The 70,886-nt window shown below is 44.3% G+C and overlaps 3 protein-coding genes across 6 annotated transcripts in view; 2 read left to right on the forward strand and 1 right to left on the reverse strand.

The window, feature by feature from the left end:
* Nucleotides 1-541: 541 nt before the first annotated feature.
* Nucleotides 542-26,511, forward strand: LOC102446119 (C-C chemokine receptor type 8). The gene is made up of 3 exons (XM_089776578.1): nucleotides 542-15,640; nucleotides 21,004-21,472; nucleotides 24,658-26,511. The coding sequence occupies exon 3, from the start codon at nucleotides 24,669-24,671 to the stop codon at nucleotides 25,725-25,727; it is 1,059 nt and encodes a 352-aa protein (XP_089632704.1). The 5' UTR covers nucleotides 542-15,640; nucleotides 21,004-21,472; nucleotides 24,658-24,668; the 3' UTR covers nucleotides 25,728-26,511.
* Nucleotides 26,512-30,720: 4,209 nt separating this feature from the next.
* Nucleotides 30,721-55,605, reverse strand: LOC102446511 (caspase-14-like). The gene is made up of 7 exons (XM_075921850.2): nucleotides 55,245-55,605; nucleotides 53,922-54,016; nucleotides 51,736-51,891; nucleotides 46,767-46,995; nucleotides 44,924-45,052; nucleotides 41,656-41,765; nucleotides 30,721-32,724 (listed from the first exon to the last, which is right to left on the reverse strand). The coding sequence occupies exons 1-7, from the start codon at nucleotides 55,468-55,470 to the stop codon at nucleotides 32,617-32,619; spliced, it is 1,053 nt and encodes a 350-aa protein (XP_075777965.2). The 5' UTR covers nucleotides 55,471-55,605; the 3' UTR covers nucleotides 30,721-32,616.
* Nucleotides 55,606-59,173: 3,568 nt separating this feature from the next.
* The window catches only part of SLC25A38 (solute carrier family 25 member 38), an 11,839-nt gene continuing 126 nt past the window's right edge, over nucleotides 59,174-70,886 (forward strand). Inside the window, exons 1-8 of one of the 4 annotated variants that reach the window (XM_006121761.5) lie at nucleotides 59,185-59,488; nucleotides 60,035-60,167; nucleotides 62,329-62,450; nucleotides 63,188-63,272; nucleotides 64,220-64,399; nucleotides 65,408-65,576; nucleotides 66,708-66,874; nucleotides 68,964-70,886. The exon at nucleotides 68,964-70,886 is cut by the window's right edge and continues 79 nt beyond it. In XM_006121761.5, the coding sequence (XP_006121823.3) occupies nucleotides 60,099-60,167; nucleotides 62,329-62,450; nucleotides 63,188-63,272; nucleotides 64,220-64,399; nucleotides 65,408-65,576; nucleotides 66,708-66,874; nucleotides 68,964-69,086 (915 nt within the window). In that variant the 5' untranslated portion in view covers nucleotides 59,185-59,488; nucleotides 60,035-60,098 and the 3' untranslated portion in view covers nucleotides 69,087-70,886. Of the gene's footprint in view, nucleotides 60,168-62,328; nucleotides 62,451-63,187; nucleotides 63,273-64,219; nucleotides 64,400-65,407; nucleotides 65,577-66,707; nucleotides 66,875-68,963 lie in introns of all 4 variants that reach the window. The other 3 variants (XM_075921851.2, XM_089776579.1, XM_025183953.3) reach the window with 3 other exon arrangements.

A 70,886-nucleotide genomic window follows, 5' to 3' on the forward strand; every position in this document is an offset into this window, starting at 1 on the left:
CAAATTTCAGTGCCTCAACATCTCTGTAAAACGAGGCCAAGAATCCTTACCTTTCTAAGAGTATTGCGAGGGTTAATGGGTATTGGTGAACTGTTTTGAGAGAGGCCAAGGTTATACCTCTTTTTCTGAGGCATAAGGATCTTGTGCAAAAGGGGGTTTTTGCACAAAAAGGAAATGTCCACATTGCTTGTTTTTGTGCAAAAACCCCTTGTGCAAAAATGGATTGGAAGAGATTATGCAAATGAAGCACAAGAAAATGCTAATCCGCGCTTCATTTGCATTGCCTCGTCTGGCAAAACTCATAGGCTACGTCTACACTGGCTCGATCTTGCGCCAGAGATATGCAAATGAGGCTAAGTGTGGAATATCGCCGAGCCTCAATTGCATATCTAATGAGCCACCATTTTTGCAGAAGAGGCTCTTGTGCTAGAAGGAGCTGTCTACACTGCCTCTTCTTGTGCAAGAAAAACCCTCTTATGCAATGCTACTACACTGATTATTTTCAGCAGTGTAGACAGCTCTTTCTGGCGCAAAAGCCTCTTCCGCAAAATGGCAGCTCATTAGGTATGCAAATGAGGCTCAGCAATATTCCACACTTAGCCTCATTTGCATACTTCTGGCGCAAGAACCCGCCAGTGTAGACATAGACAAGCCATAGTGTAGATGTAGCCCCAAAGAGCTGAGGCATGTGCCTTTTCCTCTTCCAGAACTCCAGAAGTGGGGAATGAGTCCAGGGTTGCGGTTCCAGTGGGGACCTGTCTTGAATCACATTAGTGAATTGATTTAATACTTATCACCATAGAAAACCAATATACAGCAGATACTACCAGTGCACTAAGATGTCTATTTCCTACCACCTGCCAGACTTCTGCTGAAAACCACAACAGTCATCAGACAGTTAAGGTGTCAGCAATGTGGGGAAAGCTGCTTTAGGATGTGAGCAATAAAAATGGTGCATCTTAGCTTTATTATGTCCTAAGCTTCAGAGCTCAGACTGTCTGGAAGTTACTTTGGAGCAGGGTTATGATCTCTCAGGGTCTGAGCCAAAGCCCGTGGCAGTTAATGGGGAGTCTCCCATCCCTTTTTGATTCTGGATCAAGCCTTAAATGTGCTTTGCTAAGCCACATACTTCCTGCCTGCTGCCTGTTGTCCCCTCTGGAATTCTCCAGTACCATGGAGATCGCTAGCTGCTGAACCAGGTCTCTTCCTATTGCTACATTGCTGCCCAGCGCAGGGCTGTAGCTTGCTGGAATAATTACTGAAGCCACTAGCTCATAAGGAGGGACTGAGCACATGTCTTCCAAAGACCCCAAACTATATGCAGAAATCACTTCACCAGGATCCAACACTGGGCTCTTGTGGAATCTGGCATACTGTATTGAAGAGCATACAGCAATGCTAGACATGCTACAGCTGCATGTTGGCAGAAATCCAGCTGCAGAAATCTTATTTAAGATACGCGAGCTAATGCTAAGTAAAAGCCCATTCTAGCAAAATGAGTAACAACCAAACCTCCAAATGGATCTGTGTTCCTGTTATCTTGGAGGAATGTTTTTGTACCATCCTTGATATTGGAATGCGGTTGTGTGAGCACTCTGTGCCTAGCACCTTAGGGAATGTGTGTTCTTGTAAAATCAGTCCTGCTCTTGTCAGATTCTGTGAGTGGGTCGTGCTCCTTACTCACAGCTTGTCTTTTATATCAGTAAATCTATAACTACTTCTGTAGCCCAGGCCTCAGGCTTCATACCAGGCCTCTGATACAAGTGCCTATGCCTCAGGTTGTCTTCTTGCCACAGTCTCTTTTAACAGTCATTGAAATGGCCTCTGCTACAAATGCCATTCTCTTTGTACCTCTGTTCAGGATGACAACTACCTTTGATTTTTTGAGAGAGGTCACACCACAGCCTACTTGTCAATGAATTTTGGTTTGTTTTTTAATTTGAGAACAGTGTGACTATCTTCCCAGCTCATGTTCCCACTGATGACCTCCTAGGTCTGAGTAGTTAAATACCACTCTTGTACAGGTCTATTTTCAGAAGCAACCATGTTGGTTTAATTACTTCTTGGTGATCTACTTCTTTTCATATTTCAGAAATTGTGTCCTTCTGCACCGTGCTGTCTTTGGATGTGATTATCTGTGGTATAATGGGCAAAGCACCATGAGAAATGAGGCACTATATTAAACCAAAATGTCAGCCATATTACTTATTTTATTTTCTGCTTTAATTCAGCAAATGCTATAGTTCATGCTCCAAAGAACAAGTGGAAGATGGGGAAAATAACACCAACTAATGCTATTTCAGGATATGTATATTCTTCTGTTCTGTCAAAACAAATGAATCTAGAAAATAGATTTTCTTTGGTCAGACTTTGTTAGCCTTGTCAGCTAAAATTAAACCTGAATTATTTGCACTATCTTCTGCAAAAGTCTTCATGATGAGGTTTTTCTGATAGCTGCAGTGAAAGATGTAAAGATAGCTAAGTGGCAAAAAAAACCATTGCTGCCTGACTTCCTGCTAGTGTTTATTATTTCATGTTGATCTCCATGTTTTTCAAAGCGGTTAACATCTTTGGGATGGTAATGCCTTTTCTTCAAGAGCTCTGATCAGAATAAACCAGTTCTTCTGACCCCCCCTATCTTAATGCCCTTAATTAGGAAGAATTCCAGAAAGTGTTTTACAAACCAGTTTTCAATGGGAACTTCTCTCGGATGCCCAGATTCTGCATTTGGACTGATAAACACTTAGCAAGAGCAAGGAAAGTAATGTTAGAATAGTCCCTTTTTTACGGCTGAGGAACTTAGGCGCAGAGAAGTGATGTGACTTGATCGAGGTTTAACACTCAACAGAAACTGTAAGCAATAGCTTAAAATAGAAAATGAAGCATTATGTACTGTATCCAATTATAACATCCTGGAGAACTTCTGGAAAGCAACATAGAGGGGAGGGATAGCTCAGTGGTTTCAGCATTGGCTTGCTGAACCCACGGTTGTGCATTCAATCCTTGAGGGGGCCATTTAGGGATCTGGGGCAAATCTATCAGGGATGGTACTTCGTCTTGCCCTGCAGGCAGGGGACTGGACTTGATGACCTCTCAAGGTCCTTTCCAGCTCTATGAGCTAGGTATAGCTCCAACATATGATTGCCCAGAGGAGAACCTGGATAGCACTCTAGGGTGATACCTCTGCCCTGAAGAAAAGGGCCAGTGTTATTTTCCATGAATGGTTAGAACCGGGGCTTTGTATCATTTATATGACAGGAAAAATGTCTCACTTTCTGGGGCTTAATAACACCAGACTGTAGCCTTGTTTGGTACAGCTATTTCCCCACAAGTGTTTCACTGATGCTTGGGAGTGATAGGGCGACAAAACCATCAACACGTTGTGAAACAAACATAGCATCTGAGGCTTTTCTCAGGGCAAGTGTCTGCTTGAAATGCTTTAAGTCACTGTAGTGCTTTAATGAAGACGCTTTATGCCAAAGGGAAAGAGCTCTTCCAGAATCATAGTTAATTCATCTCCTTGAGAGGCGGTAGCCATGTGGGTGGATGAAACTCTCCTATTGATGTAGCACTGTCTGCTTGGGGAAGAGGGTTAGGTATGGATCATTTCCATCCCCGAATGGCATAGTAATACCAGAGTAATGCTACAGCGTAGATCAGAACTTCAATAGGAGTTTTGCCTGATTAAGAACAACGGCATAAGACCTTAGTCATGAAATACAAGTAGTGCAGAGAGAATACTGCACACACTCCATGGTATTCCTCAGTATCATTCTCTTCTTTGTGCTATATGGTACGTTAAGCCCAATGGAACAGTGTGTACTCACACATCCATTTTATTCCATTGATGTCATTGACTAGCTGAGAGGAGAGGGGAACCAAGATGCCACATTCTGTCACCAGTTACTGAGGAAAGTTCTGGGCCAGGTGTGGCCTGTAATCTACATCAGAATCAGCAGAGGCCGTGGAATCTGTCACATTAATGCTGACGTCTGAGCCAAAAGGTGGGGATTTCTGCATCGCATTTCAGTACATCTTGTGGCACTGCGGCGGAAGCAAAGACAAAGGTACATTTATTCTAGAATGTGCTGATGTGCAAAGCCAACTGCATCCGGAGCCCATTGTCACTGGCGTAATACAGTGTCAGCTTGCATTGTGACCTGAACAACTGCAATGGAGTCAGTGGAGCTGCATATCTGTAGCTTGAGGTTAGGACTTGGGCCCAAGTGAATGCAGAATCTGTTACTGTCATTTGCTTTTTGAAAAGCATCATGATTAAAGCTTGTGCTTTAGCTTGCTAGGCCGAGGTCTTCCAAAAGTAGACTTCTAGATTGGCAGTTTCCAAAGGGCCTAACACCATATTTAGGTACCAATTTTTCAAAACTGATGAGCACCCAGAAGCTCTTACTTAATTCAGGAGTTTTAAAAATTTGGTCTCTTATATTGGCCCTAACCATGAATTTGGGAACCTGCATATAAGCAACTGCTTTTGAAGTGTTTGGCATTAAATATCAAGTAAAGAAGACGAGAACAGCCAAAACACAATTGAAATATCTTGGGAAGGGACTGTTACTTTGTTCTGTTTCTTCAGTACTGAGTTAATAACCTGAGCTTCTATGGCGATTGCAATACAAATGAATAATAATCAAACTTGTGATCGTTCTTAATTATATTTTATAAAACACACAAATAAGTTTTCAAACTATGAGAATTCAAAATTCTCTTCCAAGCATCTGATAATATTATGTTATGGCAGTGGTCCAGGACCTTCTTCCGGCTGTTCGTAGGTATACCGAAAATAAGACTTTTAAGCAGTAGTCTGATAAATGTCACAGAATTTGCTAAATTTGCTGGAGGATTTCCCCGTTTGTGATGCAGAAAGTAATACTGCTGTGACATTGATTTCAGTATACTGATAGTCATGCAGATTCTATAAAACTAACTGATGACTGTTTAAAATGTTTATTTTCAGTTAACTGGGTCTACAACTTTAAAATGTGGGCAGTCTTTATATGCCTTGCTCTGCATAACTCCAGGAACTTGAAAACTACTGACATGGAATGTGCATCAGGGTCTGACAAGATTTCTCTGGGAAACTGACCCTGCTAAAAACAATGCCTGGGGCAGTAGCCACAGTCTCAGCTTCTCCATTAGATAATGCTCTGGCTTCAGGGTTCCTGGTGGCAAAATCCACCTCAACAAGTATTTATTTATTTCTATTCCTGGAGGGTTTGAAGAGGTGCCTTACGATACCTAGAGATGCTCTAGCAAGCACTTCCTTAATGACGGGCCACAGCTGTGATGGTGACTTGCAGGGTCCCTTTAGCCAAGTAGGCTATCTATACTGGGGAAGTTTGGCGAGCAAAGTGCTGTCACCGTGCAAAAGCTGCCAGAAGTGAAACCCCATCAAACTAGTTTTTCTGCTTCTCATTGTTGAAATGTGATGGCCACATTGCTAGCACCCTGTTGATAGACAGAGCAAAGCAATGTGGGTAAGCATCCCCAGAGCAGTGTTATGGGAAGGCAGAGCTGATCCCTGCACTTCCTGGGATTCCTTCTGAGTTCTCCCACTGCATTATCAGGTGCTGGGAGCAGCATAATGAGTAGCTCTGTGAGCTCTTCATGAAACTCTCCAGTCCTCCCCCTGCAGCAGCAGTCTGCCAGCTCCTGTGCGTGTAGGGGGACAGAACAGAACCATTCCAATGATTTGCTCTTTTTTGTTCCTCAAATGGAGCAGCTCACTCAGCTGTCCGATACTTCTTAGAGCTTTGAAAGGGGAGGGGCACATCCTTGCAGGGCAGCAGAGATCACAAAACTCTGAGAAAAGCATCAGGACAGGAATTGTGGGATACTAGTGGAAGCCATCCCCTCGACAAAACAAACAATAGAGTCCACACTAGCTCTTTGTGGACAATAAATGGAGGGGAAAAGAAAAACATTTCTAGCAGGGCTGGAAATTTTCTGTCATCAAAACATGATGTTTTTCCCAAAACTACGCTCTCACTGTTTTGTCACCAAAAAGCAGTTTTGCCACCATTGTAGATACGACCTTACACTTTTAACTGTTAAGTCATAACTCTTACAGTATTTTTTTTACTGTCTCAAATGTATAAGGCTAATACAAATTCAATTTAAACCTGTCACAGGTTGTTTCTACTCCTCAATGTCCAGTAAATGGACACTTATGGGCTAAGTGCAACAACTCTGTTCTGTGTTTTATCAAGTTCCAGCACCTGCTTGCAAATCTCATCAAAATGCCTTTTATCTGTGGGAACTGCTCAGTACAACAAACCTCCTTCCAAAAACAACGAAAACAAAACAACCCCCCCGACCCTTTCCTTCCCCAGCCAAGTAATATTCTGAGCAGCAACCCTCTTCTGGTTGAAGGTACGATAAGTCTGTAGAGCCTCAAACTCCTTTTCAATCTCAATAAGTTCAGAGCAGGGTGTGGTAAAACAGTAGAACTTTCAAAGTTCTCCTCTGAGGTCAGGCTACCACCTTTAACTGACAAAGGATGGAGGGTTTTCCCTCCCCCTCAAAGCCCTCCCTGATGTCCACAGACAAATCAGGTGAGTTTCTGAGTTGTGACATTAGCCTACTTACCAGGACCATCAACAGGGGGCAAAAGGGACATTTGCCCTGGGGCCTGGCAATTCAAAGGGGCCTGGGGCTCTGAGCTACCACCACCACTGTGGCAGCAGTGGTGGTGACCAGATCCATAGGCCCTTAAAATGGCCACTGGAGTGCTGTGTTGCACACTCCATGTGGCTCTGAGTTCTGGAGAAGGGTCACACTTTGCTCTGGATGGCACAGAGGACTGGCTGTCCCTTCCACTCATGACCCTGCCCCTTTAGGAAGCCAAGGAGCTGGCCCTCTCTCACCTTGCTTCCTCTGCTGCTTAAACATGGCTAAAAATAGTATTGTCTATTAAAACAGTGGTTTTCAAACTATGGGTTGTGACCCAGTGCTGGGTTGTGGAATGTCAGGCACTGGGTCTCATTGCTGCAAGGTGATCAGGTGACTACGGGGGTACTAAGGCAGCTACCTGCCTCTCCTGGCACCGCCCCAGAAGCAGCCGGCAGCAGGCCCCGCTCCTAGGTGGGGGGAAGAGGGTACACAGAACTCCATGCACTGGCCCTGCCCTGAACTCTAGTTTCATACTCCCACTGCCTAGAACCTGCTGCTGGCTGCTCAGTCCCACCTCAGAGCTCACATTCTAGTCAAATTATATTGGGTCGTGGGCATCAACAATTTTCTTTCACTTGGTCATGAGAAAAAAAAGTTTGAAAGCCACTGTATTAAAATATCCACAGGAAGCAGATTTCTGTGGCTTGCATCTCCCTTAAAATCCTCCCACTCGAGATGCACCGTAGCCTCTTACAGTTACACAGAATTCAGCCAAAGCTAAAATATTTGAACTCTTACTAAGGAGTTTATCTTTCTGCCTTACCAAACTTTCCTTGACCTAAGTGATTTGGGACACGCTGGTCCTCCTTCCAATCTATGCCATTGACTTTAGTAGCCTTAATAAGTATTTCACCACCTTCCCAAGACTCAGTCTTAATATAGTTCACTGGGGTTTCTACTCTCTTTACTGTTACTTTTGTGACTATGGTAGCGGCACTCACATTGGGGGGGGGGGGTTGTAGGGTGGACCATGGAGTAACTTTTAGTTTGGGCCAATTTGGTTTTATGTGGCTTGAGCCCGACAGTAACAGACTACCTGCATTCCCTTAGGGTGGGGGGTTTACTACCTTGGGTCCCCCTGATGTAAAAAAACCCAACAACCTGAGATTAAGTTTATGCACAGACCCCTCTTTTCTTAACATGGGGGGCAAGAAATTTCCCTTCCTCTGGGATTTGCCTTTTTCATGAGTCCTTGATTAAACACATTCAACAGCAATTTCTGCAGCCTCCAAAAGGCTGGAAGGCTTTTTGTCACAGATGACTGCTTTTACCCCACCTGTAACTATCTATAACAATTGCTCCTGGACCATTATATAAAACAGTTTTTCATAATTACTTCTGTTATCCTGTTAAGCATCTTGTGCACATACTCAACATCAGTGATGTGATCAGACATGTTAGGACTGCTATACTTTCAATCAATAGGTTTCAGGGATAAACGTAAATCTTTCAAGCACATTTTCTTTACATTTCTGATGTAAACAGGATCTGAGTGAATGCTTCTGAGTAAACCCAGAAGGCTCAAAACCCAAAACAAAAGTCCTCAAACATGTATATTTTAAAAATCTAATTATTTTAAAACCAATCTCATGATTCGTGATTACTGAAAGCTTGTGGATGGCAATACTGGTGTTTCTATTGAACAGCTTTTCATAAAGCCTAAAGCCAAAGTTAGACAGCTAAGCTCCAGTTAATAAGCTATGGGAGCACAGGTTGTGAACAGACTGGGACAGAAGAAGACTTCTTGCTACATGGAAAGATACCAGAACTATGAATGGGCTGTAATGTTGAGCTGGACTTTATTTTGGGACTCTGAGGACTGTTCAGAACTAGCTCTCTTATTAAACAGGTCCATTGGTAGGGTGGTGTTAATACAATAAATAATTGTTTCTGTTTCTAAACTAGTCCCAGAAGGGGAACCTGTTAATCAACATGACCGAAACCTGGGGTATGTCTATAAATACACTTGCTTTGCTTAGATGTGTTAGATACTCAGAAGATGGAGTGTTATTTTGCTCATTGTAGTCAATTTTAACCCAACACCAGCTGTGTTTGTATTAAATGGCAGGGATGGCTAAAATATGGTTACCAATGTTTGTAATTGTGTGGGAATACAGAAAAGTAGAACTGTGCTAAATTGTTTGAAATAGAAGGGCTCACAGTTAGCAGAAAATATTAGAGCTCTTGTCAGATTATTCTGGACAGGAAGCTATATGGCTTCCCCTGCCTGGAGTGGTTTGACCTTTCCTGCCCGCACTCCCACTGTTCAAAGAACAGAACTAACTAGGCATCATTAGGTTGGAGCTGTGTTTTTTTTATACCCTGTTTCCTAAGAGCTGAAATCACTGGGAGCTGAAATCATTTGAAACTGATGGGAAGAAATCACAGCCAAGAACTGGGTGGCAATGGATGGTGACCGAGAGCAAACAGGACGGTGGCAGAGGAGAGAGGCGACGAGTGGCCAGAAGAGCGGTGGTGGCATGATAAGGGGTCAGTACAAAAAGCAACAATCAAGGCGGCAATGGAGAGGCGCAATGAGCGGCCAGCAGGGCAGCAGCAGAGAGGTGAGACAAATGGCCAGTAGGGTGGCACCAGAGAGCAGTGAGCAGGCAGATGGTGAGTGACCAGCAGAATGAGTAAGATGCCTCCTTAACTCTCCCCCACAATCAGAGTGGGAGGTGCTTGCAGCTGCATCTCTGAACGCTGAGTCTGCCCTGACCAAGAGCAGCAAGTGTGAGTGTGGTGCAGAGAAAGGCTGGGCATGTGAAGGGGATGTTTACATTGCTGGACTTAAGAACCTGAGAGGAAAAGGACATTGCCCAACCTACTGGGGTGGGACTTTTACTGATGGTTTATGATTATGAACTCTGACTGGTGTTTTCCACATTACTTCCCTCTCTTTTTATTAAAAGTTTATTTTCTACACTCAGACTCTGTACTTGCGAGTGGGGAAGCATTGCCTCCCAGAGATACCCAGAAGTGTAGTGGGAATTTCCCAAGTTATTGGGTGGGGGCGTAAGCCAGTTGTGTGTTGGATGGATGGAGAGGAACTATTAGATATTGAACTTGGCCCTGGCTGCTTCTGGCTCTACCTGGCTGTGGCCAGACAGACTAACCCCATATCATCCATCTTATTTGCCTCTCTGAAGCACAGGGCAGAGAAGGAGCAATAATATCAGCATAGTCTATGCTGGCTCATCTGATCCTGAGAAGCTGAAACACAGATATGTGGATAGAGAGCAGCTAAGTCAATAAGCTGGCCTCGAGGCTGCGGCTGGCACCTATGTTGATTCGAACACACACAGTCCCTGGAAGGGGAATTTCCCACTGAGAAAACAATGTCCAGTACTTCCAATTTAATCATCTCAATTCTCTCTTACAAGTGTAAATTAAGTTCACAACTGCCTTGTAAGAACTGGTCTCACAGCAGACAGACCAGCTTCAATTGGCATGACAGATAAGAAAGAGAAAATACGTGACCCCATGATTATATAAGATGGGCCCAGCACACACTCACTTTGAGTGTCATTCTACCCTCTACCTGCTGGTCGGGTTAGGTGTTTGACCTCCCGAGGTTCTATGGGGACGCTCACCTCGTATTTTCGTCTTTCCTAGGAATTGAGGGACCGGCCCTGGCCTGACATGCTGGAGTCGAGAGGCACAGAAGGGGGTAAAAATGGTACCTGGATGTGGTCCTCTGTCTTAAGTGTACACATAGAAAGAGTAAGCTGTTACTTGGTACCATTATTTCTATTTTTCTATCTTTATCTTCTTTGTAACCATTTTTAAGACCTATATTTTGCTAATAGTTAAGAAATAGAACAATAGCCATTGCAACCATATGATTTATAAGCTTCCTCAAATAAACCTGTAACTGTTTAAGCTTTAACCTGCCTCCTTCAGTTGCTGTAACAGAACCAAGCACAATTTAAAAGAACTTCAGCCGGTCTAAAGGGACAGTTATAGGAAGAGCTTGGGCGTTTGGATCTGTGTCACTCCCAGGTGACAGGATCCACTGGGGCATCTTTCAGTCTTTCTCCAAGGCTGCCCGCTGCGAAGGAATTATGAAATTCTAGCAGCTGAAATCTAAGATGTAATAAGCTCTTCCTATATAACGGGGCGTCTGTTGGCCTGCTGGCCACCCTCTGCGATGGGACCCCGGTCCTAGCTGTAAAGGCACGGACGTTAAACCTTTTCTCGGAAACATACACACACACACTGCCCTGACCGTCGGCTGACAGAATTGGTGTAGTCGGCAGGATTGTGCTATTGGTTCACATACAGCAACATGAAGCCTGTCATGATAGACACGGATTTTAGTGGTATAGAGAAAGGGTTTGCCCAGGAAGGTTGGGGCAACCCAAAATGGGATAGAGAAATGTTAGGAAAGGATTGGGGAAATCCTGAGGATTTGTGGGTGCAGTTCTGTAAGTATAGAACTGCCTGCAAGCTAAAGAATGGGACAAAGCCTGAGTCTGTGGAAAGGGGCCACTTTCCATTTAGAAAGGAAAACAGGATCAGGCCCAGGCAAGCAGGCAGAAAATGAAAAACAGGATCAGGCCCAGACAAGCAGGCAGGTAACAGATAAGATTGAAAGCCTTGTGGTAGAACTGAGAAAAAGGCTAAGTACTGGAAATCTAAATCCTTAAGCATACTTACAAGAGTAATATCTGAAACAAGGCCAGTTTTTATTTTAGAGATAAGAAAGTGTTTTAAGAAAAGAGAATCAGAGAATTTAAACTCTGCAGAGAATGGAGAGCAAATGCAGTTGTGCAAATGCTAAAATGGTGTAGATAGAAAACTGTGGTTTCTTTACAGTCATTCTGAAGGAAAAATGGGCCCTTTTTCCAAAGGAATGTCTGTAAATAATCCAGGCAAATTTGATTCAAATCTGTACATTTGATTAGAGAGACTGCTAAAAGAACTCTAAAGAGAGGGGGTTCTATTGGAACTGAACTACCCCATTGAATAAAAAGGGAATGTAATCGTTGTACAGCTATGTAGAAATAGTGTAAGAAAGGTTCAGACAGAAAGGTGTGTATCTGTGTGTAGATATATATATATATATGTGTGTGTGTAAATATATGAAGTTTTCAAGGTCCAGTAATCTTGCTTGTAGGTTTATTGTAGGTTTAAAACAAATTGATTTGGTTTATTTTCAGTAAGACCATTTTAGTCCAAGTTGTTTAATGAAGGTACAGGAAAACTGTAAGCATAAAGAAAGAGTTACACTCTATGCAAAGTTTAATGTGGCTAAGTAGTGTGGTAAACAAAGATTGCACATTTTCCTGTAAACTATAGAATGAGCAAAAAAAAAAAACTGCAAACAAACTAAAATGCTGTGAAAGCTCCAAGAGCCACAACAGGTTGTGATTTCCTTTGTGATGTAAATGCCCTAGCTGGCAGCACAAAGAAGCTTTGCAGGTAATAGAGATCAGAAAGTTCAAATTGTAGCCCTCCAGAAAGAAAGAAAAAGGAGGTATTGGTATTGCTATTTTAGTCCCAATAGGAGGTTGGGTATACTAGGAAAAGTTTAAATGTAAGCAGTCTTTTAAGAAGGCAGAGAGAAGACTGAGAAATTGGCATTTGTAAAAGATGTTACCCCTTTTTGAACAAAATCTTGCAAAGGTTCGGGCATAGCCCTTGGTCTGATCAAGTGTTAATTGCTATCCATACAATTTCAGACCTACAAGACAAATTGGCTAACTACTTGTGTATATGTAAACCCTCAACTTCAAAGGAGAGGGAAACAGCTGCAGTTTTTGTCTTCTGTGGAAAACCTGTAAAGAGGTGTTCTTCAAAATTGGCTGATACCTCTGCTGCAGACATAGAGAGGTAGAAATGCATGTCCCTCAGTACCCAGACAAGCTAGATTCCCTTAAGGATGGGTGCTGAGAGTTAAAGCAACTCAGTTTTATTTTTTGTTTTTCCTCCCTCAGGAATATGTTTAAGAAAAGGACCAGGAGGTATGAGGCTTAGTGAACAAGCTCACCCTCCTTACCAAATTAATAGTAGACAAACCTGTGTCATTGGGAAAAGTCATTTAGCAGGAATAAGGAAAGTAGAGCAGACATTGGAAAGTTACTAGGAATGAGAAACATTTTCTTTAAAAGGACAAAGCAAGTGATTTGAGGGAATGTGAAGATAAAAGGTGGACTCCATGGGAGTGTGGAAGGAATTAAGTGATGGTTGTAATAGGTGAAGGGAAATCTTGTTTTAAAAATGACACCTTGTTTCTTTGCAGCCTCTTCCTTAAGCACTGTGCAAACGATCTATGCAAAGAAACAATCAAATGTAATTGTTTTGTCTATGGACACCTTTGTTAAATCTGCAAAGGAAAATTAGGGATTCTACTGAAACTTAATTGGTTAACTGCATAAAGAATGAGCTCTATATTGTAACTCTATTTTGTGGATTTCAAATTGACTAGTTTTATTTTGTTTTGGATAATGTCCTCTTGCTTAAAATTGCAAACAGACAAGGCAGAAATTGGTTAGTGCTTCTGTTGGGCATTCAACTCTTAAGGACATTTAACTTTCTAGAAACCAAATTATTAGTTTAGAAATTCAAGCTTTGAAACTTAACTGTCTCTTTCAAGGCTGAGTTGATAACACTTTTGGCTTGCTTTTAAATTCAACATTATATGTGAATACAGGCTGCCTGGTTATTTCAAAGGAAAGTGGACAGGGAAGGCTGTTGCTGTTTCAGCAGACACATCCACTGCACCCCTGACCACAATCATAGAAGGAACAGCTCAGCTTGCAGAGCTGGCAGCAATCAATTAGCTTGTGAGGCAGGGGCCAGTACCATCTACACTAACTCCTGTGCTATATGGGCTGGAGCCACCCAGTGGATAACTAATTGGAAGAATAATAACTGGGAAATAGGAAAGCCTGTTTGGAGATTGGAATATTGGAAATGGATATACCAGCATGCAACCCCACATGCCTTAAGCATAAGTCATGTGTCCAAAAGAATAATACTCTAGCTGCACAAGCTAAATAACCTAGCAGATTCAGCAGTACAAATTTTTGCTGCCCAGGTGGATTGGGAACACCTGTACATTTGGCTACATGAAACCTTGGGACACACAGAAAGCGATGAGCTGGTGCGGCAGGCACATGCCAGGGGGTGGCCTATCACCCACAAACAAGCCAAAGATCTGGTACAAGCTTGCACCCTATGTGCTGAACTCAGGAAACATATAACAGAAGGACAATGGTTTGCCAAACTAAAAGATGGAAAAGCACTATGGGCAACCTGGCAAGTAGATTATATTGGTACACTACCCACCAGTAAGCAAGGGTGGAAGTATGTTTTAACTGGAGTGGAAATTGTTTCAGGAATTGGTTTTACTTACTCAACCCCAGTGGCAACAGGGTTGTTTACAGTAATGGGACTAAACGGCTTAATAGCCCTGTCCCAACACCCCAGTTTGGGAACACAAACCCATTTACCGCACTCCTACAAAGGAAAAGGAGTCTGGACCACTGCAGACGCTGGGCTAACACCAATAACCATTACTGAGGCTTGGATTGTATCCAAGACCGGCGAACCTTATGTTTTATCACAGGAAACTGAGGAAATGACCCTGTGCTCCAGTGGGATGGATCCCTCCCAATGCTGGTGTGGATCCGGGAAACCACCATGAACTTTTGTATATATATATACCGCTTGCTGTTGTAGCGCTTGCAACCACTGTTGTTAGTTACAGACTATTGAAATGAGACATGGCACTCCAACTCGCCATGGTCTTCTTCCTCATCCTAACTGCTACTGCTGTACCAGAACACCTTACTTGACTCCTCCACTGGACTGGGAATCGAGTTTGTCCCTCTCAGCCCAAATGACTGGTGAAACAAGAGTGACATCTTCAGATGGGGACTGGTATGGTTCGATGACAGCGACTACCGCAGTCCTCAAAATAACTTTGGGGGGAGGCAAGGGAAGTGGCAATGAACGGAATGGGATAAGACATGCTGTAACTAAGAATGTAAATAACTCATGGCTAAATTGGTTAGCCCAACTGCTAGAACTTTCCTTAACTCCTTTCCTACACTCTATTATGACCACTGTTTTAATTGTTTTGATTGTTGTACTCCTTTTCTGCATAACCCTATGTATTGTGCAATGCCTAGATAATGTAGCTATCTCTTGTGTGCACATTTGATACACAGCACCAGGAAAGATCCCTAGTCAATTCCTAGATCCTAAACCCTCTAATCAGGCCATTGGGTACTTTTAAATTCCTCCAAGGTGGGCAAGAGGTACTGGCAAACCACCATCTTGCATTACTGGGACGTGGTGTGTCGTATCAGGGGGTGGAATGTGGCCAGACAGACTAACCCCATATCATCCATCTTATTTGCCTCTCTGAAGCACAGGGCAGAGAAGGAGCAATAATATCAGCATAGTCTATGCTGGCTCATCTGATCCTGAGAAGCTGAAACACAGATATGTGGATAGAGAGCAGCTAAGTCAATAAGCTGGCCTCGAGGCTGCGGCTGGCACCTATGTTGATTCGAACACACACAGTCCCTGGAAGGGGAATTTCCCACTGAGAAAACAATGTCCTGTACTTCCAATTTAATCATCTCAATTCTCTCTTACAAGTGTAAATTAAGTTCACAACTTCCTTGTAAGAACTGGTCTCACAGCAGACAGACCAGCATCAATTGGCATTACAGATAAGAAAGAGAAAATACGTGACCCCATGATTATATAAGATGGGCCCAGCACACGCTCATTTTGAGTGTCATTCTACCCTCTACCTGCTGGTCGGGTTAGGTGTTTGACCTCCCGAGGTTCTATGGGGACGCCCACCTCGTATTTTCGTCTTTCCTAGGAATTGAGGGACCGGCCCTGGCCTGACATGCTGGAGTCGAGAGGCACAGAAGGGGGTAAAAATGGTACCTGGATGTGGTCCTCTGTCTTAAGTGTACACATAGAAAGAGTAAGCTGTTACTTGGTACCATTATTTCTATTTTTCTATCTTTATCTTCTTTGTAACCATTTTTAAGACCTATATTTTGCTAATAGTTAAGAAATAGAACAATAGCCATTGCAACCATATGATTTATAAGCTTCCTCAAATAAACCTGTAACTGTTTAAGCTTTAACCTGCCTCCTTCAGTTGCTGTAACAGAACTAAGCACAATTTAAAAGAACTTCAGCCGGTCTAAAGGGACAGTTATAGGAAGAGCTTGGGCGTTTGGATCTGTGTCACTCCCAGGTGACAGGATCCACTGGGGCATCTTTCAGTCTTTCTCCAAGGCTGCCCGCTGCGAAGGAATTATGAAATTCTAGCAGCTGAAATCTAAGATGTAATAAGCTCTTCCTATATAACGGGGCGTCTGTTGGCCTGCTGGCCACCCTCTGCGATGGGACCCCGGTCCTAGCAGTAAAGGCACGGATGTTAAACCTTTTCTCGGAAACATACACACACACACTGCCCTGACCGTCGGCTGACACTGGCATAAAGGTTACACTTAGACATCATAGCATCACCCGCCTTCATTAAAAACTTGTCCTGCCCTCCTCTTTATTCTGACCAAGAGACTACATACATACTTACCTTCTGGGGTCTTGTGGTTCTGACTCTGTGTCTCAAAGGTGGACAGGAACTCTTCTATACAGCCAGCCTCTTGGTAAATAGGGCAGACTTTGTTCCACTCCCCTTTGTTGTGAGTGTGGTCAGAGGGAAGTTTACTCCCTGGGAGGAGTTCTTTTTGCTGCTCCAATATTTGGAACTGAATTGCTTGAGCTTTCGTCTGCCTCTGATGGGCTTTTTCTGCTGCTGCCTTGATTTCTTTGGTCTCCCTGATCCACCCCTTCTGCCATCGGACTCTCAAGCTCCCACTCATCTCGGCTCTCAGGTGCTACAGTTGGGCGAATTCCATTGCAATTATCTCTGTGTTACCTAGGGCAGGAATGTCCTTGGATGCCTAGGGAGAATCTATGAGCAAAGCTCTTAGTGGGCTTAACAGGCATTTTTATTCCCTTCCCCCATCATTGAAGCTGCAGTGGCAAGAGGGCTTCAGCACATACCCTGTTGAGGAGTATTGGGAGAGTTTGAATTTCACTGCCCTGTGGCCAGATAAATAACTATCCATCCCTCCCCTTTAAAAGTCCTGGGAATTTTTGAAATTCCATTCCTGTTGGCTGAGCATGGAGAGGTCTCATCGCATCATCCTGGGTGACTATTACAAGTTATCACAGCAACCAGCCTCTTGCTTGGACTACTGTTGATCTGGTCAGTTTATGGGGAGAAGAGACTGTGCAGTCCTAGCCATAAGAATATTGATGCATACAGGCAGATTTTTTGAGACTTGTGCAAAAAGGGCAATAATTGTGACATGCTGTAGTGTAGGGCAAAGATAAAGGAGCTGAGGCAGGTGAGCTATACATGGAGGAAGGCAAACCAGTGCTGCACCTAAGACTTGGTGTTTCTAAAAAGAGCTGGATGCAGTCCTTGGTGGTGACCCCACTTCTACCATCAAGAGACCTGTGGATACTTTGGTGGGCCTGGAGGTGGCGGAAATAGGATCTAACCCAGAGGATGAAGTCATTGATGAAGAAGTAAAGTTAGACAATGAAATGGTGAACCTGGCGGTATTGCCGGTGATCCAGGCAGACGGGAACAGCACTTGAGATGTCTAGCCAGTGTCAGCAGTTGCTCTCTCTGGCAAGCAAGAAGCCACCTGGCAAATGGCTATGTTTTGGGTAGTGCGGAGGTGGGTTCAGGGGATAGAATGTAGAAGGATGGCTGTGTTTCTACGCACCGGGCATTGCCCTGTGTAGCTAATCAGTATGCAGAAACAGGGTGTTGATGCATGCAAAGATCTTACAGGAATCCTCTAGAGAAATCCCTAGGAAAGGTTCCTGGAGGTACTCAGTAATCCTCTGCCAAAGGTTCCTTTGAAGAGGTGCTTTGTTCCATTGTAGGAAAATTCCTCACCCTATTTGGCAATCACTTGTGCAGGGACCAAAGCAGCACACGGGAGAACAGCATAGGGACCAGGACAGAGACCAGAAGCATGCGGTTGATGTACCTTCACTTCCCTGCTTACCCTCAGCAGTGAAATCTCTGCTACAATGACCCTCGCCTGAGGAAAAGTGGGGAAGAATTTTAGATTTTTTTTCACTAGTCGGCTACACCACAAACTTGCAGAACATACACATGTGCACACCACCAACACTCACCATAGATTGGGTGTTGGCTGAGATATGAGTTTGCCAAGGGCCAGTGAGAAAGTAATTGTTATGCTACAAAAGATACACTTTATTGAAATGTTGCAATGGTGTGCATAAACTTCGATACATTGTTCCTTCCACTTCAGCAGGTGTGGCTTCAGGAACACACCCCCGGCACTGGCCAATTATCTCTATCAGAGAAGAAAGCATCCAATATGGAGCAAAGAAGACAAGCTTTGGGAGGTACTACACTTCTCCAATGCAGGTGTAGGGTAAATTGAGGCAATCCATGGTATCTTGCTGAGAACTGACAAACTCAAATCTCAAATCATTAGGCCAGCCCTGGGAAGCCTACAGTACAGCAGTTACTGTGACCCTGGTTCCCCTGGCAACCACATTCCAAAAGGTCCTCACTTTGATAAGGCCGGTACCAAACAACCGTGCGGGATTGTTTTTCATTGTCTGCTTTGTTCCTAGAAAATAAGCTTGGATCCCAAAGATCATGCCAAGGCAATACCATCCCCACAGGAGATGCATTAGATTTCCAGCCGACAAAATGACCATCAACATGCCTTTGTTTATGTTGGCTTATTTAGCTTGCTAGGAATAACTATTTGTATTGGTGATAACATGTTAAATTGGTAATGGGTGGAGATGCTGTGTTACTTTTGTAGACCATTGGCTTATGTGCATATTTCACTTTTGCTGCTAGACCTATCAAATTACTTCTCCTCCATCCATCTGCTACCTAGCTAATCTAATGTATGTTTTGGTTAAGTTAGTGTTCACCAGATTAACTCCTGATGGGTACTTCACCAGCTGTGTGAACCAATAAATCCTCTGCTTGTTTTCACCTGCACCCAGTATGTCTAGAAATTATTCCCTACACAGGCAAAAGGGAACTCAAGGGCTCAGTCTACACTGGCGGCTTCTTGCGCAAGTATGGCCGGTCTTGCGCAAGAATCTACAGAGTGTCCACACTGCCCGCCTGCTCTTGCGCAAGAATATTTACAGTTCAGCGTGGTAAGAGAGGGCTTCTTGCACAAGAGATACGCTCTTTTCTTACAAGTGTAAGCTCTCTTGTGCAAGAAAGCTATTTTAGCTATAGAGTTTATTACGCAAGAATACCTGCTGTGCATCCACACTTGTGCAAAAGCACATCTCACACATGGCAGTGTGGATGTGTTCTTGTGCAGGTCTCCTTGCACAAGAACCCTTGCGCAAGAAGTTTTTGCGCATGGAGCAACCAGTGTAGACATAGCCAAGGAGTGGAGGGAAGTCAAAAGGTAGGACAGAAAAGAAAATTAGGAGTTTAAGGACATTACTGAGCAGATCATTAAAGTCATGGGGGAGCAAATGCAGATGCTGAAGTCCTTAATAATGCTGCAGACCACGTAGATGTATGCTTGCTCTCCCTTGTTGTACATTCAGAACTTTTCCGCCCTCACACACAAACTCCATCTACATCATCCTGCCCCTTCTGGAACATCTCAGTTTCCTCTTAACTCCACCTCCTCAGGAAACTTTCAAAATGATAGTTGGACCTTAAACTCAACTCCCTAGTGCCTCCTTTCCCACCAAAAGTCTTTGTGTGGGGGTGTTGTGTATATTTTTTCTTGTGCCAAAAAAGCAACATTTTTGAATGGTAACTCAACTTTATTTGTTTCCTATAAATTGAGATTAACAGGCACTACCAATATATACACAGGTAGCTTAATCATTTGCTTTCAAATGTCACCATTGCATCCTAGGAAAAGTATATGTAATATAACATTGTAGCACCAATGATAGAGAAATATATTGCCAATTCTCATTTTCAAAGTGTTGCCTCAAGGACTTCCTGTTTGCACCCTTCTGACTTCTCTGATAGCACTTGTATCTTGCTGCTCAAAACCAGCAGCAGAGTAGTGTGCCTCAACACTCCACCCTTCATGAGAACTTTCACCCTTAGCTTCACAAAGATTATGCAACATACAATACATGGCTATGGCCAGGGGAATATTACCCTCACTGAGGTCTAACCTGCCATAAAGGCAGGGCTGACCCGAGCCATTTGTGCATCCCAGGCTCCGGGAGCACGGCACCGCCCCCGGGAGTGCAATGCATACGCGGCCCTGCCCCTGCGTGCCTAGCACATGCGCAGCCCCACCTCGGGCATGTGGCACATGCACAGCCCTGCCCCCGGGCACCCTGCGCAGCTGCTGCCCCCACCCAGTCCAGCAGCCCTGCGTGGCGCCCTCTACAATGAGGCACCCCGGGTGGTAGCCCGGTTATCCTGTACCGTGGGCCGGCTCTGCACAAAGGCATCACCAGCGCATTTTTAATTTGCCAAAGGCACATTCCACTGTCATCCGGCACCTACTCAGCCTTTTGTGGAAATGCTCCTTGTAGCTGTCGAGGTTTTCCATGTAAGGTTTCAAGAGCAACAGCTGTAGGGGGTATACCAGGTCTCCCAGGATCACTATGTACATTTCAACATTCCCCACTGTAATCTCGTGATTTAGAAAGCCCTTTCTTGAAGCTTTCCGTACAGTTGAATCTTGCTGAAGATGCATATGTCAAAAAATGAGGAGTACAGGATCTGCCGTAAAAGCTCCCTGCTGTCGGCAGAGCCGCGGCTAGCCTTTATTTTCAATTTTGAAAGGGCGTGTGATCGTCAGAGCGCCTGACCGTGAGTATGCAAATGAAGCCTAGGATATTTAAATCCCGGGCTCATTTGCACTTTTGAAGTGCTTGATTTGCATCCCTCTGTCGGCAGAGGGATGCAGACTAGAGGTAGCCAAGCTAAATAGGTGGCTGACTTTTTTTTTAGTTCAGTTTGTGAGTTTGGGCATTGTTGACTTGAGACATTTTATGTAAAAAGCAACTTGTTCTGATGCCTGTTGTGTTATAAGATTGATGTTTACAATAATAACAACAACAATAATACTGTGTACATTTATTAAGCCGTCTAGTTTTCTTATATAGGACATGCACCAACCCAGGCTCACTTCCTGAGAGGGACTCTATGAGAGAGTGTGCTGATATGGATGATATGTATACACATAAAATATGAGTGTAGCTCATGAGTCAGGTACAAGTTGATTCTTATGGCTGTGGATCCAAATTTTTGTATTTGCTCAGGGCTCTACTGGACACTACAAAGACAGATGATTTCGGGGAAAGTGGGGACTGGACTCCAACTTCCATTAATGGAGCACAAGGACAGAAGAGCTTCTGAGAAATCTGTGGGTGGCAGAAAAGAGAAAAGGGACCCAGAAAGGTTGTGATCTGAACTTTGTGGGAGTCATCCACACCCGGGGGAAAATAAAACAAAAGCACGTCAATGTCATCTGTGACGTTGCCTAGAGATCAAAATGCTAGATCTTAATCAGAACAAGGTGTGATTTTTTGAGGTGAGTATTTATATTCTTTAGATACAGTACAACATTTATATTCTTGCTACTGATGAGCAATAGATAACTTATCTGGATGTCTGTTATCCCAGTTCTGCAGCTGTGAAGATAAAGAAAAAAGACGACATAATTTTTTATCGTGAAGACAATTATCAAATTTATGAAGTGGCACTGAAATAAAAACCTCAGGAGTTACGGTAAGTATTGATGATAGAGGGGCATAAAAAGTTCCTCCAGCTGTCTGATAATGTATGTATTTTCCACAGCTTCAACAGTGTTTGTGTGGAGAAATCCCTGTGAGATTATATTTTGTATTAAGATCTTGTCCTTTTAGATCTATCTTTGTTAAGTGTTCTTATAGAATCTCTGTAACATTTCTCGTAGAACTTTGTATTAAGATATATAGATCTTGTAAGAAAAAATGTCTTTTGAGCTCTCGCCTTTCCTTGATTGCCCTGTTGAAATGAATGAGGTGTGAATGAATGAAAGGGAAGCACCTCCAGCAGCAGTTGCAAGGGTGGACAGGGTCTGGGAGCCAGATCTAAGACAATACCTGCAAAGTGAGCTCATTAAGAAGACTGAACATACAGACGCCTTGGGAGTCAAGCAGCAAGTGCCTGCCCTTGGAAGAACTCTTTTTGAAGCAACATTAAGAAAGGCAAGGTGATGACTAACTGGCTGCATGGGAGGGATAAATAGGGGACATCTTGCAGAGGAACCCCGGGATTTCGTCTTCTCAACATGGGAGCATCGATCCAGATTGGCAGAAGCCCAGCTTCACCCCCTCCTTAATTCAGAACAGCAGCTCACATTAAAACTTATGAGGAAGTACTTGAACTTGAGCTGCTAACCCAAATTGTTGTGTCTTCTCTGCTGTTTTAACCCAGATGAGCTAACCCAAGTGAAGAACACCACACACCTTTTATTTGTAGTGCAGCCATACTCTAAAACTGAATGTATTCATGGCTTGGTTAACCTTAATAAGAATTGTTTTAAGCTGGAGTCAGTGTTGCTGGTGTGCAAGAAAGGACATCCAATCTTTTGCAATATTCTTAAGCAGTTTCTCACTGGTTTTGGTGAGTGCTGATTAGCATTTTAGCGTTTCTCCCTTGGGGTATGTCTACACTTGCACCCTCTTTCGATAGAGGGATGCAAATGAAGACATTTGAAATTGCAAACAAAGCCTGGATTTAAATGCCCCACGCTTGCATAATCGTGTTATTGTGCTATTTTGAAATAGCGCTATTTCGAAATACAAAACATGGTGTAGATGCGGTTAATTGGGAGATCACCCTTCTTCCGAAATAACTGTTAAGATTCATTGTATGAGGATTAAGGTTATTTTGGAAGAAGGGTGTTCTCCCAAAATAACTGTATCTACACCATGTTTTGTATTTTGAAATAGCGCCATAACGCAATTATGCAAATGAAGCGCGGGTGCAAAAGAGAGTGCAAATGTAGACATACCTTTGGGTGCCTGAGAGCTGCATGTGTAAAACCCTCTGCATTGAGTCATGACTATGTTCTGTGCAGCCAATCTGGTAGTCAAGTGTTGGTTAAATGTGTGTTATGGGACTTTTTGATCAAAAATTTCAAAAGCATCTACTAATTTTAGGTACCTCCACTTTGAGATGCCCTGTGATGGGGATGGTGCCCTCTGTTCTGGTCCTCTCCAGCAAATGGCTATAGCACCTCCAGTTTGTAAACACCACAGTGTACTTTATTTGTTAACTCAGCCAGCACCCTTTCACAGTCCCATGTAGCAACTGTCCTTACCGTGACATATCAGCATCAGGATCTTTTGCAGAGGAGCAGGATCTCTCCAATGAAGAGATCTCCTTTTATCTTGGTCTTGCTAGCACCCCCCATTCTCTCTCTCCCATGCCCTTGCACTTTCTTGCTGGGTGTCTTTCTACTCTTCCAGTTACTGGGTTAACCAGATCCTTAACTTTCCCCAGCACAGGCTGATTTGTGATTGGCCCAGCTTCCCTCCATTGGGCCCTTCTCCCGGGAAACTAGTTGGGTTTACAGTGACCGGAGTGATAGTTCAGCTACTGATTCTCAGCCTTCTGTCAGACCGCCCACTTGTTGGGAAAATAGGGCACCGCATGGGGCTAGCCTGAGACTTCCACCCTCCTGTGTGGTGCTGGTCTGCGCCATTCACCTGAAGGCCCCCACCCTGCAAGAGGCTGGGGTTGGTGTAACTGCTTGCTGAAGCCCAGCCTGCCCACTGCCCGAGTCCTGCCTCCACACCTGCACGGGGCTGGCATCACTGCCTGCTCCACTGCATGTTCCTCCACGGCCCACTCGTTTGACAAAAATGGGCATCTGAGTCATTTGCTCTTCTTCATTAATCAAGTTGGCAGAAGCAATGGGACAAATGTCCACTTTTTCAAAAAAAGTAGGGATGGCTGAAACAGGGCTTGAACAAGGGAACTAGGATCACCCCATCTACTTGTCTGGCAGAACAATTCCTCTTTTCCCAGGCTCTTATGCCTTTACTGGAGATGATGCTCTCCTGGTGGTGTTCTTCCCCCACTCCCCCTGGTAGTCCTCCAGGATCCCTGCTGGGGTTTGCTCATTCTCCACATGCAAAAACCACAGTTGTGGGTGAGAATCATCCCCAAAATTCTGTCTTGACCCATAGGTCTTCACACCGGAGGCAACGCTGTAGGATACTCTCTGCACTTTTCCCCTTGTTTTGAGGCAGGGCTGTTGGCACCCTCACCCTCCTGGTTATCCAACACCTCCAGTTCTCTCAGGCCTCCAAACTGCTCCTGCTGCCCCCAAACACCTCATTCGGGTGGCAAGGTTCCAGTAATCACCCAGCTCCCACCGGCGAACTCAGGTTGTCCTTATTCTACAAGGTTAATTCTATCCTTTCTTACTTCTCCCTGTCTTTCTCTAGGGTTCCTCCCTTCACTTTCTAGCTGGCTTGCGTTTCTTTGTCTGGTGGCTTTCCACCTCCCTCTCCCCATGTCTAGCTTTTCATTTCCCTTCCTTGATGGTTTAATTTTTCTCTAGCAGTGTCTCTAGATCCCTGCCTGCTTCCCTAATGGGAAAGGGCTCCAGACAGTGCCTAAGGAAATGGGTTGGGATACAGTCACTTCTACCCCCAGCCTCTTTCCATCTAAACTTCCCCTGAACTTCCAGAGGTATCTTGGTCTGTGGGTGGCTTTGGTTGAGTTGCTGTATGAGGCTGAAATGTTCTTTTCCCTGAAAAGACTAGCTTGTTCTCAGGGCCAAATTCTACCTCTTTACAGTCTATGCAGTTCTGTGGACTTCAATGGGGATGTGTGGGATGTCAGGGCAGAATTGTGCTTAGATTATTAGCTAAGTAACAGGATTGTTAGATTGTATTAAATTCTGTGCTCTTGAACAGGTCCTCCCACAATGGATGATTCAACTGGGACAGAACTTCCTCTTAATGATTCGGACGATTATTATCCTGAGGAGGGGGGTTCCATCTGCAGCCCAGAGAGAATCAAGGGATTTGAATCAGTGTTTTTTCCAGTCCTTTACTCTGTGGTGTTTGTGTTCGGCTTTGTAGGAAACAGTTTGGTCATTTGTGTTCTGATAATTTGTAAGAAACTATCCAGCATGACTGATGTGTATTTGCTGAACCTTGCCATCTCTGATCTGCTCTTTGTTTTCTCACTCCCCTTCCTGGCTCACTATACTTCAGACCAATGGACTTTTGGAAATGAAATGTGTAAAATAATATGTGGAGTTTACTACATTGGCTTTTACAGCAGCATATTCTTCATAACCCTCGTGAGTATAGACAGGTACTTAGCCATTGTCCATGCTGTGTATGCTCTGAAAGTTCGAACGTCTAGACTCAGCATTGTTCTAAGCCTCATGGTTTGGTCCATGACTATTTTAGCTTCAGTACCTAATCTTATATTTATCCAAGAATTTGATGAAGATGGCATTATGAAGTGTGCTCCATACTACCCGAATAATAGGACCACCTGGAAACTTCTAACCAATTTTGAAGTCAATATCTTAGGTCTTGTGATCCCACTTGCCATTCTCATTTTCTGCTACTCCCAGATCTTGAAAAACCTGCAGAGATGCATGAACCGAAACAAGTATAAAGCAATGAAGCTGGTTTTCATTGTTGTAATTGTGTTTTTTCTCTTCTGGACTCCCTTCAATGTTGTGCTTTTTCTGGACTCTTTGCGAAGCCTGAACATCATAGATGACTGCAAGACAAGCAGAGACCTAGACCTGGCCCTGCAGGTGACTGAAACCATCTCCTTCCTCCACTGCTGCCTGAACCCACTGATCTATGCTTTTGTGGGTGAGAAGTTCAAGAAATATGTTCATGAAATACTCAGAAAATTTTTATTGATTTGCAAAGACCACAGTGTCTTTCAGAGCCACTATAGTACCTCTTCCATGCGCACCCCGTCATCACATACTTCTATTACTGATCCTATAATGTAAAATAGAATGGGATAAGTACAGACATTCAGGGATGCAGATGGTGTGATATAAGTATCACTGACTGAAAGAAAACACCTCAGGCAGCTCAGTAAGTACATTACTTCACAGAGTAGTTGAGAGGACTTAGCTTTCAATAAAGTTTTCGGCTATTTTTATTACTACACTTCCTCTCAAAAAAGATATTGTGGTTTTGCTCAGGGATCTATGGGCATGTGTAAGACATGTAACTAAACTGAATTAATGAATTAGCTTTTATAATACAGCATAATTCCTAATTCCCTTTATTTAAAAATCCTAATTACTCAAATCTAGAGCATGTTCATCCAGTAGCCTTATGTTCATCACACACATACACACACAGCTTCTCAGTTAGCCTCTTTGTACCTGTGAGCATAAATGAACAGCTTTGTATTTGTATATGTATAGCAGTTCTCAAGGAAGTTGTTTTTTACTCTTTTTAATAAAATACACAGTAATAAGCTAACATCAGCACGCCTCCCTTCATTCCCTGGATTTCCATATCAGTGAAACTGCGCCTCAAAATAGCACTTTCATTTATCTGAACTCCTATTTAGTCTAAAGTTTCAGATGTTCCCCAAATATCCACGGAACGTGCAGCAGCAGTCAAAAAAAGCAAAAAGAATTTTGGGAATCAATAAGAAAGGGATAAATAATAAGACAGGCCAGGTCTACGTTACAGAGAAGATCGAAGCTGCTGCAGTCGATCTTCTGGGGTTTGAATTAGTGGATCTAGTGAAGACACGCTAATTGGAACTGAGAGGGCGCTCCTGTCGATGCTGGTAGTTCCTTTAGGGTATGTCTACACTACCCCGCTAGTTCGAACTAGCGGGGGTAATGTAGTCATCCGCAGTTGCAAATGAAGCCCGGGATTTGAATTTCCTGGGCTTCATTTGCATGAAGCCGGCCGGTGCCATTTTTAAATGCCGGCTAGTTCGAACCCCGTGCCACGCGGCTACACGCGGCACAGAGTAGCTAGTTCGGATTAGGCTTCCTAATCCGAACTAGCTGTACTCCACGAGGAAAAATTCAAATCCCGGGCTTCATTTGCAACTGCGGATGACTACATTACCCCCGCTAGTTCGAACTAGCGGGGAAGTGTAGACATACTCTTACTCCTTGTAGGAGCAGAAGTGGAAGGGAGAGTGTGCTCCCGTTGACCTCCTGCTGAGCGGACAGCACCAAAATTAAATTTAAGATACTTTGACTCAAACTATGCAATTAACATAGCTGGAGAGATGTATCTTAATTCAAACTTATCCCGGGGGCTATGTCTACACTGCAGGCTTCTTGCACAAAAGCAACCGGTTTTGCACAAAAACTTGCAGCAGAGTGTCTACACTACAAGCCTGCTCTTGCACAAGAAAGTTTACAGTAGCTCATCAGAAGAGAGGGATTTTTGTGCAAGAGTTATTCCTCTCCTGACGAGGCATAAGCCTTTTTGCACAAGAACTCCTGTGCAAAAAGGCTAGTGTGGATGGAAACAGGGTTTTCTTGAGCAAGAAACCCCTATGGCTAAAATGGGTCTTCTCATCTCAAAAAAGATACTGTGGCATTGAAAAAGGTTCAGGAAAGGGCAACAAAAAATATTAGGGATATGGATCTGCTGTTGTATGAGGAGAAATGAATAAGACTGGGACTTTTCAGTTTTGAACAGAGATGGAGTACGGGGGATATGCTAGAGGGCTGTAAATTCATGACTCGTATGGAGAAAGTGAAAAAAGAAGAGTTATTTACTCCTTACCATAACACAAGAATTAGGTGCCACTCAATGAACATAATAGGCAGCAGATATAGAACAAACAAAAGAAAATATATCTTCACAGTCGATCTGCAGAACTCTTGACCATAGGATGTTGTGAAAGCCAAAATTATAACAGGATTCAAAAAAGAACTAGGTAAGTTATTAAAGAATAGGTTCCTCAATGGCTATTAGCCAGTGTGCCCAGAGATCCAACATATGCATGTCCTTCACCTCTGTTTGCCAGAAGGTGGGAATGGGTGACAGGATGAATCACTCAATGCTTGCCTGTTATGTTCACTCCCTCTGAAGCACCTGGCACTGGCCACTGTCAGAAGATAAGATACGGGGCTAGATGGACACTTGGTCTCTCCCAGTATGGCCAATCTGATGATCTTGCATAGAACTCAGATGTATTTCCTCCCTGCTATAACCCACCCTCTCCAAGAGCTGAGCTAGAACCCAGGAGTTCTGATAGTGCAGAGTTAGTAACAAAGACAGAATATATTAAAATTCTAAACCTAACCGTGTCCCTTGAGTGATTTGCCAAAAGATGTCAGAACATATTCTTATGAGAGCTGAATGGGTTTAACATTTGTCATTCTTTTATAAAGAAACTAGCCTTGCCCCCTGTTGCCCCAGTCTTGCCTGGGGGCTGGGAGGGTCTGTGCAGGCCTCCCTTCAATGATTCCTGAGACACAAGAGAGAGAGGCAGAGGCTTTGTCTACACCCGTGGTCACCAACTGGTAGATCACGATCTACTGGTCGATCTCAGAGGCTCTAAGAATCGCTCTTGAGCCCTCTCTGAACTGCGCGCCTGCGCAGTATATTTAAATTTGATTTCCTCATTTGAGGAGCAGCTACTCACCTAGTAACAACACAGGTGAGTAGATGCGTGGAATGGTGGGAGCTGGGAGGTCAGGAGAGCTGAAACACCCTGGCCAGCTGTCTCTGGCTTTCAGCTGAAAGATGCTGCCCTGCGCTCCAGCTTATCAGGCGGCTTCTCCTCTGCGCCTGCCCACGTGGAGCGTGGGGCACCCTGGCTGAGCACCATGCCAGCTGGCCATGGTGCTCAACTAGGGTGTACCATGCTCCGTGGGCAGGCGCAGAGGAAAAGCCGCTCAATAAGCTGGAGCGCGGTTCAGTCTCCTCCGGGCTGAATGCCACAGCCAGCTGGCCAGGCAGCTTCCCCTCTGAACCAGCCCACGTGGAGCATGGTGAACCTTGGATGAGTGCCATGGCAGCTGGCCAAGCAGCTGCTTCTCTTCGCTCCAGCCCGGCTGCCCTATGCTCAGCCCGGAGGGAGCGCGGGTCGGAGACTTCCCTCCATGGCTGGTGTAGGGAACTTCCTGCTCCCAACTTTGTTCCCTCTCTCCTGCCCCAAACCTGTCCCCTGCCCTCTTGCCCCATTCCTTCTCCCTTGCCCCCTGTGGCGGGCTCCCCCCGCCATACCCTCTCCTCCCCGAGATTAAAGCAGGCCCAGAGGCCAAGTTTTTCACAATTGCTGGCCCTGAGGCCTAGTCTGCAGTCAAAGCGGGCCCTGAGGCCTGGTCTGTGGTTAAAGCAGGCCCTGAGGCCTAGTCTGTGCCCTGAGGGGATGGGGTAGGTAGGTCCAGGCCCTCCCTCTCTACCGGACTCCAACCCAGGGCCCTAATAGTGGCAGGTGGTTCCCACCACCGGCTCGTCGGGGAGTTCTCCCCAAAACGCGCCAAGCCCACTGGGGGGTTCCCTGCCCCTTGCCCTGGGTTGCTTCCTACGCCAGCCCTGTGGCCGATGAGACCCCACCCAGCGATGCTGGGCTGGCGACGGCGGCAATGTCAGCAGGTCCCGTGTCTGGGGCAGCAGCGAAGGGGTTGTCCACTGCAGCGGGGCAGGTGGCCCCCCGGAGCTGGCGTTGGGGCCGTGCTTGACCCAGGGACGGTAGCAGCAAGGCGGCGGTCCCCACAGCTCTGGTTCCAGCAGCAGGTCTGGCTGTGGCTCTGCAGCTTGGGCCGGAGCTCCTTCCTCCCCAGAGGTCCACCCCAACTGAGCAGCCCGGCAGCCTTTTATGCTGAGACTGCACTGCGAGCATGCCCAGCAGGGCTGTGGGGGAGGGGTGTATTCTACCCAATAGACAGGCTCTCCTCCCTCCTGTTCAGTGCGGGGCAGGCTAGCCCCATCACACCCCCCGCCACCCCGCTGCAGAAACCAGTTCCCCCTGGCACCCTGTCCCCTACTGCAGAAACCTGTCCTTCTGGCACCCTGCCCCCACTGGCACCCTGTTCCCTGCCCCAGAACCCACTAGCACCCCTCCCCAGTACTGTGTCCCCTGCTCCTGAATGAGTTTTCTGTGTCAGTGACCCCTGACTCAAGGCTGGTTCCCTGCCCTTCTTATAAATAAAGACAATGCAGAAACTTTTTGTGTTTAACATAATATTTTATTTAAAAATGAAGCCTGGCCAACAAACCCCCAATTGGGGCCAAGCCCCCATCTGGCCACAACCGCTCCTGCATTCCCCCTTCCCCAGACCCTAGATCTGAGCCTATCAAACACTGGAACCCCCTGCCCAAACCCCTCACAAATTTCTGCACCTCACATCCCCCAACCCAAATTTCTGCATCTCACATCCACAAGCCTGTGGTTTGCTTAGTACCCCAACACTGCCCGGCCTGGAGTCCCCTCCCTGAGCCAGCGTCCCCTTTTCCACCTCCTCCTGCATCCAGATTTCCTCCCAGAGCTTGCACCTCTCACCCCTTCCCACACCCAAATCCCTCATTCCCACCCCAGAGACTACACATCCTGTCTCAATCCAGTGAGGGTCTGGCTAGACTGCAGGAGTTTTTCAGGATTCTGGAGCTATCCCAGAAAAACTCTTCTGCATCCAGGGTTGCATTTATTCTTCTGCTTTTTTAGTGGAAGAGCAAACAGGCTCTTTTGATCACCCCTATACTCCTCTTTCCACAAGGAATAAGGGGGCTTCCAAAAGAAGGGTTTTTTTCTGACATTTGGTCTAGATCTTGGCTTGGTCTGTCATTTAAAAAGTGATCTTGGGTGTAAAAAGTTTGGAGACCACTGGTCTACACTATGAGCTTTGCCGGAAGGAGCAATGTAAGTGAAGCACGGATTATCATTTTCTCATGCTTCATTTGCATATTCTCTTCCGGTTCGTTTTTGTGCAAAAACAAGCAGTGTGGACATTTCCTTTTTGTGCAACAACCCCCTTTTGTGCACCATCCCCAGGAGGCATAAAGATCTTGTGCAAAAAGGGTTTTTTGTGCGAAAAGGAAATGACCACATTGCTTGTTTTTGCACCAAAAGGGACTGGAAAAGAATATGCAAATGAAGAGTGAGAAAATGCTAATTCACGCTTCATTTGCATTGCCTCTTCCAGCAAAGCTCGTAGTGTAGTTGTAGCCAGAGAGAGACTAGCAGATTTACTCGGCATTGTTTGGGTCTTTAACTCAATTAAAGGTTTTGGGGGTGATTCTGGAACATAATAGGAAAATGTACAAGCCTTTTAAAAATCATATTTTTCAAAAATACAAGGTTAATATTATTAAGTTAATTTTTATTTAGGATTGCTTAAATTGTTATTTTTTCTGTTTAATTTTTTAGTAATATTTTTAAAATGAGAATTCCATCAAGTGTATTTTTTCCCCGATGCACTCTTATCATATGCTATGTTTTAACAAAAAAGGGCTATAGTCAATTTGGGTTCTGCGGGGCAACCTGCACTACTCTGCCTTGGCAATAAACGGTGATGTCTGCGTTGTCCAAAGTGTGGATTTCTGGCCTGTCTCAAGCCTGGTATGAGAGACCACGTCAAGAACACACAGGACAAGCGGCCTTGTACTGGTACTTCTGTTTCTGTTAACGAGTACAGATGCAGCCATGAAACTGTCAACTGTGCACATAGCAGCAACATCCTGAGTAGCAGGACGTACCCCAAATAGGGGCATTGGGCATTTTACGTATCCTACACAACACTAATCAATTGGTAACTATTAGAACGACCAAGTCTTGCTTTGCTATAAATTGGACTTAGTAAGAACAATCAATGGGAGGGAATGGGCAGGACTGACCCATATGTCCTGCTCGATATAACTAGAAGTAATTAGGCCCTTCACACTGGCGGCCCAGTGCATGGCGTTCCAACGCGTGGGAAGAAAAGGAACCACAACCTTCTGCCTGGGACTGTAGGTTGTATACGGGTGAAGTGTAAATGAATTAGCTTTTATTATTGTATATAGTAGATCTTTTAGTAATTGCTTTTGCATTGCTTTGCACTGTATTATTTGCATTAGAATGTATAGTATTTAAGGTTTAAATTGTATAGTAATAGTTCTTAAGGCTTGTAAAACTTAAAACAACTGTATTAACTGCTTAAAGTTTGCAATACATAAGAAAGTGGTTAAGTAACCCTAAAGTGTACTGGTTTCCATTAGATCTAAAATATATCGAACCATATGACAGGTTCCAATAATATTCTTCTAATTTTCCAAACTTAAGCATTGATTTAGCTGTGACAAAACACAGCACTACTCCAGATTTCTCCATTGTTATCTCTTTTCTGAAGTTTCTTGAGAAGCAAGCCTATTCCAGGTTCATCCTATTTTTCTTGCTCATCTTGGTTCGGTCTCTTTCAACATTTGCTCAGTTATGCCAATCTTGAGGACTGTACTTGATTTGGTGATTCTGCCTCTTTTTTGTTTGGTTTTATGAGAAGCACTCCCATTCTTGGCACACCCTGTTTTCCTGACACTGTTTTAAGTTATAATAAGAGGAAGCTAAATACAGAATATGGTGGTCTTAGCTGTTACCATTTAGAAGGAGTTTTTGATCAAACAGAAAAACTCTCTAAATTAAAATATATAGCAGATGACAAATACAAGATCTTTAACTGTTTTTCCCCAAAGATCTTGTAAAAAGTTCTATCTAAAAATAGTACTTAAAAAAAAAAAAAGCTAGTGCTGAAAATAGTTGTTAAAATGATGTAATAACACTGGTTAGTTAAAAGGAACATCCTGAAGACTTTTGCTATAATCTGGACGAGGGTGACTATTTAAACATTATTATCTATACTTATTTTATTTTTATTCACTGTATTTTGTGCACTTCCAGAGGCAGCGGGTGTTCCATTGATTAGACAGTTATGGTGCAAGGTACAGGGCTTTGGTCAGAGTTGATTCCATGACTAGTGTCTCTTTCACAGGGTATCCATTGACGTTAAAGGTTTTGTGAGCCAGGTTGTTGTTGATCTGAAAAATAAAGCCTTAATCAATAAATAAAAACATAATTCAAACTTTCACTGGTGCATGATGTTACTACACACAGAATCTGCTATGGGGTTGAGAGGGGTGGAGGGAGGAATGTAGGCCGGGCCCTAAGGAGACCATGCATCTTTGGAGCTTTGGATCTTGGAACATAGGTATCTAAATGTGCATTTACAAGTTAACAACAGAAGCAAAAGTTCCATTTGAGGCAAACCTGTTACTGCATTCCCACCTGGGGGGAAAAGGGAGTTACTCACCTCGTGCAGTAACGAGTGTTCTTCGAGATGTGTGTCCCCGTGGGTGCTCCACTCTAGGTGAAGGGTCGCCCTGAGCCGCAGATCGGAGCTTTTCAAAGCAGTTTTCCCCCTGTTGAGCCACGCATGCCCAGAGGGCGTCTCGAGCCCTTCCCGCCCTCTGCAGCGCGCGGCTCAACCCCCTCCCTTTCAGTTCCTCGTCTCCGCCCGAGTAATTTAGACTCCGTGCAGAGGGGAGGAAGGGAGGGTCGTGGAGCACCCACGGGGGGACACATCTCGAAGAACACTCGTTACTGCACGAGGTGAGTAACTCCCTTTTCTTCTTCGAGTAGTGTCCCCGTGGGTGCTCCACTCTAGGTGACTACAAAGCAGTGTTCAATATATGGCTGGAGGGAGCCGGAGTCAATGTTTAGCGGTGGTAGAGAGCACCGCTGTAGCTACTGCTGAGTCCTGTGTAAGTTGCGGTAGGATTGCATAATGTCTGGCAAACGTGTGATCTGAAGACCACGTTGCTGCTCGGTAAATATCCCTTAAGGGGACATTGTTCAAAAAGGCTGTAGAAGTAGCCGTGGCTCGAGTGGAATGTGCTCTTGGGGGGCACTGTAGTGGTTTATTGCCCAAGGTATGACACTTGACTATGCATGTGGAGATCCATTTTGAGATTCGTTGTGATGACAGGGGTGTTCCCTTAGAACGCTCAGCGACTGATATAAAAAGTCTTTCGGATTTACGAAATGGTTTTGTTCTTTCCAGGAAGAAGGCGAGAGCCCTCCGAATGTCCAGGGTATGCAGAGTGGCGTCCTTCTGTGATGCATGCGGTTTCGGAAAAAAGGTAGGTAGTACGATCGGTTCATTTACATGGAATTCTGTACAGACCTTTGGCAGGAATGTTGGATGAGGTCTAAGTATGACCCTATCCTTCGTAAAAACTGTGTAGGGGGGTACTGCCATTAATGCCCCAATTTCACTCACCCGTCTAACAGACGTGATAGCCAATAAGAAACAGACTTTCATAAAGAGAAATGGGAGTGGTACTGTAGCCAGAGGCTCGAAAGGAGGTCCAGTAAGTTGGTGGAGAACAAGATTTAGGTCCCATAAGGGGGGTGGTGCCTTATGGGGTGGGTATACGTTGTGGAGCCCTTTAAGGAATCTTTTAGTGATAGGATGGGCAAATATGGAGAATCCATCAATGAAAGTATGGAACGCTGTTATTGCAGAAAGATGTACTCTTAAAGAAGAAATTGAGAGTCCTGATATTTTAAGGTCTAGAATGTAGTCCAAAATCATATGTAATGGTGCATCACGGGGATCTACCCTGGTTCGCTGGCACTAGAGGGAAAATCGAGTCCATTTCTGTAGGTAAGTTTTTCGAGTGGACTGTCTCCTACTGTGGAGGAGGATATCTTTCACTTGTTGGGAACAGTGATTTTCTATCTCCGAGAACCAGAGAGTAGCCAAGCCTGGAGGTGTAGGGTGTGGAGCTGTGGATGCAGTATCGTTCCATTGCTCTGAGATATTAGGTCTGCCCGGTGAGGTAGCGGGTAAGGAGGGTGAACTGCTAGCCTGTGCAGGTACGGGTACCAAGTTTGGCGGGCCCATGACGGGGCTATCAGGATGACTAGGGCTCCGTCTGTGCAGATCTTGCGTGAGGTTTTCGGGATTAACGGTATGGGGGGGAAGGCATAGTGAAGGGGGGCTGTCCATTTGATTAGAAAGGCATCCCCTAGGGAATGTTTGCCAAGTCCTGCACGTGAGCAGAATTGGGGGCATTTGGCGTTCTGGGTAGATGCAAAAAGGTCTATGGATGGCCATCCCCAATGGTTGAAGATTGAGTTTGCGACCTCCGTGTGTAACTCCCACTCGTGATCTGAGGTGAAGTTGCGGCTGAGTGAATCTGCTCTGGTGTTGTTCACCCCGGGGAGGTAGGATGCTACCAGGGTGATCTGTTTGCGGATGCATGAGTTCCACAGGTGGATAGCCTCTGCACAGAGGGAGCGGGAGAGGGCTCCACCTTGCTTGTTTATATAGAACATTGTGCAGATGTTGTCCGTTAGAATGTGGACCGTCTGATTGGCAATGTCGGGGGCGAAGTGTGCGCAGGCATTCCTTACTGCTCGCAGTTCGACGAGGTTGATGTGTAGTCGTGCCTCGGATGGGGACCACCTTCCCTGAACGCCTTGGTCATTCATATGTGCTCCCCAGCCAAGGAGGGAAGCATCTGTAGTAATCTGTACAGTGGGTTCGCTCTGTTGGAATGGAACACCTGTGAGGAGGTTGTTCGGTATCGTCCACCACCGTAAGGAAGCAAGGACGTTTGGTGGAATAGTCACCGTCTTGTTGAGGGAGTGTCGTGATGGTATGTATACACTTGCTATCCAGAGTTGGAAGCATCGGAAATGCAGACGAGCATGGTGGACGACATAGGTGGTGGAAGCCATGTGGCCCATTAGTTGGAGGCAAGTAAGAGCTGTAGTGGTAGGAGTTGTAAGCATTACACTTATAATTTCTTGTATAGTTATGAAACGTTGCCAAGGTAGGTATGCTCGGGCTGTAATTGAGTCCAGGAGCGCCCCAATGAACTCTATATTTTGAACTGGGTGCAGTGTTGATTTGCTTTCGTTGAGTAGAAGGCCTAGACGATTGAGGAGTGATGTGGTTGTACTTATCATGGAGGCAGTTTCGTCCTGTGTTGAGCCCTTCAAAAGGCAGTCGTCTAGGTAGGGAAATATGATGACATTCTGGCGTCTGAGGTACGCAGCGACGACTGCTAGTACCTTTGAAAATACCCTCAGAGCTGACGAGAGGCCGAAGGGGAGGACATTGTATTGGAAATGATCCTGGCCGAGAGTAAAGCGTAGATAGCATCTGTGGGCGGGATGGATAGTTATATGGAAATACGCATCTTGTAGGTCGAGGGCTGCGAACCAGTCCCCTTGATCTAGCGCAGGAATGATTGTTGTAAGTGTGACCATTTTGAAACGTTGTTTCTTGAGAAACCTGTTCAGTTTGCGGAGGTCTAATATTGGCCTCCAGCCCCCCGTTTTTTTCTCGATCAAGAAGTAGTTCGAGTAAAACCCTTTCCCGTGGAACTCTACTGGTACTTTTTCTATGGCTCCGATAGAAAGGAGGCGGTCAATCTCTTGTTTTAGTAGAGTGTCGTGAGAGGGGTCCCTGAAAAGGGACGGGGTAGGGGGAAGGGTAGGTGGGGTAGTGGTAAATGGGATAGTGTATCCTACTCGAATTATTTCTAGAACCCAGCGGTCCGATGTTATGGATTCCCATTGTGGAAGGAACGGCCGCAAACGGTGGGTAAATAGGCAGCTATGTTGTGTTATTGCTAGATCGTGAGGGAGGTAGTGCAGACCCTCGACCACGACTTCAAATTTGCTGTTTGGAGGACTGGGTAGTTGGTGGGCGACCTTGATTAGGTCGTCTTCTCTGAGGTCGTTGCCTTGGTCTAGTGTCCTCATAGGGTCTTTGTGGCCAGTTGTATTGCTCATATCTGTAACGATTGTAAGTGTTATATGGGGTGTATCATCTGCGTTTGAAGGGCGGTGTGTACATGCCCAGTGTGCGAAGTGTGGTCTTTGAGTTCTTACTGTTATGTAGCATTTCGTCTGTAGAAGCTGCAAATAATTTTTGCTTATCAAATGGCAAGTCTTCTACTTTTGGCTGAAGTTCGCGGGGAACTCCAGACGATTGTAGCCAGGAAGTTCTGCGCATGACTATTGCAGTCGCTGTAGTTCTAGCTGCTGTGTCAGCAACATCCATTGCCGTTTGGAGGGCAGTGCGAGCGATGGTATGGCCTTCGTGGACTATTGCTTTCAAGATGGCTCTTTTGGATTCAGGGAGATGTGGTATCAGTTCTCCCAGCTTCGAATAATTATCAAAGTTGTGATTCGCTAAGAGGGCAGAATAATTTGATATTCTTAGTTGTAGGGTAGAAGAGGAATATATTTTCTTTCCAAAGAAGTCGAGTTTTCTATGTTCTTTGTCGGTACTGCCATTCTTGTATTGTGGTGTCTTCGCTCTTTGCTGTGCAGATTCAACCACTAAAGAGTTTGCTTGTGGATGCGTAAAGAGGAAGTCATTGTCTTTCGGAGGAACGAAATATTTCCTATCAATCTTTTTGTTAGTCGGTTGGATGGATGCTGGTGTCTTCCACAGATCCTCAGATGTTTCCATGATTGCTTCATCAATCGGCAGGGCAATCTTACTATGTAGCGTAGGATGCAGGTTCTTTAATAAGTGGTGTTGTTTCTTTTGAACTTCTTGTAGGGAGACATGCTGACTTGATGCTACCCGCTTAAATAGCTCCTGGAACTGTTTGAGGTCATCAATCGCTACAGTATCTGATGGTATCACTGCATCGTCCTGTTGGGTACTCAGGTCATCTGGGTGAGTGATGTTTATAGATTGAATATCGGATTCATTATCCGAAAAGCATTCCTCCTCCTCCTCCTGCTCTGTGTGTGATGCAGGGGGTAGGGGCTGTGGATGAGGCAGACCTCTCCGAGATGGTGTGGAGTGGACTGAGGACCGGTGTCTGTACGGGTCCCATTGGTCCCAGGGCCCCCATTGGGGTGGATAAGGTGGGGGCGGGTAAGACCAGTAGGGGTGCCACGGGTTTTGTTGTGGTCCAGCCCCCTGATAATAGGAACGAGACCCCCTTGGCGACGTCTGTCGCGAGGAATGTGTCGTATGGCGGTCATCCTCTAGAAAGGGAGCGCCGTGAAAGGACACTGGGGACATCGATCTGGCAGGGGAATGCCTTGCAAAGGATGTCCCTGGTGAGCAGTCAATGGGAGGGGGGCAGGAGTGTTGCTGTCTGCTGTGAGTGTCAGACGGCAGCTGAGAGAGCTCTGTAGCAGACTCCTGCAGAAGCCTCCCCTTATCTGCTGCCGGTGCCGGTGTAGAGCTCTGGCTTGCGATCGCAGCCTGCGCCTGCTCAGTGTTAGGCTTGGTTTGTTGCGGTGCGGGTTGTTTTAGCGGCACCGGGGTTTTTCGCGGTGCCGGGGCTTGTAGCGGTGCCGCGGTTTGAAGCGGCGCCGGCTTTTCTTTCCGCCCGGGTTTGTCAGCGCGTTCTCGGGATGGCTCCGAGGCAGCGCGCACCGGTATTGACGGCAACCGTGAGGATTTCCCTTCTGCTTTATTAGCAGGGGTCCTCATATTTCTTTGTCCCTCTCCCTGAGTCTTGGGGGAGGAAGAAGGCGGGAGAGAACGAGAAGGTGAAGTTCTTTGTGCCGCAGGTTTCAGTGGCAGGGGGTTTTCAGCTTGTGGTCCCCCTTGCTCTAAAGGCTGAAGAGCCTTATCAAATAAAATCATTCTTAGGCGGAGCTCTCTGTCTTTCCTAGCTCTCGCCGTGAGGGAGGCACAGTGCTTGCAGCTGTGGGGTGAGTGGGCTTCCCCCAAACAGCGGATGCATTTTGTGTGGCTGTCAGAAGCCGGCATCGGCTCACGACACTGTTCGCATTTTTTGAAGCCTGAGGAGGCAGACATATTTAGCTCCCCGCTTCTTTAAGGTGTTGTATTTCGTTTCTTGTCTTTTGTGTGGTTATATGACTTTTTCTTTTTTTGACTGAGAAGCCAGGAGAGAGAGAGCCCCGGTTCACCCGGGGCTCCGGTCTGAAGAGAGTTCAAGTCCCCGAGGGGGGATTTTGTCGTCAGTTTTGCTGTGCTAATAAACTATTTTGTTTTTACTTTTCCAAGAGAAAAAACACTAGGGAAACTAATTTGGAGTAACAGGGGAAAAACTATGTAACCTAACTAATGGAAGAAAATACAGTCTGAGAGACTGTGAGGGAGCTCCTGCTCGCTCCGTCCGCTGACGAGGGCGGTTAAAGAGGAACTGAAAGGGAGGGGGTTGAGCCGCGCGCTGCAGAGGGCGGGAAGGGCTCGAGACGCCCTCTGGGCATGCGTGGCTCAACGGGGAAAACTGCTTTGAAAAGCTCCGATCTGCGGCTCAGGGCGACCCTTCACCTAGAGTGGAGCACCCACGGGGACACTACTCGAAGAAGAAAGGAGGAGATGCATGGGAAGAGTAGCCAGTTACAGTGTGGTTCCTTCCTCTCCTGTCCAATATTGTTGGCAAGACTCAACAACATCATACAGAGGCAGCCCCTCTACCGTTTTAATGGTTCCTTTTCCTTTGGATGGGTGAGTTAGAAGCTGTTTTCTTTACCTCGCCTGAGATTCAGCTAACCCTTTCTCTTCAAAGGAGCATTAATCAGAAACTTTCTGAGATGAACTCTGTAGAGTTCATCGAGCCATTCTAGCTGTAGGTTTTTAACTCCAGGAATGAAGGAACATCTCCCCACTTCTCATCAAACTGAAAACTAAAAAGTACTGGGCCCTGACCTGTCAACCACATCTCAAGCTACCAGGAGAGTATGTAGGAAAATCTACTTATCACCTTAGCTGGGCATCCCCCACCCCCTTGTATTCCACTCTAACCCTCTAGGCTACGATTTTAATCAGCTTGTTTCCAGTCACGTACCGTATTTTGTTGATTTTTATTTTGCTGACTTTTCTTAGTATCTTAATGCTAGCCTTGCCAGAATTCAATTTTGTTTATCACTTCAATGGCTAATAGCTATGTTTATTTTTAACCATTTTTAAAAGATTGCATCAATTTAATTTTTCACAATGGGGTGAAATTATTGGGGGTGGTCAAACAATTATTTAAAGACAACAGATGCTGAAATTCCAAATGTTAAACTTTATTAACTGTTAAAAACATAAAGCACCATCATCATATGGTAAATATCCTTAGATCAATGAATCAGACCTGTTTTTATTATTCATTCACTAGTCAATTTGTAACAAGCCAAATTCAGAAGTCTAAACTGGAGTTTGACTCTAAGGGTGCATCTACACAGCTGGGCTTAACTCGAAATAAGCTACGCAAATTGAGCTAAGTCAATTGTGTAGCTTATTTCAAAATAGCTTATTTTGAAATTGGGGGCATCTACACAGCACTTATTTCAAAACAGAGCACTCTTTCTCCAACTTCTCTTGCTCCTCATACAATGAGGGTTACAGGAGTTGGAATAAGAAGTCCTCCAGCTTGACAGTATTTGACATTATTTCAAAATAACTGCCTGCTGTGTAGACACGGACTAAGTGATTTCAAAATAATGCTAGTTATTTTGAAATAATGTGGATGTGTAGATATACCTCAACTTCTCAAGCAACATTCTTCTTATTTTGCCTACTTCTAAATTTTTATCATCAGTGGAAATATATTTTTCACTGATTTGTGTGTGTACAATGAAATTGATGTTTACCTACTGTATGAGTAAAAACCTAATCCTTCCAAACCTATTTATTGTTAATGATTACTGTTATTGTTAATGTTTGTTAGATTACTTAATGTACTAAATCTTCAACTCTTGTAAATTGATATAGATCCAAGGATCTTGTCCAACATATACAGTAATTAAGAGTGATCAATAAAGGAAATTGAAAATACTGAAGTTGTTCCATTTTGTTGCTGTTACAGTTGCTTATTTGTATAAAGAAAACCTGAATGTACATTATTTTTTAACATTTGGGTGGGTGTCAGGAATGCAAGCCCCCCCACTGTGCTTCAGTGCCCCCTGACTGTCCTCATCTAGCCCATCTCAGGGCAAGTTACAGTCTGTATGGGTTGCTCATCATTGGCATTTGTCGCAATGGCTCTGCTTATCTAGTCGGCCTCATGATAGGCCCGCAAACCAGAGGCTTTGCCTCCAGCCCCTAGCCAAGGGGAGTCTTGGCTGGCCCGCTTCCAGCCTTTGCTGGCTATCCCCAGCTTGTCTCCCTCCAAGGAGCTCCTGCTTCCTCGGCAGTCAGCCCTCCACTGGCCCCCTCCCTAAGCAAACTGTGCTTCTCTATATACACCTGCCAGCTGGGCTCACACTTGCCCTAATGGTTGCAGCTGGCTTCTACAAGCCAATTGTGCTGCCTTAGATAGTTGCCAGCTGGGCTCTCCCTAGCCCAAACAGATTCAGCTAGCCTCTGCTCAGGGCCTGAGTCCTGGTCTTAAAGGGCCAGTGCAGGGCAGGCGCCCTGTCACAGTGGGGTTATTCCTTTTAAATATCAGGAATGCCAAATTAAGTCTTCCCTGATTTTTTGATGATGATATCAGTAACATATTGGGAGTTTACAAAAACTGTTATTGAATGGGCATACCATCCTTTCTTTCAAGTAAGTTTGAGGTGATGATGGAAACAAGCAGCTACACAAACAGTTTTAGAACAATCTGATTAAAAATCCCTTCTCCTAACTGCTTGGTTATCAATCTGTTGTTTCTTGAGATACAATAATTCAACTTTTTTGCCAGTTGCAAATAGGTAAAATTTCCTATATAGTATGACAGTGCAAGGCCTACATACCACTTAAATATCGCTGGAATGCTATTTTAAAAATGTGAGTACTGCATGGACCTTATGCTGCTCTTCAGAATAAGAGTAAATTTTACCCTTTAAAATCTTCTAGGATAAACAAAGTCCAAATTTCCAAAGTGAAAAAGCAGAAAAACTTTAAAACACCCCAAAATAACTGCCCTAGTGTAGCCTGTCTTCATACATTGCAAAGAAGCAAGAATGAGCAGACAGCCAATTGGTTTTCCTTTGCGGGTCACTTTGAACATATTCTTGATGCAGTTTGGTTGCATACTTACTTCTGTAAATAAATCCCCAATATGCCTCTTCATGCCATGCTCTGAAAAGACCTCATCCATTGCTTCAATCATTCTAGAGCCTTTTTTCCTGTTACGTAAAGAAACATAACCTACAGATGGAAAAAGCAGAAACAGCTCTTCAATTTACATTTTTCCTAATAAAAGTTGATTGCCAAAATCAACTTAAGAACTTGTAAAAACATGTGAATACCAGGTGATCATTAGTCCTAACATGGGGACCTACAAGAAAAGAGGGAAGTAATGGTTCTCCTCCGCCTTCCTATGCAGCCATTTTAAGATGTTATTTACATAGCTGGAGATGCATACCTAAGCCAGTCTTCCCCCAATGCTATAGACCTGGCCTATGTCTTCTGTGGAATGCAGGCACTATATTGCCACTGCTTACCACCATGAGCGAGCAAGTAAAGAAGGGGTAGAGAGTTGGCAGATTGGTGGTGCTGCTACCCACACTCCCAACGCTTGTCAGCTTCAGCTCTTGTAAACAGTTGTAACTAAAGTTCTCGCCCAATGGAGGCAGAAATTAAGGGTGACGACCACCAAAGGAAATATTAAAATACTCAAGTTGTTCTATTTTGCGGTTGCTTAGATATATAAAGAAAACTTGAACAGGTATTTATTTTTTTAATATTTGGGGTTAAAATGTGGGTGAAGATGTGAGGAGGCTGCATGCCTATGAGGCAAGCCAGGCAACACCCAGCAGTGTAACAGGGCTCTTCCTGAACTAGCAAACTGTAATGCTTCCTTTACAAACCACACTGCACGCAAATGCTGCTCACCAATAGCAAGGTAATATAGCTCCTAAAACCAATACTGTCTCTTCCAACATTTTCAGTAGCTAGCGCAGGACAGAGCTCGCCCTTAGCGACGGGAAGCCCAGGAAAGGGCAGCTCGGAGTGGTGGGAAGAGAGAAGAAAGGTGCAGAGCTCCTACAACCCAGGCTTACCACACTGCAGTGTCCACTCCTGCACCTCTCGTCCTGCAGGGTTGGCTGGGCTGGATTTGCATATGGTCACAATTCTCCTCAGTTTTGGGCCAGCACCCCCCCATCCCCCTAATGCAGCTCACGTGCAATCAGAATTGCAATGTCACTCACTCAAATTTGGCCCAGCCACCCCCCGTCAGGGAGGGCAGGCCAAACTTGAGCAGCACTGCACCCCCTCTTGCCAGGGCTATACTGCAACACCCCGAGTAGGGAGACAAGCCCAGCCAGTTCTGCAGGACAGGGGCTGCTTCAACAGGTACAGGAGATTTTGTGGGTGAAAGCTAGAAAGTTTCACAAACCCCAGTACTGTTAGACTTGACGTTCACATACAAACTAAGAAATACTCTCTCCTAGGAATTCTCTATGCCTTGGTGGGGGGGGGGGGGGGTGGGAGGGTGGAAGCTATTGGGTATACCTTGATAATGGTGGTTGATTTGCTTGGGATAGGGATGACGTGTTTGAGAGAGGGTGTAGATGAGTATGAAGAGATGTGTGCAGTGGTGTGGCTTTTTTTCTGCATGTCTTGGTTTTTGTGGTTTTGAGGTAGCAAAAAAAATTGTACTAAGGTGAAATAACACCTGAGACTTGTATGTCATTTTAGCTCTATTAATGGAAATGCTGCTTTGCAAAGAAAAGGATTGTTGTATTTGCAATTAAAACGTTCTCTACTCAACTCCCTAGATAGGTCACCTCTAACCTTCTCACAAAAGAGATTCCTGTTCAAATCTTTATTGTTGAACAATATAGTTTTGTTTTGTGTGTATTAAAAGAATAGAGAGGGGTAACTAGTGGTGTCCCCCAAGGGTCAGTCCTGGGACCAATCCTTTTCAACTTATTCATAAATGATCTTGAGAAAGGGGTAAGCAGTGAGGTAGTAAAGTTTGCAGATGATACAAAACTGTTTAGGATAGTCAAGACAGAAGCAGACTGTGAGGGACTCCAAGAAGATCTCACCAAACTGAGTGATTGGGCAACAAAATAGCAAATGAAATTTAATGTGGATAAGTGTAAAGTAATGCACATCGGGAAAAATAACCCCAACTATACGTACAGTATGATGGGGGCTAAATTGGCTACGACAAATCAGGAAAGAGATCTTGGAGTTATCTCATGATAGCATCTAGATGGTTCATCAGTCTTTAAGTGTTTCCTGACTCTTTGTAGTTTGCTAATTAATGGTTCTTATCTGCCCCCTTTGACTATCTAGTCTTTAGGTTTTCATAGACTAGTCCTGTTCCCTATTACTTTGGCTTTCCCTTGATATATTTTTTACCCACTGCCTTTTCTTGTCCCCCCCCCCCTTCCAATTTTCCCTTCTTCCACCCTCCCTCCTGTCTCCCCTATTTATTTTGGTCCTAGACTTCCAACACTCTGGTCATCTGAAGAAGTGGGCTATGCCCATGAAAGCTCATGATACCATCTGCATGTTTTGTTAGTCTTTAAAGTGCTACCAGACTCTCTGTTGTTTTTTCAGAATATACTAGTCATGGATTAAACTGAACAATGCCTGCTCAAATTCCAATGGAAAATGTGAGACACTGTTTTTGATCCCATCATGATATCTCAGAAATGCTGACTACCTCCCCGCTGTTAAAGTTTATTATCAGATCAGGATGAGATTATCTCAGCATTTCCATTAGACCCAATTTCACCATCTGGGGAAATGAAGTCTCTTTTCCTCATACAATGAATACTGGATCTCCCCACCATTCTAACAATACCTCCCTTGCTAGCTCTGGCAATTTCTCCCCACTTTTCTGACTCCAAGCCAAACATTTAATAGATTTATTTGATTTTCTCTGTTCTCCTGAGTTCTGATTGCCATGACCATTGTTTTGGCTATAGACATGGATTCACATTCTCTATCTGTATCTGATTTGAATATTAGCCCCCCCTAGAGGCAAATTATATTTTCCTCAATTTAAATCTCTCTTTTCTTTTTCCCCTTACTATGAAATACAAGTTCTTGAGAGCCTCCAAAGCCTGTGTCAGATATGCTTTTGTATTGAAAGACCAGGGTTTAAAAGTTAAGAGATTCTAGCTTTTGGTTTGAACATGTAATGTGACCTTTCTGTAAAATGGGGATAACTACTGTACTAAATTGGACCTGAACTAATAAAAAAGACATAGAGCCAAAATAAAATGATACTTAGAGCCAGAAACTGCATTAATAAAAGGCTAAATTCGACTCTCACAAACCCCCACGGGAATCAATCACAATTCATATATGTAACTGGAGCCTATTTTGGCCTTGTTATCTCTTACCTTTTTGAGTAGAATACACAACATAGTAATCACTAGCTGTTGGCAGTCTCCTGATAGCTATCAAGTTATAAGTACAATCAGCTTCCTCAAACACCTGTTCTATTTCTTCTACTCCATGATCTTCTTTTCCTGTTATTATGACAAGGAAATATGTTTAAAACACACTGCCAAATGATTGACTGGTGCCAAATTCTTTCCAAGTGACTTTCATATGTTTATACACTTGCTTATATACATGCTGTTTATACATGTGTTAGGCTTATAAAAAAGGTACAAAGTATCAGACTATTTCCCCATCTTGGCACTCCCACTTATATCTACTGTAGGAATGCAAGGACTGAGATGGTGGTAATGCGGTTAGGTAGTGAGCTGGATTCTTAGATAGCAGAGATGAGGAAATTTCTGAGGAAAATACATGTTTTTATCAAAATCAGAAATTTTTACTTTTTAAAACACAAAATTATAAAATGAATAACAGGATTTTTAATTTTTTTTGCATTTCAATTTTCTGATTTGTCATTTTTCCTTTTTTCACTCTTCATTTTAGCCCAATTGCCCCTCTCTTTATTCAGTAGCAAATTGGGGGGAAATGGGATATAAGAAAAAAAAGGATAAAAGAGAAAAATAAAAAAATATTGAAAACAAACATTTTTTTAAATAAAAAACTCGATGAAAAATTTTACTAAACTTTTGTAAGCAACAATTATGTAGCTCAGTAACCTGAATAATTAAAATATTTGTATTTTAATGTATTCATTTATTAACTGCTGTGCTAGACAGTCTCAATATTTGAGAGGAAGATGAGGCCTTAGCTGTGGTAGCAAGTGGTTTCAGCAGGACAATGTCTAAAGTGTAAACAGCAACAGCTCAAGTTGTACACAAGTGTGGAGCTTGGCTGATGTTTGACTTGCACAAATACCTGAAACCACCCTGCACTTAGGTAGAGTCAGATTTTTGTTACATCTTTCCCTCAAAAGGGCCTGTTCTTGGGAGCTTTCAATCATTAAAATAATTTTCAGCTAGGTATCTAAACTTGTAGGTGCTTCTCTGAGCCCATTAATCCTATAAACCTGCTTGCCTATTGGAACCCTGACCCCTGTACCTAATTTTTTTTTAATAATTAGGTTGCACAGCCTCCTATTCAAAAATGAGTGTATTATTTCTCATTCTGTGTATCAGTTGTGATAAAACTGCACTTGTGGAATATTGTATCTTGAATATAGCAAATCCTCACTCACAAGAATTTCATTATTTAAATGGGGCTATTCAAGGGACTGAAACACTCCCACCCCTAAAGCTGGCTTTTCTAAGCAGATGGAGATTTGTATTCAATACCCTTGAGGATACCGTGGGGGCAAACTGTTGAACCAAGAGACTGCCCAATAAGAGCAGGCATTAGTTGAAGTCAGGCCTTGTGTACCTTTTTTATGCGGAAGGGGTTTGTTGTGAGTTTGTGTGCTATTTTCTACTACATAAGTTTTGCTACCTTTGAGGCTCCTGTCACCTGCACCCATTCTGCTGGGTTAGAAGAACAAGTTAGATTCATTTTGGCACTTTTCAAATGTCTTTTAGTGGTCACAATTCATTGCTGCCCCCTGTCGGTGGAATATTTATCCTCTGTGCTATTTTCAATGCTGGATGCTTCAAGATTGAGAAACCAGAACCAGGAGTGCATCCAGTTTTTCAACAGTAACACAATAATACAGAGGACTGCTGAAGTCACAGGACTAGATTTAATAATACACACTGTAGATACTTTGCAGAGACCTGAAAGGAAATCTTCATAGAAAGAGGCTGAAATTCAATACTACTCCGGCAAATAAATATTTAATGTCTTGCTCACCTCCTCTGCATGCCTGAATGATAAAGATTTTAGGTTTTTCTTGGAGCTTTGGGCATTGTATATTGTTGAATAGTGCAAATACATCATCAAGATCGACTGTGACACCATCTTTCCCCTGAATGAGGCCATGACTCCTCCCATGACTCATAAGAACTATGAGGCAGCAGCTAACTTCATCCTTGGATTGATTGATTTTATCCCGGAATTCTTCCAATGCTGGCAATATTTCCTGTCACAAAAGGCTGTTAGATGCACTCATCAAAATAATTAATTCTCAAAAAGAAGTTATTTATGAACAACTGAAATAACAATAAGACTAAAGGATCAAAACAATTAGCCACAAAAAGTAATTTTAAAGCCACTACTATACCTTGCAGTGGCATTAACTCTATGCAGTGGGTCCATGTCTGAGTCCCAAATGCTACTATAATACAAATAAATAACAAAAAGCTGCATTGTGCCAGCTCCCCACCACCACAGCCTTGCGATTCAGAATTCTTCCCTTCTTGATCTACAATCCATAACAAAAAGCTGTATTGTGCCAGCTCCCCACCACCACAGCCTTGCGATTCAGAATTCTTCCCTTCTAGATCTACAATCCAAACCAGCTTTAGAAACCAAACTTTTTGTGTTCAGTACATTCCTAGAACATTGGCTGTATCTATACTTGATTGATGAACTGTTGATTTTACACATATGTGGTTCTGGGTGAATTACCAAAATCTTGATTGGTTAAGAGTAACATGTTTTGATTTGAGAAATACTATCCAAAGTAAAAGTTGGTGTGAAAAGAACCTTGAATTAATATTAGTAATGCCATCTGAATTCAAGAAAACGGAATTATCTTAACTAGATTCCATTCCTATATTAGGTATAAAATTTTCTTGGAAAATGTAATTTATTAGATTTCATTTTTAAAATCTAACTGGCACCTCAGGACATTCCTAAAAGTTTATCTTCATTTGTGCTTTCAACATGAGATCATAATCAGATTGGTAAGGACTTTTTACTCTAAACTGTTGTAGTTGAGCAATACACTTGATTTTATTCATTTAAAATATATCCAGGAATTACAGATTTTGAGACAAGGAAGACAAAGATGTTGGCATTTGTATTTTTTTCCAGGTAAATACTCTCAAGTCCCCATTAATTTACCTCAAATGAAGAAATCACAGGAGCAATGGTAAAGAAAGAATTTTGAAGGGTAACTGATTACATAAAACATGAATTTTGTTTAATTTAAAAATGGTCCAGAATGGGGATGTGGTGATGGAGAGGCCATGAACCCTTTTGCCTCATAATAAAAAGGTTCTGAAAAGTTTGCATAATAATTACAAGTTTACAGAATTTCATAACTTCGTAGTGACATTTGCCTGTCGCTAATTTGATTTTATTCAACTCCTTAAGAGTTATGAAAGTATTTAGAAGTCAGCGCTGTGGCTGTGCCCCAGCATTCTCAAAGGTATTACCCTATTCCCTCTGAAATCAATGGCAAAATTCCAATTGATTGAATGGTAGCAAGATTGGGTGGGCTCGTTTGTAAATAGGATTTACAAATTAGCTTTTACAGCCTTGCATGTTAATACCAGGAACGAGCTTGAATTCTAAATGCAAGCATTGCCTTTTGCATATGTGGATTTTGTGGTGCTGTACCAACATCATATGGTACAAAGACTTTGCTGGTAGCTGGTGTAACAATATTTTAGAAATTAATCATATACCTCAGGCACATAGAATCAAGCTCAGAATAAGGCTGAAGTTGGAGCCCAGAGATCAAGAATTAAGGTGCAGTTACAGAAGGTCAGGAATCAGACACATCATCAGCACATCACTGGGTCAAATTCTGCTCTCCATTACATAGATCCAGCTTCCATTGAAATCAATAGGGTTGTAGAGGTGTAAGCAAAGGTAGAAACTCACCCAAATATTGTACTTGCTTTTATAATCTTAGGAAACACACAAAGGAATTATGATAGAAAAGGGCCAATTTCAGCAATGCTGTAATGATGTTATCAAGATGTCCTTGGCTAACAGCTTACTGGAGAGTATATAAGGATCTGTGGGACTACAACCCGGTGGAGCCTGGGACACCTGGCATGCAAAGCCACAACTGGGAGCATTGTGGAGAATAGACACCACAGTAGTACTATCCAAAAGGATCTAAAGCACTCTGAAACCCTCTGATTGGCCAAGTGCACTATTAAACCTTTGAGGGTGCCCTGTCTAGTAACCATGCATATTCCTGACATGCTGTAACTGCACCTTAGTTCTTGACCTCTGGTCTTTAACTTCAGCCTTACTCTAAGCTTGACTTTTACCTCCTGATTCCAGCCTGGTAACTACCTGTGGTCTCTGGTCTCCATCCCTGGCCTGACTGATTCTAGCTTATTAATCTTCACTCTGGCAATTACTCTGATCCCTGCTCAGTGATTACCACCTTATGTCCATCCTTACCTGGTGTGACTGCTAGGCTACACTGCCTCTGCCTTGGTTTCTTACAAAGATCACAATGTCAAAAAGAGTATGCCTCCCACAGAAGAGCAATCAAAGGTAGGGGCAAAGCCCCATAGTCTAATAATGTAAAGCAGACTGGCAATAAAAGGGTGAATGGGGAAGGAAGAAAAACACTCCCATATATTCCTCTAAATAATTAATTTTTTTGGGCTTATCTAGTCTCAAGTCAAGCCTGGAATCAGAGGGTATGTCTACACTACAGCGCTAATTCGAACTAACTTAGTTCGAATTAGTTAGTTCGAATTAGCTTAGTTCGAATTAACGCATCAAGACTAAAAAACTAGTTCGAATTAGCGTTTTGCTAATTCGAACTAGCATGTCCACATTAAGTGGACCCTGAACCGGGGTTAAGGATGGCCGGAAGCAGTGCCGGCAGGGCATCAGATGAGGACTTAGAGCGTGGAGCTGCTGCCTCAGGCTAGCCGAGGACTGTGCTTAAAGGGACCCGACCCCCACCCCGGACAGACAGTTTGCAGGGGTGCCCCGCTTGCTAAGCAGTCCTGGCTTGGATTGCCCCGAGTACCCACACTGGGCACATCACAGCACTCGGCCATCAGACCGGTTGCACTTGCCGCAGGCTGCCATCTGGGGAGAGGGGACAATTGGGGGGCTGCAGGAGAGCTTCCACCCCCAGAAGCCCACAGAGCCAGCCCAGTCCTCCCCATCGGGGGCTTGTACCCCATTCCTCCCTCACCTCCTTCCACTTACCCCTCCCTAGCCCCCCTTCCTGATGTACAAAATAAAGGACAATTGTGTTCAAAAATAGAATCTCTCTTTATTGAACAAAACTGGGGGAGACTGGGAAAAGGAGGTGGGAGAGGGGAAGAGAGAGGGTGGGAGAGGGGAGGGCAACTACAATGATGAGGGGTTTGGAATAGGTCCCATATGAAGAGAGGCTAAAGAGACTGGGACTTTTCAGTTTAGAAAAGAGGAGATGGAGGGGGGATAGGATAGAGGTCTATAAAAGCATGAGTGGGGTGGAGAGGGTGCATACAGAAAAGTTCTTCATTAGTTCCCATAATAGAAGGACTAGAGGACACCAAAGGAAAGGAATGGGTAGCAGGCTTCAAACTATTAACAGAAAGTTGTTCTTCACAAAGCAAAGAGTCAACCTGTGGAACTCCTTGCTGCAGGAGGCTGAAGGATAGAACTAGAACAAAGTTTAAAGAGAAGTGAGATAAAGTGATGGAGGTTGGGCCCATGGAGTGGTATTAGCCAGGGGGTAGGAGTGGTGTCCCTGCCCAAAGTTTGTGGAAGGCTGGAGAGGGATGGCACGAGACAAATGGCTTGGTCACTGTCTTCGGTCCATCCCCTCCAGGGTTCCTAGGGTTGGCTGCTGTTGGCAGACAGGCTACTGGGCTAGATGGACCTTTGGTCTGACCCAGTACGGCCATTGTAAGCTCAGGGCTCAGGGTCGGGGGTCTCAGTGGACCACCTTGATTTTCATGCACACCTGCTCCTGGGTGGCCAGGCTGGCAGCTCTCCTGCTCTAGACGGCCACTTTCCTGTGCCTAGTGCGGAGGTCGTGGACGAGGTCCACGATGTCCACACTAGACCAGGCAGGTGCCCGCCTCTTGCGGTCCTGGGCAAGCTCCCGGGAGCCGCCAGCCTGGTCCCGGGAAGAGGGGGAGGGCTGGGGGGCATCGGGTGGCTGGCTCGAGCCGTGCCAGGTGCAGGGTCTGCTAGCTGGGTGCTGGCAAGCTTGCACCTGGCATGGGCACCGTAGCCAGCCCGTGCCCCTTTAAGGGGTCCGGGGCCGGGAGGGGGGCAATAGAGTTTCCCAGGTGTTGGCCAGAGTAGCCACCAGGGAAAGCTGGGGAGGGCTAGCCTCCCACTAGTTCGAATTAAGAGGCTACACACCCCTTAATTCGAACTAGTAAGTTCGAACTAGGCTTAGTCCTCGTACAATGAGGTTTACCTAGTTCGAACTAAGCGCTCCGCTAGTTCGAATTAAGTTCGAACTAGCAGAGCGCTAGTGTAGCGCCTATCAAAGTTAATTTGAACTAACGTCCGTTAGTTCGAATTAACTTTGTAGTGTAGACATACCCAGAGAGACTATTCCAGTCAGTCTATAGTCACACAGCTGTAGGTAAGGAAACTGTGTCCCCCAAGCATTTGGATTTGTGGGGTATTGGAAGAGGGGCGCTCATTTGCTGAAGTTCTACTGCCATCCAGGGAGCTGAAGTTTAAAACATTTCTGCATTAGACTGTCCCTTTGTCTGGGAAGTACAGGCTGTGAAGGATCCACACCCATAGCTTCAGGTACTTGAGTTATCCCAAGTTCTGTCTATAAAAGACAATCAATATTTCTGGTGGTGTATTTTCTAAACAGCAGCTAGTACTGACTTCTACTTCACCACAGTTTCAAATAGCACCAAGTGAGCCATCACCGGGGGTGTGGGAGGCATTCTATGTGACGCTCTCTGCTTGGCATGTTATAATTTTAACAACTTACCTGCCCATTAGGATCTATGCACTGTCCAGGAGGTGTTTCAAACTGGAACTGGTCAAACCACGTATTCATTATTTTAATATCCTTTTCTGCACCAGGCCTCCTTGTTGTCACACACATCAGAAAAGCCATACGGTTTTTGCTCATGTCATACTTATCCTGTTAATTCAAAGCATTAAATTAAATTGTTTCATCAGATGAATGGTTTGGAATTGAATTGAACAAAGTTTCTGTAACACAGTATGTTTTTTTACATGAAACACATGGCAGAGGGCTCAATCCTGCAACTACTCTGCTAAGAGAAATCCCACTGACTGTGGGAGGATCTGTAGGATTGGCTTCTATAGCTTCATCCATGACATCAAACTGATGGGTTGCTAACAGCAGGTATCTGCAACAGGTGCAGATGAACTAGTGCTGAAAATGATTTCACTGTAATTGCAAATGGGACCACACTATTTTCAGCACCATTTTATAGAATGGTCCAGACATTACCCTATCAGAATCTACTCCTTACTGCAGCAAAAATCTGGGATAATTTTTTCTAAGTCAATGGAGTTACAAGGTATAAAACTCACAGGTGAGAATTTGGCCTATATTTTTTAGTTAGAAAATCAGTTATCTTTAAAATGATAAAAAGAAGGTTAAAGAAATGTGTATTTAAGGATTTGGGTTCAAATTATTTCTAGACTTCAGATAATAAATCAAAATAAATTCCTGAAAAAAAGAGGAAGAATGGCTTTTGTGCAAAAATAGAGCCTAATTAATTATGCAAATGAGGCATGGTGATATTCCACACTTTGCCTCATTTGCATTTTTTTGTGCAAGATTGGGCAGTGTAGACCTAGCCGTCAGGTATAGCTGCACTACAAAAGTTATCCACAGGAGAAAGCTGATATTACAGGCCTGATTCAGAAAATGTAGCAAGAATAGATGTTTTTCATTCCTCAAGTTTAACAAGTAATTCTTAGACTTTTGGTTGATACATGAAAAGGAGATAATATAGATGGTTCTATTCATGAAAAAATTCTGTTCTCAGCTACACCTGGGCAAACCTATTGAAGTCAGACATAACCAGTGTCTCTAGAAAAGTGGAGTGAAATCCATAAACCATTGAAGTCAAAGGAAAATTTTGCCATTGACTTCAAAAGGGCCAGGATTTCAACCCAAGTGCATATATTATTCCATATCTGTGAAAAGCTAGTTTTCTACAACTATATAGAAATGTGGTTATTAGTAAAATGACTAGTAACTTCCTAAAGTTACTTTGTGCTGCTGCTACGCTTGAGCTCTAAGGCCCAGTTCCACAAAAGTATGAAGGTTCCTAACTTCCATTGAAGTAAATGGCAGTTAAAAGCCTGAATACTGGTCTACGAGTATCATGCTTCTACCATCTCTCATTCCTTGTATTTTGGAATGTAATAACATTGACCAGCATACCTCTGGCATCCATATCTTAGGCGTAAGTATAGCTTCCTTTTATTGTGCATGTGACTCTGATTTACTTCCATTCTTTTCCTGATTTTCAAAATTCTCTCAGGATATTATCTTGCTCCAGAAGCAGTGATCCATGCCAACCCTCTCCATGACAATGCCTGACATTGGACTAAGGGAGAGGAGAGTGACTAGTAGATCCATAATCATGCAGATTCACTATCCATAGTCCCTCCTGTGGGCAGTGCATAGGGAAAGCAATCAGTACCATCATCCATGGGCTACAGTTACTTACAGCCATGAAAGAGCTAACAACCGAATCATGCAAACACACCTGCACGTGCAGATTAGTGCCATGAATAATCCCATTCATTGTGATGGGGTTACATGGTAGTAAACCCTACAATTGGCTGTGTTTACAGGATGAGGTATGAGCTGTGCACAAATCACCTAATCTTCCAGGAAATCCCCTTTTGGAAATTCTGCTTAACCTGGCTGTATTCAGACCACAGACCACAGTATAGTAGGTTAAACAAACGACAGAATGCTATCTATATCAATCTGAGAAAACTGCAGAACGATGCAGGGAAATTGAAATATTTACAAATACCAGGCCTATTTTGCTTGCTGTCACACAAGGGCAGCTCCTACTGATGTCCAGAAAAGTTGTACCTATAAAACTGGGAGGAGACTTGACCCAGGGGCTTCACAGGCTTTGAACTGTTCTGAGAGAACTGAAAAATAAATGCGGTTACCAATGCATCATGGTCACTTTGCTCAGCTCTTCTTTTAAAACTTGCATCACTTGTCTGACTTGTGGTGTGTTGTTCACCAGTTCTCAGTACAGTAGCTGTGAGAATATTTAAAACAATAATTTGCAAGTGCAGCTCAAATGGCGGGTGATGCTGTTTTTTGTAAAACTTTTATTACTGTATCCTATTTTTTGTAAGTTACAATTGACACACTGGGCCATGCAAACTGCTATAGAGACAAATCAGATTCAGAATACCACCCTTCCCTCCCCCGCCCCCCTCCCCATGCTAAATGCACACACCACTGCAGGTCCAGGAATATGCTCTTCCCTCCTCAGCAGCTTGACCAGGTCAGTTAAGCCTATGTCTGAACAAGGCTCCCCCTCAAGTTTCTCACTGTTGCTCCAGCTCCGCCCCTGGTGGCAACAGTGCCAGGACTTAAGGCAGCTGTCAGTGCAGTATGCACCGTGTTGTCAAAGCCTCCTCAGATCAAGTTTACGCGACAGAATAGTTATAAAATTGCTAGTGCCTTGTCTACACTAGTTCTCCTGCTGGGGCCACTACAGGATGAACCTCTCTAGTCCAGCACCTTCAGGACCTGACCTATCCAGAAGAGAATTTGCCAGGCCATGGGAGGTCAGTATTGTCTAGCAGCATTAACAACACTTCCCCTGCTTCCTAGACTCTGAGAAGACATTTAAGGGTAAATTAGAGCTAAGCAACACCACAGAACACTGACAGCCAGGACTGATGGCTGTAAACAAACATTATGGGACCACGGGAAACTTGGCTACACTCATGACAAGTGGACATCGGGCTAACTAAAATCATGTCAGAGAATGGATGTTTCCAGATCAGAGAGTTCTGGAGTAGAGAGGTTCAACCTGTACTATGGGAACTGAAATGGTGGCATCATCAATAAGAAAAAAGGCCTAGAGGAGAGAAGCCCCAAAGAGAGTCTCAGCCTGGCCCACATACTGGGACTTTGCTGTGCAGAACTTCATCTCAACTGGAAATGAACTTCTAAAGCTTTCTCAGGGATGGGGAGTGTGTGTGTGGAGGGGGGGGGGGGGGAGGATTATTTTGCATGTAAGTAACTGACGGCCAGAGAGCGCCTGCTTTGGAAAGGGAGATTGTTCCCCCACCCTCCCCACGAAAAAGGTTGATAAAAAATAGGAAGAGGAGCGATCCCCGGCTCTGTTCTAGCAGCGGAGCCCTTCGCCCCTGCGTGCACCTTGCTGAGTCCCGTTGAAAATAGAACCCAAGCCCCGCGCAGCGCCACGCACCTGATGGCGTTTCAGGTTACAGCCCCCCCCCCCCTTTTACCTGGCGCTGCTGCTGCTCCCGCCTTTTCCTGCCCGGCCAGCGCCTCGCTCAGGTGGTGGCGGCCCACGCCGCGGAGCGCCCCTCGTAGCACCTCAGCGGCCCTGCCCGCGTAGCGCTCCGCCAGCCCCTCTGCGCCCCCGGGCTCCGGACCCTGCAGGCAGAGCGCGCAGCGCGCCAGCTCCGCCTCGCTCAGCTGCGCCAAAGCGGCTCGGATGAGCGGCTCCATCCCTGGCCGGGCCGGGGTCCCAGCTCGGTGCCAGCGCCCCGCCCGCTCTCCCGCGCCTCTCCGGCAAGCAGCGTCCGCACGGCTGCGCCTCCAAGCCCGGGGTGTGGGCCGGGATTTGTGGGCACGGGAGAGCCGGCAAGAGCCGCTCCCCAACGCACCCCACCCACCCCCGCGAAACCCTGGCTCCAGCCCTGCCCAGGCTGGCCCTGCCTGTCTGGCTGCTTTGCAATTGTCACTGGCTTCCAGTGTCCCCTTTGTGGGAGCAAAATGCAGGACAATGTAGCACTTTAAAGACTAACAAGATGGTTTATTAGATGATGAGCTTTCGTGGGCCAGACCCACTTCCTCAGATCAAATAGTGGAAGAAAATAGTCACAACCATATATACCAAAGAATACAGTTAAAAAAATGAACAAATATGAAAAGGACAAATCACATTGCAGAACAGGAGGGGGATGGGGAGGGGAGGGGGAGGAAGGAAGGTAAGTGTCTGTGAATTGCTGATATTAAAGGTAGGGAGAGTGGGATGTTTGTGAGTTAATGGTATTACAGGTGATAATTGGGGAAACTGTCTTGGTAATGGGTAAGATAGTTCAAATTCTTGTTAAGTCCTTGTTGGCAAGTGTCGAATTTTAACATGAATGACAGTTCAGAGGATTCCCTTTCAAGTGCAGATGTAAAAGGTCTTTGTAGCAGAATGCAGGTGGCTAAGTCATTTAGAGAGTGTCCTTTCTGGTTAAAGTGGCAAGAAACTGTTTTCTCTTTGTGAGCTTGTCTGATATCTGTTTTGTGGGCATTAATCCTTTGGCGAAGTGTCTGAGATGTTTGTCCAATGTACATAGCAGACGGACACTTTTGGCACATGATAGTATAGATTATATTTCTGGATGCGCAGGAATATGTGTTCTTGATCTTATAACTCACTTGGTTAGGTCCAATAATGATATCAGCAGAATGAATATGTGGACAAAGCTGGCAATGGGGTTTGTTGCAAGGGAAGGTACCAGGGTTGGTATTAGTGTGATATGTCCTGTGGTGGTTGGTAAGAATCATCTTGAGGTTAGGTGGTTGTCTATAGGAGACTATGGGTCTGTCTCCCAGAGCCTCTTTGAGTATGGTATCCTGTTCCAATATAGGCTGTAGTTTATTGATAATGTGTTGGACAGGTTTAAGTTGGGGGTCGTAGGTGATGACAAGTGGTGTTCTATTGTTGGTTTGTCTGAGCAGCCTCCCTTCTCTGGGTGCCTGAAGGGTGCCCCATCAAAATGATGGGCGCTGAGGATACCACTGTGCAGCCAGGCCCCTGGTGTAAATGTTGTGAGGGCCAAAAGTGTAACAAGGCTCAAAGAAAAAAAAGTGAAGTTCATAGAGCTGCTAAGTCCCTCAGGGGCTGTCAGCCAAGATGATCAGAGATGCAACAGGATGTCCTGAGTATTCTTACACCTCTGACCTAGGACCACCATGGCTTCCTGAAAGAGAGGGGCCATGGATCTCAGCCTCTCCAGGGCCCTGTCTCCAGAAGCCAAAGCTGCCCTGGGAGGGAAGAAGTGATAGCAGCCCCCAGCTTATCTCCTGCCAAAGGCAGTTGGAGGGTCTGTGGTTCCTTGCAGATGCCCAACTGGCTCTTACTCTGACCTGGTTCTGGCTTCCATCTTGCAAGTGCAGCCTTGGGAGCCAAAGAGCTGCAGCCCGGACATGGAAAGAACTGTGTACGCAGCAGTGGGGAGCTGCAGGCCCTACATCTGACCTGGGTGGGACACAGGCTGCTCTCCAGCTCCCCTACTATGGGCAGGTGGAGTTCTGCAGTTCCATTGCCACTCCTATACACACTAGGTGCCAGCTTCCAGCCTGGCTGGGTGATAGGGTCTGGAGGGGGAAGAAGATAGATGGGGGCTGGGCCCATGGACCCCATGTTCTCACATCCCTGCCTCTGTCTTAAGATGGGACTGGATGTCAGGAGATCTCTGGATAATTGCCCTGTTCTGATCATTCCCATGTGGTGCCAGCCACTGGCAGAAGACAGGACACTGAACTAGAGAGACAGTTGCTCTGACCTTGCTATGGCCACTCATATTTTTAGGTCATGTCCACTGTAATAATCTAGCAGCAAAGCCCAGCTACTGTGCACATGTTAGAGCGTAGAGCATGGCCCTTAGCCAGTACCTGAGCAGCAGTAGAAGGGGAAAGGCACCCTGGATTTTTTTGGAGGAGGGAAACCCATTGCAGGCTCTGTTGACATGTCCCAACAGCCTGTCAGTGGGTCCTGGTGCTGGTTGGCTAGGGTGAGAATACAGAGGTAGTCCGCTGGTCCCTACAACAGGAGCTCATCAGTCCCTGGGGCTAGCTTTCATAAAGCCTAAAGCCAAAGTTAGACGGCTAAGCTCCAGTTAATAAGCTATGGGAGCACAGGTTGTGAACAGACTGGGACAGAAGAAGACTTCTTGCTACATGGAAAGACGCCAGAACTACGAATGGGCTGTAATGTTGAGCTGGACTTTATTTTGGGACTCTGAGGACTGTTCAGAACTAACACTCTTATTAAATGGGTTCATTGGTAGGGTGGTGTTAATACAGTAAATAATTGTGTCTGTTTCTAAACTAACCACAGAAGGGGAACTTGTTCATCAACCATGAGAACAGATGTGTACTGTTCTTAAAGTGCCTTGTGAAGGGAAAATAAGAGAGGAGTCATACCAGGACCAAGAGGGCACTGAGAAGGCAGCTGACCCTTTGTTTAACATTTTTTTACCTGCTACCATTTTGCTGTCGTGTGTGTGTGTGTGTGTGTGTGTGTGTGTGTGTGTGTGTGTGTGTGTAACAGAACAAAAGAACTAACTTGATTAGTCTCATTAGTTTGAGCTTACAAACAAATATTCATATTTATCCTTTTGTTGTTTTTTCTCCAGCTAAACTCCCTAATACAGGGGTTCTCAAACTGTGGGCCCTGACCCCCCCAGTGGGTCGTGAGCAACTTAAGAGGGGGATTGCATCACCTTAGAGAGGGGCCATGAGCAATTTAGAGGGAGGGGGTCACGGTATCACACAGTTTGAGAACCCTGCCCTAATACATTTAGTGCTAAATTCTGTCCCCAAATCAACAAGTGTGGCCTCCATTCTTAATTGTACCCACAGACCCCATCTGAAATCAGTGAGACTGATGGAGGGTGAATGGCAGCAAAATTTATTCCTCAGTCACCACCGTTAGGAAAGATTGCCAGGAGATTTGCCAGAGTCTCTCAGTATCACCTGGAGCAAGAATTAATCTCTCCATGCTTCAGTTCTCCATCAGTAATATGGGTGTGATAATACTTAATTTATCCTAACCCTGGATCTATCTTTTTTATTGGGATTATAAAATATTTGGGGTAAGGACTGTCTCCGTCTGTGTTTGTACACAGCATAACACAGTGAGCTGGGACAGTAGCTGGCATTACTGTCATATTTTTTTCTCCGTTCACAGCTGTTGCTTAGAAAATTTTCAACTGAAAATTTATTCCACCGAAAGCTGAGGTTGCCTTGAAAATAATTTTTTTTCGGGAAAATATATTTTTCAATTGATTTGAAATACATTTAAAAGATTTGCTTTCGGTTTGTTAAACCGATGTTTTGTCACGCTAACTGCAGTGCCCAGCATTAACCAACTGGGGTCATGTGAGCGCTGTAGCAGGAGGGACTCCAGCCGGGAGCATGAAGCTGGTTTTCTCACGCCGGAAGCCGACTGGCTTAGGCGCCCGTGCGCACCTCCGGCTCAAGGATCTTTACGCAGATTCACTCTGGAGGCTGACATGACAGAGCTGCTCTAACGCCTTTCTCCTGTGTATCCAGCGGCACAAGGAAGAAGAGTGGAGCGAGCAACATGGAAGCACACGGGGACTAGCATTTTGGCGTGTCATTGAAATCAGAGTGCAAACTGATGGCTGGCCGCTTGTGTGCAAACTACTGAAGAAAGCCCAGATACTATCGTGCTGTGGAAATGCATGTGGGAGATCACACAAACGAGGATTCCTGGAATTTAACGGTGAATGCAGACATTTGTTTTGTTGTAAAAATTGACCCACAGAAGACCAGCTAACGGTTGGGAAGGAGCATTTGGGATATAAGCGTTTGAGTAACCCTCTGTGGCAACTATTCAGAAACAAGACAAGAGTCTGGAAGGATTTACAAGAACTGTCAATACAAAAGACTATTAAAAAGAAACTGCTTAATGAGGGAGGAAATAACTAGATAGGTGGGAGACTGGAAAAAGCGGAAAAGACAGAGAAATTAAGGAATTATGTGTGTGCCTGTATGCTAAGTATACATTTAAATACTAACAAAGAGTACAATAGTTCCAATTTAGGGTAGTGTACAGTTTTTCTAGCAAAAACAAAACTTTTTTTAGCGTTTTTGAATTGCAGACATTTTTTTTAAAAAGTCACCACATGTGATTTGGGTTTGGAATTAAGTGGCTCCTCCCTGATGTAAAGATGTCAACAGGATTTATTAGAAATTATGATCACTTAAACTCTCACACATCTTATTTGCTTTCTGCCCCTATTCGGACCCGGTTCCATCTTGTCTCCAGGGAGAAGTGGGTCGGAGAAAAATCTGTTTAAAAATATCATCCCCGTTTGTGTCCATCTTCTTAAATGATCCAAAAAAACAGTCCTCCACTGCTCCAGGCTCAAGATATAGGAGACAAGATGGAAACACTAATGGTAAGGATATGGAAGAGGGCGGGGCTTTGAGCGTGCATGGATGAGTTTCTGTTTGAATGCCACAATCCCTTGGATAAAAAAGATCTGGAGAAGGAATGGAATGAGTGATGCCCTATCATCCTGAAAAAAAAGTATATTTTCCCCCTTTAAGAATCTGTTTTGCATGCTTGTTTTTTCCAAAGTCCTCTGTATTGGATATTGCAGGATTTTTCGTATTGGAAACAACTTTCATTTTTTTCATTGAATTAATTGTTTTTAGTTCAGTAGAGATCACACTGGGGTTATTGCCCGGTGGGGCTGCAGTTCAGTATTAGAGGTTGCATGGCTTACAGTGGGGAGCAGTGCAGAGTTGCATGGTGCATAAATATGCAGAATGATAAATGCAAGGCTACACGATGACTGGAGCCAAAGAACTTGTGTGTCCTTTGGTTGAGTCCGGAGCCTTGGGTGTGGCCGGTACTGGTGCAGTTGGAGCACCAGGGAGGCAGTATAGCAATGAGATGCAATATAACGGGGAGTGTACAGTATGCAATAGAGGTGGATGGGTCCAATGAAATGTCTCATCTATTTAAGGATTGTCGTCATGTGTGTGGTGGGGTGCCGGGCGCTCTGAGCCGCAGGGCAGAATGTGGCCCCGGCGGGAGCGCGCCTGGCACACAGCTGTGGCCGGTCCCACTCACACTCTTCGAGTGGGGTGGGAGTAGAAGAGTTAATAGAACGTTGGGCCCGTCCCTTCTCCTGATTGTCTGGAGCTCGGCCACCGTGACTGCCTGGCTCCGCGGGAGGGTACTGATGATGTCAGTGCCATGTATGTCCCTGGAATTGGCGTTGAGGGAAGGAATTGCTGTGGTTGGGGGCAGAGCCTATTAACTTACCGCTGCCCAGTGCCTGCGATCCCAGCCCATCTTCTAAGCTAAGCAGTGCTGGGCTGGGCCAGGATATGGATGGGAGACTCCCACTTCACCTCACCACTTCCCTGCTGTGCTCTTGTGCTAGGTATGTTCCTGCCTTCGCCAAGGGGAGACTCCTCTGCTGTGTTCCATTGCCATCTGCTAAGATGCCTAGGCCAGACAGTGTGTACAGGAAAACCAGGTCCTCCAGAATATTGTCTTTTTTCCTCTCCCCACAAAAGATCCCGTAGTTATCAGGGTCTCGTAACGCCTGGGGGTGAAGCCACTGCCAAGACAGGATGAGGAGATTATTGTTTCTGTCCTGTACTTTGTTTTCTACTCCAATCAATGAGGATAATGTTGAAGGCGCCTCACATGGGAGTCCTGTGATATCCCTCAGCAGGAGAGAGAGATCCTGTAAATATTAGAAGCCACTTGGACATAAGACTTATTGTTCCAACTAAATGCATGCTAAGAGAAGCCAAAAACAAAAATGCCGGTCATGAGGTTTTCTGTCGTGTCCAAGCAGTGTTATGTTGTAGGCCTTGTTCCTTCATAGGGCTCTGTGTGGTGGGCACAGGAGTTCTTTGTTTTGGACCATGTGAGGTGCTTTTATTTGAAGTAGGCTTCTGGCTTGCTTCCTGGCTTATGCTTAAGTGCTCTATAGATCAGAAAAGAACCTGCCTCAGGAGCAAGATTAGGAGCTGAAGGAGTGGGGTGAGGATGAGGAGAAAGAGAGGAAAATAATTAAGTCTATGTTTCTACAGGCTCTGGATCTTTTGCTGTTAACTCTCCTTTGAGCACATCCTGACACCTTCCCAGTTACTCCTCACTTTTTAATATTCACTTGTTAGAGCGCAAATTATTTTTTGATTTCTCCAGCATGGTGTGTATTCTGTATTTTGCATTGCAGTTATCCCTTCCTTGCATCTGTCAAGATGCCTATGTATGCTTTTATTTTTGTTATGGTTCTTACGCTGCACCCTCTACTGTGGTATATGAGTGCATAACAATGAAGAGGAAATACATACAGGAAAAATTAAAAAGCACATGTAATACCTTTCACACAATTTGTGTCTATGCACTTCAGAAGCTTTTAGGCAACTATTCCTGTAGACTGACTGCTATTGCATAGTGTACAACCACTAAATACTTTCCCTTGCCTTCAGAAATCAGCCATAGAGTAAGTGAATACTCATTTCCTGCTGCACTGTTTCTAGTTAAATTTTTATATAGGACTTTTTTTTTTTAAGCCAGAACTTCTCTTTCAGACGCATCCAGTGTTAAAGGCCTTTGTGTGTGGTTCCATCAGTGGAACCTGCTCCACCCTTCTCTTCCAGCCCCTAGATCTGCTGAAAACCCGTCTGCAGACCCTGAAGCCTTCCGTCAATGGGTAAGTGCTTAAAGCTTCCATTATTTGGGTGGAGGGAGGGTAATTTTCTTGCTTGCCAGGGCCTGCAGTTGAAGGTAGGGTCTCAGATGTTGCTAACAGTTGGGCAGGCAGAAGAGAAAGAAGGAATAGGTTATGTGTTGGGGAGGGGTTGTACTTTGAAGGAGCCTACAAAGTGAAAGATCTTAGCGAGACCCTATTCTCACCTAGTGATATTCAACCATTGCTGTGAGCACTGCATTCATTGTTGGAACAGCTGTCCTAGGTAGGCCCATGTGGTTTTATTGATGCCCTCCATGCTCTGAAATATCCCATATGATCTCCACATGCCTTTATCACATGGGGAACTGGTATGTCAACATCTTATCAACCTCCCCCTCTTCTCTGATATATTTATCCATGACTCCATCCATTCTTAATGATACTGCAGTCACTCCGGTGGTGATGAACTATGATGTCACTAATCAGTAGTCTCTGATATCATAGTTGTTTCCATAGTAGTGATATGCTGTCAAAATCCACAGATAATCCCAGTGGGAGTGAGTGTGGCATTGTAAACCATGGATGGAGAGGCAGTATTGAATGAACAAGAAAGAGCAGGCTGAATAGAGAAAGAGTTTCTCAAGGCGCTGTAGCATCTTTAGAGTGTCCTGGGTGGGTGAGTGAAGGAGAACTGGGACAGGGCTGTAGAGTATCAGCTGCAATGCATCTATGTAACTGCTTTCTTGTTTTCCTTCTAGATCAGGTCATGTTGGGATGGTAGCTTTGTTCATTAGGGTTGTTCGTACTGAAAGCCTCCTGGGGCTCTGGAAAGGGGTTTCACCAGTAAGTGATTATTTTAACCCTAACTTTTTCTTTCCTAACATGTGTTAGTACCTATGGTTTAGAATTTTAAAGGTACTGAAATGTTGCCTCACTCAGAATGACTTCGATGTCTGTACTATTTTCAAAAGTGACTTTAGTACTTGGGAGCCATCTTTCTCACTGAAGGGCAGCAGATCTGAGGTTCCAAAATGCCCAAGTCACGTTTAAAACTGGGAGGTAGCTGTGTTATTTAGACTGTACATCACCGAGGAAAGACATGTCAAATACATATAGAGGCTGAGATGTTTTAAGATATCTACAATGGCTGGTGCACTGGCCTAAGTCTGTTGCAGTTCCTGCATGTGCATGTAGTTGGGAATAGAGTCTTTGGGTGAAATCTTGGCCCCACTGAAGTCGATTGCAGAACGCTGAGTTCAGTGGAGTAATAATTTTGCCCTTCAACTCTTCTTTCTTCAGAATATCAGCTTTTTTCTTTCAGGGACTATCTCCTGTTCCTGAAACTTCCCAGACAGTTTAACACTTCCTTCCATTGGTGTTCTGTAGTGCAGGAGTAATCAACCTTTTTCTTTCTGAGGCTGCCCCTTCAGTGTACTATTAAAAACTCCCATGGCCTAGCTGTGCCACAGCAACTGATTTTTTTGGGGGGGCATATAAAAGCCAGGGCCAGTGTTAGGGTATAGCAATCAGGGCAGTTGCTCAGTGCCCTAGGGTGCAAGGGGCATTGTGAAGCTAAGATGCTCCTGGGTGGTGGGATTTGGTATCTTGGGCTGTGGTCCTGCATGGTGGGGCTTTGGTTTTATGCTCTAAGTCTTAGCTAGCCATAGTTGATGGACCCCCTGAAACCTGCTTGCAGTCCCCCAGGAGGCCCCAAACCCCTGGTTGAGAATCACTGCTGCAGTACGTTTTCATTCCCTCTTATTTTCTCACCATTTTTCACTTTTCTGCAGTCCTTCGCAAGATGTATTCCAGGGGTTGGGATTTACTTCAGCACCTTGTACACAATGAAGCAGTGCTTTTTCTCAGGTCGCTCCCCAACAGCCCTAGAGTCTGTCTTTCTGGGTGTTAGCGCCCGTACAGTAGCAGGAGTTTGTATGTTGCCTGTAACCGTGGTGAAAACACGATATGAGGTGAGTGCAAGTTTTCATAGTCCTAGAAATTTCTGTTCAGCTTTCATGTTGTAATATCATACCCTCATCTATAGCACAAAAATTGAGTCTGCCTGGTATATCAGAGACCAAAAAACAGAGACCCTATAAGCTGCTTCTATACTGTGTATGGTTCTTAAATACTGCAATGGAGATATGGTCTGAAAACTAAATGGACTGAAATTCTTCTCACTCAAACACCAGGGCAAGTAATTTTATATTTTACTTGCTCAACAAGAAAATATTTTTATCATCATTTTAACAAGAATGGAAAGAGTAGCTGTTCTGTGGTTAATTTTTTTGCAAGGCTGGTCTGTAATATCTACTGTATATTTGGTGGACATTTATTTTATAATGTATTAGTTCCATTTCACAGATTTGCTGTTCAGGAGCTAAGGCTCAAATTCCCCTCATCTCGTGTCCTTGGTGAGGATTGCTGGAGAAGCACCAGGCTTAGCCCTGAGACGAAACTAGGGTTAACTCTTCCAGCCAATAGAAGAGAATGGAGGGGGAGAAGTAAATTGCTATACACTGATCAAATATCAGTGCTAACGCATGTGAGAAGTTATGGTGTTGACACTGTATCAGGACTGCGATTCTCAGGTTTTGCTGTGATGTCATTAGAATAGTTCCTGTGTCATTTTGTGTTTGTTTATATGTATGTGTGTGTGTGTGTGTGTGTGTATGTGTGTGTGTAGATTTTATATATAAATCCGCATGCATGCGTGCACGTGCACAACTGCAATATATAATTGGCCTTGGAAAAGGAGAAATATGGCTAGCTGACAGCATTTCTGTCTATGTAGCCATCAGGTGAAACAGAACCCCTCTTGTGGTGGTGCATATGAAGCATTAGGAGTCAGGGGAAAGTATCCACCCCTTTTTGTGTTGAAAGGAAATTTCACTTTAAGGCTTGTTTAGTAATGACGTCTCAGTATGACTGACCATCTGTCTGTCATGTAGGTAGTTATTTTTGTGTGTCCTCTGCAGAGTGGGAAGTATGGCTATGAGAGTGTATATGGAGCCTTGAGGAATATTTATCGGACAGAAGGCACCCGGGGCTTGTTCTGTGGGCTGACAGCAACGCTCCTGCGCGATGCACCTTTTTCTGGCATCTATTTGATGTTCTACACCCAGACCAAAAAAGTTATGCCTCAGGGTAAGGCTAAATGTGGCCGTAGAAACATAGTTTGTGGTTTTTCTCACCCTCAGTATCCTTAGGTTTCTGTCCACATACTTTACTTTGGCCTTTTTCTATATGGTTAAATTGATCCTTTGTAGGGCTTAAGTGGGGCATTAGCCTTTCACTTTTAGAACTGCATGGAGGAGTCTCAAATGAAAATGACCAGGATCTCATGTGGGTGCTCAGGTGACTCTAGTCTAGACTGCACATAGAATGTATCACACTTCATGTGATCTGTTGAGTTAGCCTATGAACAAAGTGAGACAGATACATTAGGGCTGCATTTGCCAAGCAGAGGGTACTGTGGGTTAGGGATGAGATGTTAGCAGAGCTGTGTGTGGGGAAAACTTGATCAATAACTAAGGGTGTGTCGAGACTACAGGGTTTTGTCGACAAAAGTGGACTTTTGTCGACAAAACTATACCTGCGTCTACACTGCCGCTGAGTTCTGTCGACATAACGTCTACAGAACTCAGCAGTTTTGTTGGCGGCTGTAAACCTCATTCTACCAGGAATAATGCCTTCTGTCAACAGAGTTCTGACAACAGAAGGCATTATTGCATGTACACAGTCCTTTGTGTCTCTACTGTCATGTCAACAAAGCAGCTTGCTTTGTCAACAGAACTGGATGTAGTCTAGACGCTCTTTGTTGACAGCTTTGTCGACAGTATCTGTCCACAAAACTTCTGTTAACAAAAGCCTGTAGTCTAGACATATCCTAACATTGCTAGTCACTCATTTTCATGCATGCTATATAGTTTCCCTACACTCCTGCAATCTCTGCTAAATTGAGATTAGTTTGGTTTTGATATGAGAGCTTTCTCCTCTGCCGCTTCTGCCATCTAAAACACTCATTCTTTATCTCTGTGTCTCTGTCGGTCATAGAGAGAATGATTTCTGTTCAGCCAAAATTAGCATTGGTGTGTCTATTTTCTAATCTCCTTTTTATAAAGTTTCTTCTCTGTAATCTCTCACTCTTTTCCTAAACAATTTGCTTTACGATTTGGTAACAATTAGGTTGGGATACAGCTTATAAGAAAGCCACTATATATGGCACAGAATTGTACTGTATATTATCTGAGTAAGATGTGTTTTGCTCCATTTCAGACCAGGTGGATCCAGCTCTGACCCCCTTGGTGAACTTCAGCTGTGGAATCTTTGCTGGAATCCTGGCCTCACTGGCTACACAGCCTGCGGATGTAATCAAAACCCACATGCAGCTGACACCTGAAAAATACCGCTGGACGGGGCAGGCCATTGCCTCAATCTTCAAGGTGAGGCTGAAAAGATTGTGTTAATATATGATTTTAACCTTAGTTCTGGTCACTTTATCATAGGGATGTCAACGTGTAGTCGACTACACAACTAACCAGTAATCCATATCTAACATTCCTACTTTACCATTGATGCAGGTTTGATAAGTTTGTCACCTTCATCTAAAAAACAGACCTTCAGATGAGTCATTACTAGGTATTTTGCTGTGAAAGCTGGGTAGCTCCTGAAATGCTTCTAATGTTATGCTATAGGAGTTGGAACTTTTCTATCTATGGGAGATGGACTTCTTGGTCCACATACAACCTGAGGCAGTAGTGATTGAAGTTACTACCAACTGATGCCTGGTTTGTGGTCTGAACCTGGTTCCTATTGGGCAGATGAGCACCTTTGGGAGCAGGTAGCTCCCAAAAAACAACTGTTTGTTCCTTGCCCTGCCTGAGCTGTGTGAAAATTAATCTGCTAGACCAGTTTTTGTCAACCAGTGGTACGAATACCCTTAGGGATACTCAAGAGAAGTCTGTGGGGTACATGAACACAACTGAAATTTAAAGAGAACTGAATTTTTGTTTTAAGTTTTACAGCGTTTTATTATTTTTGTAGTTTTTACACCCAAAAATTTCATCACCCGCCCGGCTACGATTAAGTTGTTTAAACAAATGTGTTGCAGTGGTAGAAAAAATGTTGTGTCTGAAAACTGTAGGTACTGCGGGTACTTAACTTCTTCTTTTTTTTTTTTTTTTTTAAAGAAGTATTTTATAAAAAAAGGTTGAGAAAACACGGTGCTAAACAGCTTCTCCACCACCTGGTTATTCCTGCTGCTCCACCCTCTTTTATTTATGTACACATGACAAATCCCTTGAAAAAGCAAACACTCTGTAGCTAAGCGAGGGGAGTGAGTGAATGAAAAGGGGATGACAGTTCTACACATTTGAGCATGTTACAGTCACCCCCCCCCATATGTAATTTTAACTTGTATCCTGAGCCATCATATAACTAGATGTTTCAATTCACCTTTTGGCACTCCTTTTTTAAGAGCCCTTTTACCCTTCGACTGTTGTTAATAGAATGTACTTACACAACTAATGTGAAATCAGTAAGCAAATAACCTTAGAGGATCTGGGCATATCCATTCCTGGCTGCTGGCAGCTGTGGCTTATCACTGTAGAACTCCTGTGATTATCAGACAGAGGCAGGAGGACTTTTGTAATATGCTGCTTTATAAACATGAGCTTCAAGGATAAATGGGCTATAAAACAATTATCAGTTCTTTGAACACTAGAAGCAAATGTACATATCTATTATAACTGGGTGGGGATGTACTGGAGTGGATACCCCCAATGGAGCACTGCATTGGGCTAATGTCCAATAGGTATCTTTGAGGCCAAAGTTGTGATTTGCAACTCTTATGATTCAATTATAGGAGTTACACAACATCAGCGTTGGGTTACAGTTGTCCTGACATTGAGTTACCTTACTGTGAGGTGACCCATGGCTAAAATAAGAGCCTGCAAACTCAGTGTGAAAGATTTGGGGCTGAATTTTACAGATCAAGTCCATATCAATTCTCTTCCCTAAAAGTTTTTGTCTGTTTTAATCTGGGTTTCAGCCACAATTCTGCTTAGGCTCTGTTTGCTCCCATTCATAATTTCTTTCTGCTCAATGAATGTAAATCCTATGCAGAGCTTTAAAAATGCTTATGGGCAATTCTGTGAATATTAATTGACACAACATTTTGAAGTGAGGCAGACACAATATTTTGAAGTGAGGTAGGTCACTATGTTAAATCACATAAAGTAGTTTCTTTGTCTATTTCTCCTTTTTTGCTGGGCAGAGTTGAGGTTTCCCTGTATGTCCTGATTTCCATACCTTTTCTTACTGTTCTGTCCTTTACCTCACCGTGTCACTGCTGTTGATTGATGCTAGAGATCCTTTCTCTGTTGCTCTCTCCTGGACTGAGTGCTGTGTGAGCATGGATTTGTCAGGCACTAGGGGACTAGCACAGATATTTCAGTGCAACCATGGGCTATGCCATCTAGTAGATGTCTCAGAATTAAGTGAGAGAGTTGTTTGTTTTGTTTCCTTCTGCAGGACTGTGGATTGATTGGCTTTTTCCGTGGTGGAGTCCCCCGTGCCTTGCGGCGCACTCTGATGGCAGCGATGGCATGGACTTTATATGAGCAGATGATGGCAAAAATGGGACTCAAATCTTGAAAGACTTTTAGTAGAGACCACCAGTCTAAGCCCTTCTTCTGCTCACAGGGATCAGATGGAGAAACTGGTGATATCCCAGTTGTGCTTGGGTGGACCTTTGTTCCACTGTGGTAGTGATACAATTTCGGACCAGGAGAGGACCAGACTGCCAAACATGCCCTCTTTAACACAGGTACAAGTGGAGGGGAGAAATCTTTCACCATGATCTTCAGAGCAAAGAATTTCAGGAAGACTGTACCATTTAACTTCCTTGGCAGATGAGAAGGTTTTGGGGTCCTATGAACTGCATGGTTACAATAAAGATTGTTCAAAGAAACGCCTTTAGAATAGTCCTATGTGCCCTGAGAAGCCTTTGCATAGAAGCCAGCTGAGGAATTTGGGGAAGAAGTGATTGGACTTTGGACTAGAGCTAAGCAACTTTATATGCTGGTGGTGTGCCCACTCTATGATTGGAGGTCATGTGACATGCACCCTGTTACCTCTCAGTGCACCCAAGGAAAATGCACCAAAGAGACTGCTACAAGGGGTACAGCATAACCATTTGTTTCAGAGCTTGCATATTATATTAATACATGCATTAGAGTGGCAGGGGGGAAATGTGTGACTAAAAGGAATGCGTGGACATGTGCTCTTGCCATACTTTGCACGGTAATTTTGATATTGGATATTGTCATTGAGATTCCCGAGAACCACCTCTGTTGTGGCTTGCAGCCTTTATGCCTCTTCCCTTGTGCTTTAGGTTGAATTTCCCACAACATGACCCAGAGTCTTAGAAGAAAACATTTCCCACTGGCTTTATTCTTTGCCTTAGCGGCATTTGTTATGTCTACTTACATGACTCCTATGGCAGGGCAAAAACACTGACTATCTTGACATATGACTTCTAGATGAGAGGTAGAAGGACAGAAAATGGATTTGCAAAATGGAATCTTTTTTAAAATTCCATTTACAGCCTCTCTGTACAAGCTGTTTTTCTTGCACTATTTAAATTGAACTGTGGCTTTGGACCACTATTCAAGTTTAATTACTGTGGAGGTAAATGCATCTGTAATAAAACATATCATGTAAGAAGTTTGTATTCTACACTGTCAGTTACATCTGTGGCTGCAAAATGGACTAGCATCAACTCTTTCCTCCCAAGTGAGGGGGATGTTTAGGTTTCGTGTCAGAGCCTTTCTCTCTCTTGTTTTTAAAACATGGGGACAATTAGGAAACAGGTGGCAAACAAACTCCCCAGTGTGCTAGGGACAGCTACATTGCTTTTGTTTGTGAGCAGTTCTGTGGAGCAATGAGGACAAACAGCCTTATGGGAAATTGCAGGAGAGATAGGTTACATCTAGATGGCAAAAGAATAAAACATCCCCCTCTAGTAAATTTTAGAGCCCAGCTGAAGTGATTGCAGGCTTGTGTTTTGGGGCTAAAAATAGCTGTATAAGTATTTGGGTTTGGAGACCCTTCCTACTCACTGGGCTATTTTTAGCCCTATAACATGAGTCTGAATCAGTTGACTCTAGGCTCTGAAATTTGGTGCTACAAGATTTTGGGGTTTTCTGGCTTTGTAGACAGCCCCTACTTGTCTCTCCCTAAGCTGGGGCACCCCCAGCAAAATCACATAGTATTGCTCTTAGAACTTCCATTATTATTTATATTTTATAGCTCCAGTCATAGAGCAGCATCTCACTCTGACAGGTATTGTATAAACAGAACCAACCAAACCACAGCTCTTGCCCCAAAAAGGCTTCTTGTCTGTGGGGAAGGAACACATCTCCTCTTTTGTGTCCCTGGCTTTGAGCTCATGCC

Source organism: Pelodiscus sinensis, chromosome 2 (genome assembly GCF_052426305.1).
Source record: "Pelodiscus sinensis isolate ZL-2025 chromosome 2, ASM5242630v1, whole genome shotgun sequence".
Lineage (NCBI taxonomy): Eukaryota > Metazoa > Chordata > Testudines > Trionychidae > Pelodiscus > Pelodiscus sinensis.

Bases quoted from the DNA above. Each gene is read 5' to 3' on its own strand.
- LOC102446119 (XM_089776578.1), top strand. From the start codon at position 24,669: ATGGATGATTCAACTGGGACAGAACTTCCTCTTAATGATTCGGACGAT.
- LOC102446511 (XM_075921850.2), bottom strand. From the start codon at position 55,470: ATGGAGCCGCTCATCCGAGCCGCTTTGGCGCAGCTGAGCGAGGCGGAG. The intron at 46,996-51,735 runs GTAAGTTGTTAA...CTTTTGTGACAG, and splicing joins GCATAGATCCTAATGGGCAG to GAAATATTGCCAGCATTGGA. The intron at 45,053-46,766 runs GTGAGCAAGACA...TCATAATAACAG, and splicing joins CATTCAGGCATGCAGAGGAG to GAAAAGAAGATCATGGAGTA.